The sequence below is a fragment of the Aythya fuligula genome, chromosome 1 (assembly GCF_009819795.1).
Source record: "Aythya fuligula isolate bAytFul2 chromosome 1, bAytFul2.pri, whole genome shotgun sequence".
NCBI classification, from domain to species: domain Eukaryota; kingdom Metazoa; phylum Chordata; class Aves; order Anseriformes; family Anatidae; genus Aythya; species Aythya fuligula.
Window position 1 is genome coordinate 118,835,653 of NC_045559.1, and position 72,089 is coordinate 118,907,741.

The window sequence follows — 72,089 nt, forward strand, 5'->3', positions numbered from 1 at the left end:
AATACTCTGGGAGATGAGAAATCAGAAACAAGCATGAAAGTTACGGGTGTGAAATTTAGGTAAAATACCAGCACACAGTGTCATTTCACTGCCCACTATGGCCTACAATCTCCAGGCAGCAGCTTTTTTTCTCCTATAACCAAAAATGTCACTTTCTCAGTGTTTCCCTTAGGATTCCATCTCTGGCTCATGTGGGCTGACCTTTGCAGCTGTAGATCTGATCCTAGAGGGATCTGAAGGACAGGTGAGTGGCTGGGCATTAATCATGGGAGCTGGCCTTTCTAGCCTTTCGCCAGAGGAAGAGGCTATACTGAAACTATTAACGCAACTACTAATAAAAAGGGGAGTAAAGATAAAGCTATTATTGAATTTTTTGCAAAAACAAGGGCTCCCCTCAACATCTTCCACAGTATTTGATGTAAAAACTTGGGACCAAGCGGGGGAAAAAATATGGGAAGCGGCGTCTAGGGGGGATACTAATGCTGCTGAGGTGATGACTACGTGGTGGCTGGTGACTGAGACTTTTAGATCGTGGAGGCAGAAAAGAAAGTACAGAATGCTGCTGCCCAGGCAATAACAGCAGCCGAACCGAGATCAGAGCCTGCAAGGTCCCCAGAGCAGTGCAAGTTGATAGACCTGGGGGATGACAAGGAAAAGGGCAGCGGACCTCCACTGCTGAGCCCATCCCTGCTGACCCCTTCGGCTTCCGCCCTGCCTACCCCCGATAACTCCTTCCAATGGGACCTAATTAAAGAATTAAGAAAGGCTGTGACCACACGTGGATTACGCGCACCATTCACTCAGTCATTGTTAGAATATGTTATGACTGGTCAGTTGTTGGTGCCTTAAGATAGCCGCACTGATTTTAACGCCAAAACAAAAATTGCTCTGGGAGCAAAAATGGGAAGAGGGGTGATAATTAGCTGCCCTAGGTAACATGGAGTGGCAGCCTGGCGACCCCCTCCGGGGGGCCGGGATCTCACAGCTGATGGGGACGGAGCCGTTCCTTGATCCGAGATTGCAGGCTCGGCTCAACAATGCCATCCTGCGGCAGTCCGCGTCTCTGGCCCTCCAGGCGATGCTGAAGTTGCCTGAAGTTGGAAAAGCCGAGCCATCATTTACCAGCATTAAGCAACACGTTACGGTGCCTGAGGTGCTGGAACAAGCACGGTTATCCCATGCCTTTTTCCATCAATCCGCCGAAGTCTTGACAAAACAATTCACTGTATTGATCACTGACGCCAAATTGATTGTCCAAACATGCCCTGACTGTCAACAACATGTTTCGACCCCGTCTTTAATGGTAAACCATAGAAGGCTACGGTCCTTACAGTTATGGAAGACCAGCGTAACGCATATTCCAGAATTTGGTTGCTTGAAGTATGTTCACATATCGGTAGATACTTTCTGTCATGCTGTTTGGGCAACAGTTGCAGCGTGTGAAACTAATTGCCATGTCCAGGCTCACTGCTGTGTTGCTTTCGCAGGGCGAGGCATCCCAAAGGAAATAAAAACTGACAGTGGCCCCGCGTATGGTAGTCTTCATCTTCTTTCCCTCTGTATCTCTCCATCCCCACAACTTCTAATCCTCTTTCACTCCAGGAGCGAGAGGTAGCAGGTACATGGATCACTGAGTGTGTTACACAGCCTTATCACATCTAAAAAGAGTGCTGATTGCTTGGCTGGTGTGGGCTTGCTAAGTGGTCAGCCAGAAGGTCAGGTAGGTAACTTAACGCTGAAACCTTGCTTATCAGTAGGTTCATTCTGTCAATCTGCATCTTCTCCTGGTAACTGATAGTCTTCACAAATGTATATAAGTCTTTTATTTTTCCCCTCAGATTTCTACCTTCAGAAAAATTTAAAGTTGCCAAATGAATTCGGTATGTACTGGGGAGAATGGGGCTGACAAAGAGGCGGGATGGTCACCCAGACTCTTCTCTTTAAGAAACCACATTGAAGACCAAAAGCAGGGATTCTATTGAATCTGTAGGAAGATACTATCAAGATTTTTGAATAAAACAACCACAGAAATTATCAAAACTGTGCTTGAAACTGAAATATTTCATTTAGTATTAAATCTCATTTGATTTTTTTTTTTAAAGTGTAGTTGTCATTCATTTAAAAATCATCCCCTGAAACTAAAACCAGTATCTGTAGGAAAAGATTAATTACTTTCCATGCTTTAGGGTGGGAAGATGGTGGTGTCCATCACCACCAGTACCTTTAAAATTCTGTTCATCATTTAGGTGGCATACAGACATTTCAAACTGATATATATATGTATAAAATAGATATCATATGACTCCACCATAGTTCTCAGTGAGGATTTTGCTGGCTATTCCCAAGATCAGAGATGAGCATGTGGTAAACCCAGATGAGCATGAAAGGAGTGTGCAGGAAAATGTCACAAGGTCCTTTATAAGGTAATGACAATTTCTTTCTGCTTCCCAATGTAAAACAATTAAATACAAAATGAAATCTTAACAATAACCTAAATTGTTTTTTATGTCACTTCTTTTAAACCACTAACAAATTCAGCTGAGATCCCCACCAGCTAAGTAGCATTAAAAGCACCACTGGATTTAGGTGAAGAACTCTCAGATCAGTCACAGATTATTCTTCTGTCCAATTTACTTGAAAACATTTCTTCTGCTGTGTGGTACCAGATGACAGTGTGCTATATAACCTTTAACTTGGATTTCTGAGTGCAGTATACTAAGAACCGACATCAAAACAATGCAAGTTAGTGTTTCAACATTTTAATTCATGTTGTTTTACAAGTATAAAAGACGTACCAGATCTTGCATACTCATATACATGAACAATCCTTATTGAGCAATCCTTTGTGTAACTCAGGACTACTCAAGTGAGTTAAGTTTTTAACATTAGCCCTATACCCTGAACATATACACCTCTAACATTGAAAAACCACAGTAAACTCGCAGCAAGACATCACTCTTTCATATACATACATCCTTCCTGGATAATACTACCCTTCTCTCTGTGCAGCCACTAGGTGTATTGATGATAATATTATCTAGACTGTCACTATCCTGGGAAAATCTGCATCTCCTGGCATTATAGCACACTTCAGAAACATAAACTTGTCCTCTAAAACACTGGTCTTGATGCAACAGAACATGTCTGTCTCTGACTCCCTCTCATTCCTTCTTTCTACCAACAATGACAGCACCGCAGGATCAAAACATACACAGAGCAGTGATATGGCTAGTCAGTCAATCTGCATGTGATGCTGCGGTGACACGAGGCACAGAAAAAGCAATGGCACTCAGTTAATGAGGCACAGCAAAAAGAAGGAAAGCAAAAGCAATGGCACTCATGTTTATGCTGTGTTTAAGCTGTATTTGGCTAGTATATGGCTAGTCTGTACCTAAGGCAAAACCATATGACAGTGATATAAGCCATACAATCTTATTTTCAAAACAGTGATTTAAATATTCAGGCTCCTATGCATGCACGTGAGAAGACTAGTATAAAAATAGGAAGTAATACGGTACATTCTCTAAAAATATGCATATACATTAGTCTTCATCATTAGCATGTAAAGTTGAATGATACTCACTGCATATATATACTGGACTCCTGACTGTCGTTTACAGCTCCCTCCTGTTGACTTCCCTGTAGCATAAGCATTTAAATAGCTGAGGTTTGTGAAGTTTTCACTGTTTTCAAGTGGCAAAATCACAATCAGACCATCACTTCCAGTGTCCAAAGTCTGATTTAAAGACTTGAGAGCTCTATTCTTAGCTGTGAAGTACTTCTACACATGAAGTCACTTTGTTCTCAAAGACTAAAATTTCTCACCTGGGTGCATATGTAGTTAGGCAATGACTTTAATTCCCTGATCATCAATGACTGTCCGACTATGAAGTTAGATATTCAGTTCTAAGAATACCTGAAAAATTGTCCCCATGTGCTGAACTATGAAGGTTTGGAATCAAGGGGTCACATTCTCACTTGCTCCTTTAACTCACCATTAAAAAACAAAACAAAACAAAACAGAAATACTCTTCTATATCTAGAAAAGTGCAAGGAAATATATACTGTACCTTTACGTACAGAAGTACAGAGAAATACTGTATTGTCTTCAAGGAATCACTTCACTATTCTAATGCTACTCAGAGAGAGAAGTTAGAGATGTTGGTTTTGGGTGTCTTCCCCAAATATATCAAGTACATTCCCATAGTAAGCTCATGTCAAAAACTCCTATTACCACCCACCAATAATTTAATGAGATCTACATACACATACCACACACATACACACATCGAGCAAAATGAAAAACATAACTCCATTATAAAACTGAAGTAGGAAGACATTCATTCACAGTGCAGTAAAGGAAAAAAATAAAAAATAAAAACAGCTTAGCTCTGTGCAGTGCTGCATGTGATATCTCATTACAAATGACCTCAGACCCCAACTTGAGACATTTCTAATAAAACAGTGTTAATATCATCCCTACTGAAGAACTTCTCATCTTCCATAAAGTAGGATGGAAGTTAAGCTGAGGACACCAGAAGGTACTTTGAATCATGAATTGTTTTTTTTTTTTTCCACTAGCAGCCACAATACGTCATGCACAGAAGAAACCCAAGGTGCTAAGCCATCAAAGTGCAAAAAGCTTTCACTTATTTTTTTAAAATGCAGTTGTTTTCGTGTATTTTACTAAATTGTACTTCTTACCTGTCCACCTGCTAAAGTTTTCCCAGTGATTTGCAAAATACAGAAACACTTTATTTGTGGTGGTGATATAGTGCATTGAAGAAAAAGTCAACAACTTCAATTTTCTTTCAGATTTCAAGCCTGTGGTAATTCTGAGGTATAAGAAGCCTGAGGTTTTTGCAGTACTGATATCAACCTAGGCATAATACATCACAGCCTCAAAAAGGACTCAGTCTTTTCTGTCTCCATTTAACAAGTTACTGAGTTGCCTGTTTGGTGTATTATCAAACTGCTGACAAACACAGTAGCACTTGTCCCTACTAATTCTAGCCATCTAAAATGGAGACATGGTCAAGACTAGTGGTCAAGACATCTGGTTAACACTGAGAAATAGGTCTCCAGAAATGATCCGTGTCACCCAAGACAACATTTATGATGCGCTGAATCACTCACTGGAGATGCTCCCTGTAGAGCACGTACCTGACTAGTTCATACAATCCACCCAGCTTCTAGATATTTCAAGTCATGTAAAGCGAACCCCACCCTAACACAAATAATAAAGTATTATTTAAATGATTATATCAGAACAGTGAGCTATTCCAGAACATTACAATTAATGTGTTAAATTTAATTCCCTTACTAACAAGTAGCAAATATGAAGAGTAAAACAGTGCGTAAGCCAATAACCCCTCTGTCCATTCTCAGTAACAGTCACATTTCAGTATTAGTGCTGTCTAATTAGCTGTTTCTTGGCAACCTAGGCTCCTGTGCAATGTAGAAGTCAAATTCTTATGCCACAGAGAGAAGAATTATTTTATGACATTGATTAGAGTGTAAAAAAAGTCTGCCATCTGAGGAAAGCAGACCACAGCTACAGTCAATATATAGTCAAAGACTATACTCTGTTTCCATGCTAGGGCGGCATGCCTTAATGACATCCTATCTGAAATAAAATGCATTTCCTTCCATTCTCGGATTTCCTGAGTAAGATGAGAATCAGGCTAGTTTTTGAAGGATGTCTTCTATAACGATTTCAAATTGAGCACATGATAATAAAACCATGTCAAAAAGAATCTGAAACAGAAGTCTGCAAACAGTGACTGCTTTCTACATTCTACATAATCACGCACAGGTACACATACCCATAAACAATGTTTTCCATAAAGGTAGGCTTGTCAGTCTGCATGCGGTGTTCACCTGCAAGAAAGAAAACCCACCCACAAGACACAATATCCAAGATGCCCAACATTCCCAGCAGGTGACCTGCAACCTTCCCAAGGCACATACTTGTTTCCAGTTACACTAGGCATTGGAAGAAACACTTTGATGACGATTCCCATTTTGAGAATCTGTTGTCTTGTTACTGCTCTGTGATCCATCAGCATTTTCAGATGATTTCAACTCTGCCTTGTCTGTTACTCTGGTGGACTTGGGAGGCTTGCAGACAAAGCAGAGGAACTTGAAACAGGAGAGCAAACCTTCGGTAATGCTGGATGAAAAGAGTTTTTTGCACGGGTGACAGAACTGGTAGAACACCAACATGAAGAGGATAGCCATGCAGTAACCTATCAGGAGCTGCAAGACCAACAACGGGGCACAGACGTACAAGTAGATATCAGTTTTATAGATGTACCACATCAGCAGTAGGAATGCATTCTCAATGAATCGCAGCATATAATACACAGTCAGACGATACCAGTTTTGGGACTTGTTAATTAAGTCAGGATCATTGAGCTTCACCTGCACTGCCGACCAGCAGAACATGTTAATGCCTGCGTACAAGAAGGTGAGAAGGCACAAGACAATGGTGGTGCCGACCCTGCTCAATGCCTTCTCTATGTTCTCAGGAAATGGGGACTTGCTTTGCCAGAAGAGAATCCACGGGTAAAAGAAAAAAACAAAGAAATTCACTAGCACAACGGGGAGAGTCCAGATCTGAAGGACTGAGCTGAAAAGGACCAGCACTGTAACCCGTGTAGCAATTTCAAAGCTTCTCCACATGAATATGCAGAGGTAGGCAGCTGGTTTCACACTGATATCATAATCATCATACTTAATCTTAATAGCCAGGATGTTGCAGCGTAAGGCGCCATATACAATTGACAGGAGAGAAAGGACCATAAAAACACCTACAAAGAGAAAAGACAAATCAGAACCGTCATCTTCACAGAAGACATTGCATCAGAGTAATACAAAGCTGCAACTAGTTGTTTTCACAGCACTTCTAGGGATTCCCAGCAGAGTATAAAACCAAAAAATCCATTCTTTGTATCCACTTCTGGGTTCTTACTCTAACCCTGTGTCTGTTTTTGTTCCCATTTGTTACATTTCCAAGTAGACAGAAAGAGAAAAGGCAGTGAAAAAAAATCACAGGTGTCTCCCCATCACCTGCCCAGGACTGTTTGTGCATGTATTGTCCTTGGTGATTACACAGCTCAGTTGTAAGAGTATGCAAGTTGCTCTCAAGCAGTACTCTCACAGTCCTCCCTAAGGCCCTGGGGTCCTACTCACCCTCTGTACAGATGAATGACTGAGCCACAGAACCGAAAACTTTGGAGTTAGTTGGGCACACAGACACCACAGTGCTTTTGATGTTTTATGTTGAAGCAAATTGTCTAAGCTCACAGAAGGGTTATGGCATAGAGCTCAAAACTGAAAGTCAAAGCAGTTTAAACCCAAAAGCATCTGTACCTTTTTTTTTTTTTTTTTTTGGCCTTTGTAGACAAATACTTGCTCACGTATCTATATTGTGATTTCCTATACATGTATTTTCCTTATGCAGCTATCTATATCATGCATTTAAAAATATTTATTTTAAAAATGTCTTAACATTTAGATCAACTCTCAGTATCTCCCATCTACCCAGTATCCCTCACGTGAAGGTTTCCCTCTATTAATGTTCTGTAGGAAGTAGAGGCAGGGACTGGCTTTTACCTGGCTTCTACTCCAGAAGCAGAAGGGCCAAGCTTTCTTGCTCTGCAGGAAGGACTTCTAACTTGTCACATGAAGGCTCACCCTGCTGTTTTGAGAGTCCTCAGGCACATTTAACAGCTGATTCTTGCCAACAAGAATGAAGAGAAGCAGAGGACAGAATTCTGAACTGCCCCATAACAACCAAGATGCAGCAATGCACAACCTCTGGGCTACAGCACTCCGTTAACTGCCAGGTAGGAGATGTGCAAAATACAGTACTGAATTAACAAGTGCACTGAGATTGGGAACAAAGTAGGAGAAAGTTATGACCTAAGAAGGTATGGATGCATAAGAGCCCTGGACGTCACAGAATAAACACAAAAGCATCCCAGTGTTCAAGAGTGCACTCTTTTGTGCATAGCTTCTACACAATTTTTACCAACATGCTGAACAGCTGATACAGGGAACTAATTTCAGGCAACCCCATGCAATACTTTGACTTTCAATCTGCATTGTTTCCATGCAAGGATCATTTCCAATTTAAGTCAGTTAAGTACAGTAAAAAAATGTTTGTTTGTTTATCTATTTATTTATTTATTTTAAATTGTGTGAATGAAACTAACCAAGCTAACTGGTCATGCTACAGAGCATTATATTACACCAGATAGAACCAGATAAACAGAGATGGCAATTCTTGATTATGTCAATTACTTTTGTAATGCTTAGCTGCTAGTTATTGTTGCAGCCTTCAATTAGTTCATGTCATTATCCAATACATGAACTGGATTGCCTACTTTGCTATAGCTATTTAACCACGACTATCATGTTTTTCTAATGAAAGTTGCTAATTTCGGAGCATGACTTTGAAAGAAACAAGTGTATTTTAGGATCTCTAATAAGTTTCTCACAAGTTATTCTCTATCCTTTTAGCTAAACTCTCTCCCTCAACTACTTCTGAATTACTTTGGAAAAGAAATAATTCTTTATATCTAAATTTGGAATAGCTCAGTAAACTGCAATACTGAATTTTGAATACTCAGTAAATTGGAAAAAAAAAATGCCATTTTAATGGCACATTAATTTTGTATGTGCCAGTTTCATGTTGCATATATCCTTTGAAAATAGTTATTTTCTTGTTCCACATTTAAATTTTTATTGTGCATTTTTAAATATCTTTCCTACATCCCTACACTTGATCTGAGTTTTTTTAAACATTAGAAAGCATTGTCTAAATAAGGAAGAGCAAGTGAATAGAGTCAATAATACCAATGTGGTTCTTTCCAAAGTCACTCCTGTGGTTCCTTTCAAAACCTTTTCCTGTACTTTTGTGTTGAGTCTAGAACTGTGAGAGAACAGATAACTTCAATGAGCTAATTAAGCAAAATGATGCTCTCAGAATTTAAAAAATAAAAGCACACAGAGCAAGTAAACCACATACACAAACAAATCCACTGGAGAAAGAGTGCTTCTATCCTGGAACTCAAGCTTGTCTTCTGCTTCTGATTCCATTTTAGGGATTGTCAGTGAATCTCAACCTTGCCTTAATAACTCAAACCTTCAAAAGTAGCACTGCTCCACTTATAGAAACTACATTCATGCTGACTCTGGTTTAGTACTGTAATCCAGATCAGCCGCTTTTCCAAAAGCTCAGTACTGCCACCAGACTACCAGTTCAAACATCACTTCTAAGTCTGTGATAAAGATGGTTTTAATCAACCATATGCAGAAATGTGGAAAGCTGATGTTATTGTTGCTTTCCCTTATGAACTGTCACCTCGTTGCCTGCTCACGATAAAGGAAAGTATCTTCCTTTGGAGAGTTTAAAATCCTTTAGCAGTTCTTATGAAGGTGGTGGCATTTCTATTCTTCCTTCCTACTCATAGAAAACTATACTTTTCTCACAGATCAGAGTTGCACAGTCCCAGAATCATTCAGGTAGGCACTGTTTTACTTTTTGGTTTTGTCACTGCTACAGCTTTTAATGGAAAAAATGCATCTTTTTCAGCAGAATGATTTTATATTTAAATGGCAGGAAATCCCCTTTTTGGGATTATTTCATGTCTGTAAACGACTTTACTGCTGCTAATAGAAATTAGGAAAAAAAAAAAAGAAAAAAAAAAAAACAAACACCTTTAAACTTACAAAGGAAACAGATCTTTCACATTTGATACTGCATGCTGAGAACTGGCCTTTTTTCAAGGATAGTAGGCCAAGTCATGCAATCCTTCCACCTCCAGCCAGCTATTTTTGTCATTTAAAATAACTCAGGTCTTTTCAGCACCTCCTGGCTTTGAGCTTCACCAGGTGGTATTACCTAAGCAAAGCAGTCCTGTTGGCTGTCCAGCACTGTGTAAGCAGTCACTAGCCTGATGTCAGCCATTCCTTAAATGCAATATTTCAGTTGGCTCTAACACAATGCATGATAGTGACAGATGCGGTAGCATTTAGTACAAACTGAAGCCAAAATGCAAAAGAGAGATTGTATTGGATTTACATGGCAAGGTTTTGGTATCAGGCAGCTGCAGGGGTGGCCTCTGTGAGAAGAGCCCAACAGCTGCCCCATGTCAGAAAAGGGCCAGCTCCAGCTGCCTCCAAAGGGACTCACCACTGGCCAGAGCCAGGCCAACAGATGATGTTGTCTGTGCCTCTGTGAGAACAGATTTAAGAAAGGAAAAAACAAACAAACAAACAAACAAGCAAAAAAACCTGCTGCACCACAGCAGCTGTGAGACAGGAGTGAGACCCAGCCCTGCAGCCCCCCAGGTGAATGCAGCAGGAGGACAGGAGGTGCTCCAGGCAGGCAGCAGCAGTTCCCCTGCGGCCTGTGCAGGGAGAGGCCCCTGGTGGAGCAGGCTGTCCCCCTGCAGCCCATGGGTCCCACATGGAGCAGATCTCCACGCTGCAGCCCGTGGAGGACACCCATGGAGCAGGTGGATGTGACCTGGAGGAGGCTGCGGCCCATGGAGAACCCCCACAGGAGCAGACCCCGGGCCAGTGCTGCAGCCTGTGGAGGGCTCTATTCTGCTTTTGCAACTTTTTACTCCTCCACATCTTATGCTCTTGGCAGACAGTGAAATGATAATTTTAGATAATGACAGACACTGGCAAGAATCTGATCATCCAGAATAAAACATACAGGGAAATTCATTATTGCCATGAACTACACAAGAAAGACACAACATGGCACAGCTCTTAACAAAGGATTAGTCAAGGTTGCACATTCCTTTCAGAACTGGAAGGAGCTTTCAGAACTTTCAATACTGGAAGTAGTAATGAGTTTCAAACAGATCTAAAAGGGACAAACCATATTACAGAATCATAGAATCTCTTAAGTTGGAAAAAACCTCCAAGATCATCAAGTCCAACCTAGCACTGCCAAGTCTCCTGAGTTGTCAGGAGTGGGAGGTGGCATGATGGTAAACAGTTTTAGATTCATGGATGTTAGTGTCCTTATTACCACTGATCAAGCAGAATCTACACAGAATAACAGACAAGGTAATGCAGGGATCCAGAAAAATATAGACTGATGAGAAGACAAAAAATATCGAAATCAGAAGACAAGAAGAAAAGCATAACAGTTATAACATGGACAGATGTAAAGGAGTATGTCAAAAAAACAGGGAAGTTGAAGACATCTGAAGTGTGGAAGAAGAGCTGGACTGGCTGCTGATTACTTTGATAATGCCATGAGATCCAAAAGGCTGAAGTCATGTCTCTGTACATAAGAATCCCCATGTACACATTACAAACAACAAGCTGATACTGTGGTATGTATCATTCCTGCTTGCTGTGTAGGCTGAATAACACTGCTGGACGAAAGATATTACTGCTGAAATAAGCTGACTGAAGAGCATAGAAAGTCTCAAAACTTCAGAAGGTAAGATACAAACAGAAGTGGTTATGACTTAATTTTTCATTGAATCATAAAATGGTTTGGGTTGGAAGGAACCTTAAAGATCATCTAATTCCAGCCCCCCTGCCATGGACAGGGATGCCACGCACTAGATCAAGTTGCCCAGGGTCCCATGGTCTTGAACACCTCCAGGGATGGGGCATCCACAGCTTCTCTGGGCAACTTGTTCCAGTTCCTCACCACTCTCTTAGTGAAGAATTTACTCCTAATCTCCAATCTAAATATCTCCTCTTTTAGTTTAAAACCATTACCCCTTGTCCTATGATTATCTACCAAATAAAAAATTGCTATCTTTTTTATAAGCCCCTTTTACGTATTGAAAGGATGCAGTGAGGTCCTTTTCTTTTTCAGGCTGAATGTTCCTGACTCTCTCAGCCTTTCTTCACAGGAGAGGTGCTCCAGCCCTCTGATCACCTTCATGGCCCTCCTTTGGACCCACTCTAACAGCCCCACATTCTTCTGGTGCTGGGGGCCCCAGACCTGGATGCAGCACTCCAAGTGGAGCCTCACAAGGACAGAGCAGAGGGGCACAATCAACTTCCTCATCCTGCTGGCCACTCGTCTGTTGATGCAGCCCAGGACACAGTTGGCCTTCTGGGCTGCAAGAACGCACTACTGGCTCATTTTGAGCTTTTTGTCCATCAGAACTCTCAAGTTCCTCCCAAGACTTCATCAGAACTCGTTTTTCTGGTGAATGAGTTCTTATGGACACTGCCATTGTTCTAGATCATGGATTGAGAAAATATATATATATTTTTTTTCTTTTTGATTTTTGTATTTTACAATAACACACGACCTGCTATACAGGTAGCTTCTGGGAGACACGAGGTAAATACTGCATTTGCTGGTGGTGTATTGCCCTCTCTTTCTATTTATACATATTCACTGAACTCCCTGGTGAGCCACCTTAGCTCTGGTTGTTTAACTTCACCTTCACTTCATCCACTCATCAGTCTGTGAGAAAGAATTTACCTTGGCAGTGACAAGTAAAAGTCACAAGTAATAGGGAGTTACAAATCATTATTAAAAATGCATTTTTCTAATGATCTGGACTCAGGGCTTCTCCTTGGCAATCACGACCAATAAGGTCAACACTAGTAATAGAAGAAATACAATAAAAAGGTGACCTTTCTTAAACAAATGCCATCTCCAGCAAAGTGCTTGGAAACTGTGCTAATTACACTGCTCAGCAAAGGATTCAACTGCTTTGTCCTTATCCCAAATCACAGATTTCATGGTTATTTGAAGAACCTACTTTATCTGTGAAGTACTCAGAAACTCAGAAGCAACATCTTTCAAGTATCAACTGCTATAACATTAAACAAGTACTTTTCTATGAAAACCTTCACCTGTTGTAATATCTCTTTATGCTGACTAACCCTTCAGCATGCTTTTGTCTTCCATTCCCTAAGTTGTGACGAAAACCCTGACATTACTATAAAGGCTTCTTCAAAACAAACAAGGCCTTCAGAAGACCTGTGGCCTCTCAAGGTGTCGTAGCTACAAGAGCCATTTTGTATTTCAGGGGAAATCCTGCAAGTTCTCACAGGTGTAAAAGGCCTTTCTAACATCAAAAAGCCAGTTGTCCTACCACCACATGGTGCAGGTTCTTCTATTAGCAACCAGCCACCAAATCAAGATTGTATTTTCACAGAGCTGGATCATATCATGGAGCAAGATGTGAAGAGTCCCATGGTAAGAGAGATGTGTCCTGGTAAGTCCATGTGGTGCAGCATTGCGTGGTGAAGACTTAACAGCTTGGGTCCAGAGATGAGATGGTAACATTTGCATACTAAGTTATGCCTTTTGATTCCAAATTCAGATGCTGGCACAAGTAAAAACAGTTTGTGGCCTCAGTCACACTGCATTCCTGAAAGTACACCTTTCATAATGTATTGTGACAAAATATGCTCTGCATTGTACCCCAAGGAATTTTCTAGGAATTTTGCTCAGAAGCCAAAAGGGAAGAGAGTTGTGTGTTTTTTTTTTCTCTTCATGAAAACAGCTCAGTCCCTCCAGCTGCCTCCCTCTCATGCCATAAGGGCCACTTATCAAATTAATGCTTCTACAGCAACAGAAGTACGTTAAAGGAAACGTTAGTCTAAAACATGATGACATAAACTTTGTCAGCAACACCACTGTCAAAAGCTAACAGATGAAACCATTTGCAATGTGTACAGCTCTTGTCAGAGGCTGCTACTCCTGACCGCTGACCCTCCTCCTCTCCCTCCCACCAAATTACGGAGGCAATATCAACAGCTCTACCTACTTCTGGCAGCCGTTATCTCCTGCTGCAGGACACAGATGTAGAGCTGGAGCGTGAGCTGGGGAGCTGAGCCGAGGAATGCCTGGATCACAGAGGCCCTGCTGAATGCAGACCTGTGCGTACACAGCTTGCCTTCGGCCTGGCCCACTTCCTTCTCAACTTCTTCCGAGTACCCATCCTTGGGCATCTGCCTCTTCTTCGTGATGCTGACATATGGCTCTTCGACTCTGCCGGCATGGAAGTAAATGTAAAAGACTTCCACACACCTACAAGCAAATCAGTAAATAGAATAACAGGAACAAATGAAAACACAGCATAGGGATTCCCCTTGCTTAGCATTTTAAGCCATTTTGTACAAAGTCACTAAGTCTTTTGTTTACAGAGCAAACCTTGCACATATTCTCCTCTTGGTACATTTGCAATAGGACAGATTTTGCCATGCAAAACATGACCTGTATGTGATGTTAGGGCAAGAATCTGGGAGCACCATTGGGGCTGCTTGTAGGAATACTTGGACATAGTAGGAGGTTTAGCTTTTTCTACAAGCTGCCCATATTCTCTGCTGTCCTGTTAAAGTTCTTAAACTACTCATCCACCACAAGTTTCCCAGCCCGGGACCCAAGCTGAAAGTGTTTCTTTAGATTTTTTCGCCTTCTGGTGTTATCCATACACCTGTTAACCAATTGGACACAACAATAAATCCACTTCTCCTACCTTTGTCTTAAGCAAAACATCTCAAGACATTGGAGAGAAGCTCAGAGTACAAGTGGGTGCATGCACCTCAAACACAGCTGGACTCAAACCCTTGCTTGCTCAAATCCTTGTCCAAACCCTTGCAAACCTTTGGTCCAAAAATACAAGTAATAAGCAATAGCAGCAACAATGAGAACAAGCAGTTTAGCACCTCACAACTCATGATATTAGCTTGTTTTAAAAAGATACAGAAACAGCACCTTTACTCCTTACATTTGCTTAGCTTTACTGAAACACTTAAGAAATATGAAACAGTCTTGCAAAACTATTCTAAATTAGAAGGTGCAGTATTTCCAGTTCCTGCAGTTATTCTTCATTTTAAAACATTGCTGATCCAAACTTTCTTGTTTATGTAGCTCTAACTTGCCACACATTAACTTCCAAGGAAAAAAAAGTTGTGCCAGTACATACATTTTTATTCAGAAATTACATATTGTTTTAACATGTTTTATTACAAGTCGCCTCTACCCATGCACAGAGAATAACCTACACACTAGAGCGGGAATGGAAAAAGGATGAAGGGGTTGGCATCAGCAAGTGCTACAGCAATGAGGATAATACGGCTCCCTGAGTACTGAAGAAGATAATACAGCCTCAGGCAGACTTCTGAAAGGAAAGTTTCTAAAACTTCCTTCCAACAATCAATTTTGGACTAGCAAAATTTTTACAGACACTATTTTAAGAGAGTTCTGTGGTATGAAAGTGTCAAGGGTGGGCTTTGGTGTCAAGCAGGAACTGAAACACTTAAAGGAACAGTCAGCATTGTCTGAGAAGTAATAACGAGCAACTATCTGCTGAGGTATAGGCGAAGTTGCAAGATGAGGGGGAAGAGAGAGGAAAGAAATGCTCTATTTCTGTCACATTGCATAGGGTCCTGAAGATACAGAGCTTGCTGTGGAGAAGTCTATATATAGTAGAAACATAAAGGACAAACAGTATTGGCTACTGAAAACAAAAAATCCTCCGAAACCTAAACCCAATGTGGACAAAAACTATTTTGTCTTTTACGCCTAACGCTGCCACTTCAAAACCAAAACCACCTGATGCGTGAGCTGCACAATTAATGACAGATGGCTTCCACTGAAGCTCTCTCCCAGCTGAGAGATGATTTCAAGGGGAGTGGAAACCCCAATTGCATGGGCACCCTGTGACACCATGTCTAGTCACAGCTCTTCTCATGGTTGGACACGTATGTCATCATCCTCTTTTGTAGGCATCATCCTCTGATGAGGACTCAGATGTCTTCTTTCTCTCCACAGTGCCCTACTGAGGTTCATCTCTACCCGGTTGCTTCCATAGATAACTGCTGCTGGAATGCAGTAATCCGAGTCTTTTCTAGGCCAAATTTGGCCAATGTGCTTTTGCAATATGCAAATAAGGCTTGTCTTCTATTTAAAAGTATCTCACAATTACAAAGCATAGACCTATGCTTGCCTGAAACCATTAGCTTCCATTACATTTTCAGCTTCCCCCACTCCTCCTCACTGCCCCCTAAGAACTGACAATTCAGTCTTTTGGAGGAAAGCCTTTAAAGGCCTTTTAGAGGAAAGTCCGTAGACTGATCTAAAAAGCAGCACTGATAAAAGTTAATTTCCCCCCCTAACTGGACCACTAGCAAGTTTCATCTGGTCTAGATGGAGAGCAGTTTCAGTATACTGTAGTGCTATCCTTGACTCAATAGGCTTCAGCTACCATGCTCACTAAAAATATCTGAAAGGCCTGGTGCGCCGGAGGCTCCATTCACAGTGGTGACTTTCTATTTTCCCTTTGTTAAACTTTTCAGTCCCTGCCAGCTTTGTTCCATGTGAAAGAATCCATACTGCCAAAAATAAAGTGTGAAAAATTAATAAAGCACAATAGCTTATGAAGCCAATAGAGATTTTGAAAACAACAAATTGATTTTATTCCAAAAGAGAGGTCCCAGAACATTTATGTCTTGCTTAGTATTCACCACCCCCTATTCATCCTGAGCTGAGGGCAAGTCTGAAGCTATTACGGAAAATGAGATCTCAGCATCAGCCTCTGAACTCTTGCAGTGCATGATTAAAAGCAGATATAGCTGAGGGACCCATCCAACAAATTTGAGGTAATCCCATAAAAGAGGTGATAAGATTCACAGTATTTGCTACAGTCAAAAGGCCTACTACCAAGAAAAAGATGGGTTTTGGAGCAAGCACTTGATTTGTATTTATTAGGTAGGTATTAAGTAACGGTATATTGGCTCCACTTTTATGATGGGAAACGTTTCCAATACAGTGTGAAATGAATGTTCTGATCAGCACACCTTACAGCCAGAGGAGACTTTAACCAGTACAACAGAGCAATACAAATGATATGTGCAAGCACTCAGCCTTCATCAGTAGTGATGCCCATCTTCTCTCAAGTCCTAACCACCCCATACAAGAGTGTCTCTGGAGATGATGCCTTCTGGGGCCCACAACAAATATATTCAAGACTGCACCTGGTGCCACAGCCCATGCAGCAGCTTCAAGCTCTTCTACAGAATGGGGAATTCTGGAGAAGACCCCACTGATCACCGTTCATCCCTGCTCTGGAGGAACAGGAGTGGGACGTCCCAAGTTCTGCAGAAACCATTTCCTGCAGTTCAGGGACGTTTAGGGCCCTTCAGCAGATCCTCATACGGAGTCAAGCAGAAGGCCTTCAGCTTGGGAGTTACACAGGATGCAAAGCAATGCCAGCTGTAGTACAGGCTAAGGAGGAACTAAAATTAATTCAAAGGAAAAAAAATCAAACCTACTCTACACACTGGAAGTTAAGAGGTGGGAAAGAGATGTGCTGCTTTCTCCTCTGCTGCCGAATCTTGGCAGAGGGATGAGCTGTACTTTTTCAAGGGTCCTGATGGTGCTTGCAAAGAGTGATTCAGCAGCAACATATACGTCTTCCACACTGTCTGTAGGAGGAATAATCCTATGCCTGTTAAGAGCAAGCACCTCATTCCCTCTTTTAATCATGGATGCGTGGGATTTAAATACAGGCAAAATAATGGTGCTATGGAGAAGGAGCAGGCAATGAAGACATGGATCTTCCCACATCCAACAAGTGCTCCAAGAGCAAACATCCATTTGAGAAGCCTACCCAGATAAGTTCATTGCAAATGTACAAATGGATTTCTCTGACGCCTCCATTTTTTAAAATCCTTTCCTTTAGTGCAGCATGCAAAAAGACTGATCACTCCTGCAGAACTACTTACCTGTGTCAGACAAAGACTTGTTCTCACTCATTTTTCTACCTTCCAACTGCACTGACTTTCTGTTCATCGCATCTTGGACACCTAACACATCTGCTCAAGAAAAAAGGAAAAACAAAAACAAAAACAAACCTGAAGAGGGTCTAAGGCATATTCATCCCATCTGGAAAAGAGGGAGATGCACCAACAGTTGTAAAGCTAGCTAGCTGAATCTCCTAAAGTCACATCTGCCAATGGTAGTCCTACAACAAAAAGAGTTTTTTAGACCTGTGCTATTCTGAACTATAAAGCAGGTCGCTAGGAAAGAGAGACCACCCACAGGAGACAATGCTTCTCCACAACAAGGCTTACTAAGCTAAAATGGTGAAAATAATGCGTATTATATTTCAAACTGTAGAATTAGGTGCCCAAAATATTAATAACTGATCATTTCAGCCTACCAGTGTTTTCTATTGTTTTCTACAGCTCACAGATATCCAACATCAGCCATAACAACTGCTCCTCTGGCAGTTTGACTCAAACTTCCCACTACCTCTCCTTTGCTGCTGTCTGCATGGTACATACATGCACATCATTTTGTTTCTCCTTACGAAACAAAGCCTGGTCCCATTTAAAATCTATACCGTATGTCCTTGTCCCAATAAAATCTGGGGAAAACAGTCATTGCTATTCTATATATGGGTCTATTTTATTTGCTTTCAATTTTTTTTTTTTATTTTCACAAGAGAAATTAATCTGGCAAACAGAGCCAACTTCATGACCACAAGTCCTGTCTGTTCAAGTCTGGTGGAAATCTATGTTCCTTACTTCACCCCCCTCACCTACTAATAGCTTGCAGAATAGAAAAGGGTAAATAAGTTAACAGGGGTTTCTGTAGCACCCTTCACAAAGCGTTATTTGCATTCCAAACAAATCCTTAGGTGCAGAGCAATACAATAGCAAAAACACATCCAGTGTTTTATTGGAATTGTTGAAGTATCTGAAATCTTGAGACTATCTTGGTGTTACAGGTGTTGTCCAAATGGACAGAGAACAAAGAGACAACCCTTGGTCCAGGAGAAGCCAGTAATAAGCCAAAAACATCATTGTAGTCTTTTCCAAATAAAATAAAAATGTCTTAAATCTCTCATTGAACTTGGCTATCATTTTAAGTCCTCTTTTGTGTTGTAATTTATTTTGCATGGTAAAATAATCTCATCTGAGAAAAAAAAAAAAAAAGAAAAAAAGAAAGAAAGAAAAGATAGAAAAGAAGAGAAATATCCAAACATTTTCTAAGTATCCAGATGCATTACTGCATTCATGAGAAGTGGCACCAACCTGAAATGCTGCAGGACTCCCCCCAGTGCCCAGAAAACTGCAGTCAACTTGTTCAGCCAACTACTGCAAGCTGTTTCTGTCAGCCTATGCCCTGGAGATCTGCGTCAGGCCATCAGAGGGGATTAGGAATTTTACTCCACAAACTGCTCTGACTTTATAGAGACACTGTTCTTAGGGGGAGAAGGAATTAAGAAGGGCAGGCAAACAGTACTCTGCAGGTACAGCACGTGACCTCCGCAGGAAGAGGGGAGCATCCTAATTTTAGTGCTTCCAGCGGCAGGCCAGTGAGTGCCTCGAGAACAGGTGGAGTGTGGGTGTCTGGGGAAAGCAGTAGCATGTAAGAAGGTTTCATAAGAGAATATGTTTTTTTTTTTTTTTCTCCTGTAACACACAGGATTCAAAATAGGCCAGACCATTTGGCTTGCTAAGCTAAATACACTCCTTCCCCTACCAAGATATTTCCATGCTGTTCTCCAAAATTCAGTCTTAATTTTTAGGGGAAAGAAAAGGGGGGAAAAATTTCTTCATGATCATAAAGGTAGACATCTCCCATATGTACAAGTGCTGTCAACCAGTGTACTGATGTTTGAGTATTCGAGTCTGACCAGAGAAACACTAAATAACCTGTATCGTGCCACAAACCCAAGAGAGATGGTTAAAAAGCTAATGCTGGCTTTCTTAAGGCCAGCCAAAGCAGACCAGCCTCTATTGAATTATACCAAGCCATTAAGGCTCCAGGCTATTTAGCATTTCCTTCTGATGTTGCAAGTGGACAAAGTCTGTGACAACTCTACTGCCTGTGTCCTGTTTGAACTAATTTGACTCAAAAAACATGCTGGGCTGTGGAAGTGTGGAAGTTTGAGCACAGGAGATGGCATGAGGCTTTGTGCTGTGGATACAAATTCTTGGGGTCCAACAGAGCTCACTGTGCACATCAGCTGGCTCTGTTGTGTGTCCTGGTGTGTATTTTGGATAGAAGTGATAAAAGGCTATCATTCAGAACAGATCATCCAATTTTTACCCCTTTTCTTCAGTCCCTAGGAACTAGTGGAACTAGGAACTACTATAAGTAGTTTTGAATAAAAAAAAATATTTAAGTGAAAAAAACAACCAACAACATAGGACAGAGACAGGGATAAACAAACCAGCAGCCCTTTTTAAAACAAGGAAGCAGATGACTAACAGCATCAGGGCGCTCTCATTCAAAGCATCAAGGTTTGCCTAAATGGATGGGACCAAATGGCCTCAGGGACATTGTTTCTCTTCATCTCTCAGTGGTAAAAGCCACAGTGAAGCGATAATACAGCAACATGTTTTGCCTTCTAGCTATCCCCCTCCACTTGTGTACATTCCAGTCCACACAAGACAGAAAGCCTACTGTGCAAATCGGGGAATGGTGACATATTTCACGTGCTGAAAACACTTCAGCATTCCCAGCTTTGATCTACACTTGCTGGGAATTGACATGTTTCCTCTCCGGCCACACAACAGTGTTTAGTGGCAGCAGAAAGGAAGGCAAGGCAGAGTAAAACAAAATCCCTCACTGTCCATCTCAGACCAATCACTTCACCTTCCCACCCTCCTGTAATGTATCCTACGAGTAGATACATTTCTCTGAATCCAAAGAGGTCATTTTCTCTGAAACTTCCTCTTAATTTGTAGAGTCCCTGCAGCCTTTTGCTGGAAGCAAGTTTTTCAGGTGGCATGTGTACCACCCTCTTTTAATTAATAGTTATAATTTTGGTTATCCCGGGTCTAGAGAGAGGCTGATATGCACCTCCTCATGCTGCCTACACAATGCCATGGGAACTGTGGCACAGGCACACCACAACACCTCCAAACTCTCTGGAAATGCTGAGGTAGCAGATATTGGAGGAGGTGCACACACACTCACTGCAGCCTTCATGGACAAGAGAGGGCTCCCAGATGCCCACTGGTTTCACAGCAACGACTGTACCTGGGAGTTCACTGACAGCAGACAACATTTCCTATGTGACATGTGGCTTGTGTTGTAAGCAGATAAGCTTACTGTTGAGGTGGAAAGGAAAAGTGAAATTGCACTTGGTTAAGGTTGAAGCAGAAGTCTATGTCTCTTCCAGAAAATTAGAAAGAAAAATTACTAATTTGTTGTTGCTGTTTACGTCCTTTGTTACTTCTTCACATCTTGCAGCTTGACATGACAGTCATTTCGGGTTTGTCCTCAAGCAACTGTTTTAGAAGGGCAAAAATCCTGAACAGCCTCTTTATTTTGAGAGTTCTCTTTGGGTCCACTCCTGTTTTCCAAAAAAAAAAAAAAAGTGTGCAAGTATTTTGTTCTTCACTTTTAGAAAGCCAGAGCTCTTCAAGAACCTGTTATGCTGTAACACAGTAATTGTTATGCCATAACAGGGTAATCTCTTTAAAGTATTAACAAAAACAAACCAGCCAGGGTTACACAGGAATTCAATGTTGTTGTTTTTGTGAAGTGTAAGACGTTCTGAAACACCCAAGCTGTTCACCCTCGTCAGTTTGAGCTTAACAAACCTTCCATTTCCACACTGTCTGGGAGTTTCAGAAAGCTGGGGACACTTCTCCTAACCTCCGCTCCACAGATACCACATTTATTCCTCTTGCCTTTTAAAGATTTGACTGTAATGAAAATAAATTCCCAAATAAACTGGAAACAAAAGACCCCAGCCAATGTTTTGTCGTGGGTTTTCACCAACTCTCTAACTTTTCACCTGCCTTTTTAATTTTTTTTTCTTCCCTAAGGATGTTTTCCATCAGTTGGACTCAGGCTGTACAATTCTGCGAGGCTGATTTGGGGCAGCTCGGTGCCCGAAAAAAGCGACGGGTTAGGGCGTCACCGGCATTTCCAACAGGCTGGGACCCTTTGCTGTCCTTTTAAAGGGGAGACCGAGCAAGCCTTCCCTTCTCTCGTGGAAGTAACCTTGGGGTGTGCGGCCAGGGGATGAGGCGGCAGCGAACAAACACAGCCGCCGCACGGCTTATCTCACATCCACCCGGGCAGAAGCTACGCGCAGAAAGCACCGAGAAAAAAAAAAAAAAAAAAAAAAAAAAAAAAAAAAGCCAGAAGGAAGGAAAGAAGCACCAAAACACGCACCGTATGGGCTCTGCAGGACCACAGCACCCCTGCCCCCAGCCCCCGGGCAGGGTCTGCGCCTCACCCCCCCCGGCAGCTCGCAGGCACCGCCGCCCTCCGCCCCCCCCGGGGCTCCCCTCCGCCCCCCGAGCAGGAGCCGGGGGGGTCCCTCACCGACCTGACGAGGGGCCCGAGCTGCAGGAGGTGCAGCAGCAGCACCAGCGGGCGGTCGCGGCTCACGTCGCGGTGGATGAAGACCAGGCTGAGCTGCACCAGCGCGCAGGGCAGCAGGGCGAAGAGCAGCGTCAGCCACTGCCACATGCGGTCCCCCGCCGCCCGGTACGCGCCGCTCAGGCACAGCGCGGCCGCCGTCTCGGCCACGAAGAGGACGACGGAGACCAGGACGGAGCCGGGGAATTTCATCGCCGCTGCCGCAGCCCCGGCCCGACAGACGGACCGACACACGGACAGACCGACACACGGACCGGGCGCCGCGCAGCGCGGCCGCCGCCCGCCAGAGGGGGCCGCAGGGCCCGCGGCCGCCGCCCGGCGCCGCCGCTCCCCCCTCAGCCTCGCCTCGCACGCCCCCGTGGCCACAAAACCCAAAGGGTGGACCGCGAGAGCCGCTGTAGGGCGGTGTGCGCATCCCACAGCCTCTCCCCTTTCTCCTCAGGGGGCAGGAGACGATCCCTGCCCGTCCCTCTCCCCTGCGGAGCTCGGGATGTGGCTCAGGGCACGCTGCGGGTGGCAAAAGGTGTAGCCCAAGGGGCAAGGCTGGCCTTTGCAGGCTCTCCGTAACACCCCTGGAGAGATGAAACACCCTGAAACTAAACACCTGGCAAGATGCAAAGCTCCTGGGGCATCAGCTCGGGCCTGCACGCAGTGCAGAGGAGGGGTCTTCAGTCGCTGCCTCTCGGCGCAGACCCTCGGTCCATGCCCACCCGGCTCTCCCCTCCAAACTCCTCTTTCTCCTGGCTGCTGCCCGGGTAGCTGCAGACCTGCCCGAGCAGATCAGCTAGGAACCAGAGACCTATTAGGAGTACGCTGGAAAGGCGAAGATGTGGAGTCTGGGATCCTTTTAGCCGATTAATGGCACAGCACTAATAGCTACTTCTGCATGCCAGCTAATAGGCTGTAATGCTACTTAGGTTGTCACCAGATTTATAGAAAAAGTGCCAATAACACTTTGTTTGGGATGTTTCTTGACTGCCTTTGCACTGGCAAATCACGAGTCCCATCACTCACCTCTAGCGGAGCTCAGCTGATGATGCCAAAGGGGAAACCTTGCTCTGGGTGCACCTAGGTCATTGTGGTGCTCTGGTACTGGGAACGGAGGGCTTTTACTGGGATCGAAGCAGGGTGAAAATAAACAGCCGAGCGGCAAGCTTCAACCCACAGCCCGAAAGCAGCCTGTCTTCTGTTACCTCCTGTGACACAACCATGGGACAGTTCTGCTGAATCACTAAATGCAGCCTGGATGTTTTGCCTAATTCTCACAGAAATGATTCTTACCTCTGATAACACAGTACTGCTGAAAGCCCTGGATGCCTGAGTCACTGCTCCAGAAAGGAAAGCTGCCGGTGATAAAGAAGATAAGGAATTGACCGGAAGATGAGGAATTAACCAATGCAACACAAAATCATACTGTTCAAAGTTGGGCTTTTATTTAAGGCAAAATATAGTCACAGCTTTAATATTAATATTACGGATATACACAGTTTGTTCTGCCACTATGAAGCTTAGTATTATCTCTGCTTTTAAAAAGCTATAAAATCTATTTTCTATCATAATCTACAATACAAAACTAATACAATAAACACATTCTGAAAGATCACAGTGTTTAAAACATCAGAAGAGCAGGGGTCCTGCTTTTAAACAATAAGGTGCATTTCTAAAGAATCAAATCACCTTGATTCTAAAGGGACTGTACCACAGTATGGCTGCGGATGGCTATTACACTGAGACATGAATCTAGGGTGCAGCATGTACTCAAATCAACACTATGTTGGAATATACTGAATATTCAAGTGTCGCCAACACAAACTAGATGTGAAATTACACCCTTTATTGGTAATGCCATTTAGTTCCCTGCACTTCTAATTGGTATTGGCTTTCATGCATATTGCAGACATACTGAGTAAAAATGGGTGTAAAACTGCTATCAGATAGGGCCCCGCATATACAAGCACACGTGCTTTCCTCTTACTGTACGAACAAGTCTCGCTAATACCAAGGACTCATGTTGAGAAAAGCCTGCAGGTTTGGGACCCAGAATGATGCAGTTCTGCCCCAGTTTCACACATGTGGAAGGCCCTAACCTTGCATGCCTGAAATCAAGTGGAGGTTCACCATTGACATCAGTGGGTGGCATATCTGGCCCTGAAAATGAAAGCATGAGGCCAAAACATTAGCAAAATTAGACTGTTAGAAATATTTCTTCTCTTGTGTGGTCATGGTAATGAAGACAAAAACAGAGCCCAGTTTCAGGTCAGACAGCCTTTCTCTTCGGTATGAAGTAGGAATAAATATTTGAATAAGATTTGTTTTCTGTTCATTACAGATTATCATTAACTTCGGGACTTCTGGTAGTATGTGTTAATCATAGAATCACAGAATGGTTTGGGTTGGAAGGGACCTCTCAAAGATCATCTAATTCCAACCCCCCTGCCACAGGCAGGGACGCCGCCCATCACACCAGGTTGCTCAAAGCCCCATCTAACCTGGGTATGTATAATCATGCAGTATTGTTGATGAATATCACTGCATTACAAAAGATCTTTAATTCAAATATCATTTTACCACTTGTCAAAATAAGTTTTTAATGATTTTTCTGCCATTTTAGTTGGTATTGCTGCGCTTGACCTAAATGCCTTCACCTTCTTATTGGGTCATGCACTGAACAAAGCCAAGGGACCCTCCTTGTACATGTTAAACATAAATGCAGCTGTATGTATTTTCAAACAGATTGCTGTTTATGGATTAACTGTTTTTGTTTTTTTTTTTCCAGAGCGTGATGTAAAGTTTTAAATATACAGAGTACAGGACTAACAGTGACATCACTGACAGTATAAATATATCAGAAAATTTATTAGGTGAAAGACAGGTCAAAAAGTTTGTGCATGTTGGCTTTTTTTTTTTTTCACTTTGTAAGCATTGATAATGTACATCCCTTTTATTCCATTAAATGATAGGGGTAGGCAGTAGGTTCAGCTACAGGCAATTCCTTCTTAGGCAGATTTTTTTTTCTCAGCATATGATGACTTTGCTGTAATGACAATGAAGAGTTCAAGGCAGCTATAACCTGTTAAGTACAGCGCATACTGTACCACAGCAAACTGTGCTATTCTCTTGGAAAATGCCTATTCACATCCCTAAACTGCTGTATTGTTTTGTGGACCCTGAGCATTTTTGGGTTATGGCTTTGAAGTATGTCATTCTGTCAGTAATGTGATTTTTGGTCATTTTCTTATTTATTTTTAATTTAGTTTTATGCCGTTTCCTACTTAATCCAGGACATCTCTGTATAAACTCAGAGCAATCTGAACTGTGCTGTTAGACAACAATTGCTCATCTGTGTAATTTTTCACAGGAAGATTACTCTTTAAAATCCACAGAGCAATTCTTACTCCTGATATACTAGTTTTTCCTACAGATTAGAACATGCACTCATGTCAGTGAATATTCAATGTATGTAGGAAATTACTGCACCTGAGATTTATTTGGCAGACCTTTGAGATACACTCTGTCCATGGATCTTATAGGACAAAATTTCAAGACAAATAACAAGGTTATATTCTCAAAATGCATGCATATGCTAAAATAGTTTGCTGTTTGCATAAAACATGCAGTATCTTGGTAGATGCTATAACTGTATATGCAGGTAATGCTTCACATACAAAAAACTGATTGATCATGAAAGTTTCCATTTGTACACATTGCACCTGTACATTTTTGAATATATCAGATACCTACATTTATTTTTTTTCCATGGGATTAAAAAAAAATCAATGTTATCATGCTCACTTAATGTCCATGTAATTATTATTAGAACACCAGAGTGGCATTACTTAATTTCACCGAGTGGCAATGAGGGTGACCACTTCACTTGCATTCACTTGTGCATAATTCCTAGAACTATTTCAATGCGTATTTGGGGAGGTTTGGTTACTTCCCTTATTTCTGATTGAGATCCTAGATAAGTGAATGTGTTGCCTAGCAAGTCTTCCCCTTTTGTTTTATTTAATGATGCATATCATTGGTTACAGTTATTTTACAATATAATGTTTTTTCCTTAGCAGTTGGGAAACGGCCAAGCCAGTGAGAAGAGACCACCTGGGAGCGTAAAAATAATGTAATGCAAATAAGTGGAACACTCCTCTTCGGCAAAAATCAATTGATCTTATTTTCAAGAATAAAAGACCCAGGCTGCTTGTTTAGCCTTCCAAAGTTAGAAGTCTTTCCATAGACTGGGAAAGAAAGGCAGGGAAACCGAAGGAAACAACGGTGCAAACAAAGCAGATATTGAAAGCAGTGGCACAAAACAAAATCATTATCATGCTGGGAAGTTGTAAATGGCAGGGAAAAAATAAGATGTGTGCATTAGAACCGTACTGTTGCTGAAACGGATTGCATGTGGCTCTATGAATGCTAAAATCACTAAATCTTGACATCACAGATCTAGTTTCCCTCAAAATTATTCTATGACAGTAATCTACGGATGACCTACCAAAAGTCATGGATAGCATATAGGTCCTTAAACTGCTTTGTAATCTACAGCTTTACTCACAAACAGCACCACACAAACACAGGTACATCACAAATAAGCACCAATACCAGCACAATGCATCCCTTTTGCTTTAACTGCATAATCAGAAATACTATTATATCACTTAAATTCCTATTGCCTACGCTTTAGAAACTTAACACAGTAGAGAGACTAATGTGCAAACGTGACTCAGTAACTTGTGTTTTACACTTTTAAAAGAGGCTTCTCAAGTTTCTGGTATCACAGTCTTTTGTCACAGCACCATGGCACAATCTGTTCAGAAATACAATTTTTCAGTCTATTAGGCTTGGTTTTGGAGCAGGAGGAAGCAGCATCCAGCTGAGAATATCTAGCGAAGGACACGCAATTGATTTCCCCGAGCAGTACAAAAGGAACACAAAGGACCTTATTTTTTATCACACCAAAAAGTGCCAATGGCTCTACTCAGGTTGCTGTCCTGTCCATGCATTTAATGCAGCAAATAAAGGTTGCAACAGCATATGTGTAAAATAGTAAGAAGGAAAAATAGCAATTAGAAGATTAGAAGTAGGAAAAAGATGGAAAACCGTGCCCATTTAACGAGTGGTATTTTCAGAAGAGCCCTAGGGTATACTGACATTGTTCAGAAGCTGTGACTACAGCGCATACCTTAGTCCAATTGCGTCAGATAAGAAAAGCAACAAAGCTGTAAGAGTGAGCTCAAACTGACACATACAATGTGACAGATGAGTCACTATATTCCAAGATTTTACACAATGTATCCTATGAGACTGGATGTCTATGTTACTATGATTTATTTCTTAAGTTTTAGTAAATACACTTTGTGTGTTGCTCTTGGTGACCTCAGTGCTGAACTTGTGGAACTTGCAGAGAGAGAGTTGGGACCTAGATTTTGAAAACTGGGTGGTTGCATGGGTTTTCTCATTGCTGAACCTATCAAGTGAGCATTTTCTTTCTCATAGGATTAGTATCAAATGAAGCCAAACACATGGCTTCATATGCGGAGAAGGGTTGCAGACACAGAAGATTGTTTTGCTGGTGCTGCAGAAAGCAACACAGAGCAGATCTGAACCTTCTCTGAAACTAAATCAGAAGAAATCAAATCTACAAAGAGACGTGGGGTGGGGTGGAGGGAGCACCAGAAAACTGGCACTGAATTCTTCAGATAGATTTAGATTATTATAGAGTTATATTAAAAGATAAACGACGGTAGGAAGTTAAGCATAATAAAATGGGGCGATTTTATCTACTACTGTTATGGTAAATTTTAACATATATGTGGTGTATGTTACAATATCAGCATTCACGACCTGCTCAGGGTCTAAACTACTATATTTATTTATTGTGCTCTAGACTTACTGAGGTTTTGGCAAAGGTTTTCTCCTTCAAGCATCTCCTGACAAATAAACAAGTAAATGGATGAAATTAAATGCTTTGGCATAGTGAAAATTAAAAAGTGCATGCTGGGAAAATCGAAAGGTCATGATTACTCTGTTGATAGGCATAGATTCTGTTAAGGCTTAATTTTTGTTTCTTTGTGTTTGTTTTTTTTTTTTTTTTTGACTGTGTAGTTATCCGAACACTAGGCTTCTTTTTTTGTTTTGTTTTGTTTGTTTGTTTTTTGTTTGCATCTATAAATAAAATAATTGGCAATAAATGTAGGATTGCAACAGCCTGTGCCAGACTGTGGCAGAACCCATTTATTTCTCTGTCTTACGATAAGATAAAATGCAATTGCAATAGCTGTCTAAATGCTCTGACACAAATGTTACTTACACATTTTAGCTGAGTGCCACTACCCTGCAATACAAATTGAGACTGAGATGTTGTTGGTCATGGGGAAAAAGTGGATAGGCCACATGTTACCTTCCTTCATCTTTTGTGTAAAAAGGTTCCGGTTATGAAATAGATTATCCCTATGCATTACAGTAAGCAACTAGAGGAGAATCCCAATGGGCTCAGGATCTGCACTGCTGAAAATGGACTTTGCTCTGATTTAACAGGTGCTTTTAAACATGGCTGGGCAGAGCACATGGACTTCCCATTCCCTTCTGGATTTAGCCTCACATGTGTACCTCTCTATGAAACAACTGTACACAAAAATTGTACACATCTCACTGCTCACAGTGATGAAGTGACAGTAATGGCTTCCTTAAAAGACCCTTTATCCCACAAATAAACCTGTAACAAATGTATATTGAATTTTAACATTCATCAGAAGATTCCCAAATACTTGCTAAGCAGATACAGAACTACATTGCTTTAGTCACCAGTGAAATATGGTTACTTCTATGTTTAAATAATTAATTAGAGCTGCACAGTGCAAGACAAATAGCAGAAATCCTAATCTGCAGCTCATAATAATGCAAGTCATCAAGTTAAAGTAAGAGTGGCATGAGGAAAAATAGGATTACAATATTAAAATATGGAAGGATTGCAAGACTTGGCTCCATGCTATAGCCTGACCAAGGCCCACTGAAATCAAATGGGAACTTTAATCCATTAGGCATAAAAAATAAATAAATTGTAATCTCCCTCAGTTAAGAATGCAGGAAGAGAGACTGCAATGCTTGGCAGTGCACAGAGGTCAGTTTTTTTTCACTCTAACTGCAATCTTTGACGTACTGGCCTTCCCAATCTATCTGTAAAAGGTAATTGCATTACATTACTCCCATATAAATAAAAATAAATAAAAATATTTAAATATAGGTATTGGCTTTATATTTTTAGTACAAATTACATATTTTCTTTAGTTTTTAATTATCATAATATATATATATAATATGTATAAAACTGGATATAATTGCAACCTTAAGTGCTAGTGCAACTAGTGTTGAGGAAATCATTATTTCTATAGAAATAATTTGGGCATATATATTATTCTGTTAACCAGGAGAAGAAGCAGTTTTGTTATCATTTTTTTCTTAAGCTCAGTATGCCACCAAGGGTTTGCATTCAGTTTGCAGGGTCTTTAATGAACAATTCATCAGGAAAATAGTTTTTCCATTCTCTGAACTATGTATGTCTTAGTTCAGAAGTGTTGCTATAGGTAATTAATTTTTAAAGGAAGCTTTTGTATCACTGAACAATACCTATCTAGCAATGCTGTACTGTGAAGAAAGCACCTGCCTGCTGTGTCTTTGCTATTTAACTTCTTCATCTAAATCTCCTCCACGGCTCCACTCATCTTCCCTGTGAAAGGGAAGGTATTGATGAGTGACACTGTTACGATAAATCAGTAAAGGAGACCAGCTCCCTACCACAGACTGTGCTCTGAAAAGAATGGTCAAATTCAGTCCTGATTTACATACGTGAGACCCCACTCACTGAAATGAACCTGTGAAACTGCCAGCTGAATATGTAGCTACCTACATAACTATCATTATATGCATATGATGATGAAAGAGCTCCAAGATACAGGTATTTCTAATACATGGTACTAGTACTAGTAAACGTGGTTTAGGTAGAAAATCCCAGATTTTGCCTTTGTGCAGTGTAGTGACATATCTACAACACCCTCCCCGTTAAGTGCATCGCTGCAGAAGACTTGCTTTTACAGGTCTCTTTTTAAAACATTCTGGATGTATCATTTTCTTCCTTCTTTGCATGTCCCTGTAATTCTACCTTGCCTTTTCTATTCTCCTGTGTAACCACCAAATTAAAAGTTTGATAATTCCCCTTTCTCTCTCACTTGAATAATTAGATTTTACTTCTTATTACAGATAAATATCTACCCCTGTCAGATTTAATCACTTCCCCCCTTTTTTACTGACCCATTTTTTTGGTCACATGCTTCCCTCCCAAAGCCCCAGAGTATTTACTCCTTCACCTGACTCCCAGCTACATTAAGGCTAGCATTAGTGGTACCACTGGCTTGTTTTTTGTAAATAACCTCTCCCGACACATAAGTGAAACTGCAGGTGCCCTCTCCCGTTGCCAATGGGATGCGGCCCAGAAGAATGCTATTCTCTAGACAAAGACACTGAAGAGAGGAAACTCAGCTTGGTTGGGTTGCAGCAAGTCAGTCAGGAAACACACGGTTCCCGAGAAGCCTTCATACAGACTATATACACTTTCTAATGCCCGGGAACCAGCCTTAAATTCTTCTGTAAATAAGAACTCTGCAAACCTAAAAAACAGAAAAAAAAAATTGTTATTATTTGTTGTCCCTGTATATCTACTTCCTTGTTGTTTAAAAGCATCTTTTTAATAATGTTCAACAATTAAAAGAGTAAAAGGTTCATTATTTAACCTTATCTGCAATTTTTACACTATTTGATTTCCACTCTAAAGTCAGGTCCATTAGATTCAGAAGACTCAAGCCTTTGTGATCTCTAGATGTGCTGTGCTTCGACACCTACGCATTGTTCTGATTTCTATAATGCATATCATTAAGCAAATATTTTTTCATAACTTTTATATTGATTGTTTTTTCAGCAAGACTCAAGCAATGTTTTGAATCGACACAACAAATTATATAAAGCTGAAATAACAAACTTCCAAGAACATGGCTGAAAATAAGTCACCATAATTACCAAACTACTTCTTTGCATTAAAGAAAACAGTAACAAACACAGAATACTATCATATTAAATGTATAATAAATGACAGAAATATAAATCAAAGATAACTGCAGCACTACGACAATTCTCATTGGGCTGTACTTTCCTGCATCAACCAAATTGGGCTTGACTCCACCAGGTAAGCTGGATAGGACAATGTCAAACTGGGCATGGTGAATTAAAAAAAATGTAAAATACACAACACAGCAGGTCTTGCACTTCTTTTCCACTTTTAGTGGTCAGGGATAGCGTGAAATGCTCTGAAAACCAGAACAAATCAATACGATGAACAGTATCTCATCCTACCCTGCTGCTGGCCTTGTGTACGCAGCTTGGCAGGTTTCTGACCTCAGGTCAGGCCGAGGCCTGGCCATGGGCCATTCCTTCTTTTCCCTCTGCAGGGATCCCAGGCTGTGGGCAGGGAGGAAGGCAAGTGAATGCCGTCACCTCTGCCGCCACAGGCAGGCTGGCCTGCACCCCAACGCTCCCAGTACACCAGAAGGCTGGGACAGCAGCCCCTGAGCAGCTTTAAATTCAGTTTTTGAGGCTGTCTGGTGCTACCTTAAATCCAGACGGGTAGGAATGCTAACCTTTGTGCCCTGTAGATGTATTTTGAGTTCCCAGTGAGCCTATAGAGCAGCAGGAACACGTAAGCACTACCAGCCACTCCGTGGCATATGCCAGGTCCCTTCTTCAGCAGGCCTTTCTGCCAGGTTAGCTCTCCGCAGCGGATACAAGTGTCCAGATACTGAGGCTTCTTGGAAACCAGATAAGCTTTGGCAAACAGATACGCAATGCCTAGGGAAACAGCAATGAAAATAGTCTTGTTATGAATAGTACATGTAATAAAACAAAGATAACGCATGAATACGTAGTAGATTGACATGCAATACACCTGCAGTCTCATGCTCTACACACGTCAATGTTACATGTCTACATGTGGAGGGGAGAGTATCTGCTACACTAAAAAGCACAAGGTAAGATGCACTTTCGCACTCTGTGTGAAAACACCGCTTTCAGTCTTTTCAATGCTGTACTTAATTTCAGGTTTCCCTCTAATATTCCCAGTCCTTCAGCAGTTTAAAACAGTAGTCACACTTCTGTCTTGAAAACAATAAACTCTTACCACTGCCTTTTACCCATTTCAAATCCCCATTCACCTCATCGGTTTACAGTGACAGAAAAACAAGGATGGGCAGGACAGGCAATATAGTTTCTTGCATTAGCAACAGATACCATTTTTCTTGAGAAAATAATCTTGTCTTCTCTTCAGTAGGGCACACGTTGCTTTACTCTGGTTATGAACAGTTATGAATACAAACTTCTGTAAAAAAATGCTGTTCAGCTTATTTTTTGAGGGATTCAAATAATTTAATCATAATCTTCAACAGAGCATTGCACTGTTTAGTTCATGGTAACCCTAAAAGAATGCATATGACATATAACCAAATCAAGCACCTGAAGGAATATTTTGAATAGCTCATTTGGGGTCTGAATATGAAATACACTGAAGTAGCTAAAAAGCTACTTGTAAGCTATATGAGCTTTATTACGCACGAAGAGTGATGGGATGAAGGAATTTCTGGGAAAGAACAATAGCAATTAATGAATTTAGATGTCTCTAAATGTTTTCTAAATTAACTTCTTTATGCCCTTTGGGATTCTGTCACCTTGGCTGAGTCTCACTACGTTTCCACTAATAGTTAAACCCACATCAAAGTCTCAAGAAACTGAAACAAAGAGGGCATTTCCTCTCAGATTTCATCACTAGGCCAGCCACACCATAGAAGTCACTTTTTTTGTCTTAAAAAAAAAAACGTTTTCATTAGAGTGCAAGAGCAAGAAGCTTGTTCCTTAATCATACCAATAAAAATATAATGCATCAGCAGAAAGCACATTTGAGGGATATTAATTATGATGTACTTTTTGTAATTTAAACAGAAACTTTTAAAAGCAGTGCCTCAATGCTTAAGGCCATTCTTGAACAGAAGTCAGCTTCTCTGTAACCTATGTTCATGTTACAAAACCAATAGGACTGGTCAGCAACAAAATTCTGCCTGGGGTTAAAAGAGCAATTTCTACATACAGCATTACTTGCCAAACTTGATAGGGTATAAGACTGGATTCTGATCAGCCTTAACTCATGAACCCAAACTAAGTCTTAATGGATCAGGCCTTTTTCTGCATGTCAGTGCTCAGCATTACAACCAGATCCCTAGAACTTTTTCAGCTACGATCACATACATTTATAAACTAAAGTAGGATGCACGCCTACCCTTCCAGCTGCTTGGGCAATAATTAAAACACTATTAACTGCAAGAAAAAAGATTAAATAGTTCACCTCCATCTCATAAAATGCCAAAATCAGTGACATTTAACCTGAGATTATCTTCTTCATGGCATCACCTAATGTGGAAAAACAGTGTGATCAGAATCTGGCTATGCATAGCATCAATGGGGAAAGAACCTGGAGCTCCATGACACCAGTGGACAAGCTCATTCTCCCTCTCGATCGTCTCCCCCAGTTCAGGAGGCCAGTTGCTGTTCTGCTCTTGGTCCATGAGGAAATCAACACTCTGCCACACAAGCTCCTGATCTGCTGGCTGCAAGTACTCGTAGTAGGAAAGTAACATCTGAAGGATTGATGAAAGCCCATGTGCTGCACCTGCAAGGAACAGCAACAGTCAAAAGGAGAGGGTAGGCTTAGGTGCCACCTCCATCCCCCTGGATCTTTCTTTCATGACTGATTTCCTTGTCCAGAGCATGGCTCTTTGGTCTTCTTTATGCACGTTACAACAGTGCTTTAAATTAAAGCATTTCAGGTGCATGACACAATGATTTGTTACTGCTTCTGTCTTTTCCAGTTCTCCGAGCTAAGGAAAAATATGCATGGATTTTGTCTGCTCTCTCTCTGGCATGACTGACATTCTGTGCATGAAGTTAAACTGAACATTAACTGAAAACTGTTTCAAGATATCATTTTTCTTGACACAGTGCTGAGTCTGAACCATTGTTCTGAAGTCTCTCTTGAACCCAAATTGAAACTGGGCCAAAAAAGGCATTTCCAGTTACTGACTGAGAGTATCATCCAGCTAAAACCTGAAGTTCAGCGCAAGAACTGTCTGTACCTGCCAGAGTCTGTGGAGCAGTATTGTTCTGTGACACCTCTGTCTGCTCCCCTGCCAAAGAACTCACTAATATCTGCAAACCAGTCTCGTTTTCTGCACTACGGCACAGCGCCTTGAGGACACCACTAGTGATATGCTCAACAACTTTTCATCAGTGCTTCAGAGGTGCTCCAGCTAAGCTGCTCATGATGGTGACCATATGCTTGAGTTGCATGGCAATTACCAGAAATGCTCCCCAAGTCCCTGCCTGGCAGCATCAGCTTACAAAGTACCTCCCCTGACACTTCTCTCCAGAATTCTTCTCCACATATGCATGGGGACCAGCACCTCTCCCTGCCTCCACCTGCCAAGGGCAAACGCACCAGGGCAGAAAGGAGGGAATGAAACTGTTCTGTTGCTGTATAGGCACCTTTTGTACCCTCTAGCTCTAGAATCAGTCCTTCCCTGCATCTCCTCAATCCCATACAGCCGATTTAGGAAGCTTGATACAAGCCGTGACACTAGGCTGAAGCTGCATTTGGTGCTGGAGTACAGGAGCTGGGGGTCAGGAGTGCTAGACACCCTCCTGGGCTTGAGGACACTCTTATTGTGCTATCTGTTCAAATATCTGCTGCTACATTTTTTTTTTCTAACTGGAGCTGATTGTGCCTTGTTAAAACAGTTAATGTACCCGCAGAGAAATAATCTCAGTCACAGCTAGACCCAAACTGGAACCAGACTGAAAAGTATAAAGGTTCAATTATCCTATTTTAGAATAATGAAAATTAAACTTTTTTTTTTTTTTTTTCACACACAGGAATAAGCATTTCACAGCTAGAAACACTACTTTTAGGAAAGGAAAAGGTCCCAGCTCAGTCAGGAGAAATCCCACAGATTTTACTTACTTTATTTCTGACTCATCTACTGGCTCAGTATCTACACACTGCATTGCTTTGAAGTATTTGGTGTGTTTTACTCACCGAGATACTCTGTTCCATAGTAGGAATACATGAGTGGGAATGGTTTCCTCTTCTTCACTGCATACTGCTTTCCTGATTCCAATATGGCCAGGCAAATTGATTTTATTTGCGCTGGGGTCAGCACCTAAACAGACACATCAAAAACAAACAAACAAACAAGTCTATTATAATAATTTTGTATTTCAGACATTTTTCAGGACTGTGCTATTTTCCTGGTGCACAAGACAACGTACTGCCTTTAATCTTATGAACATGCTGTAGTGTACATTCCTGTTAAGAGTTACTTACATAATACAGTAAATGTACATAATATTTCTCAAAAACAGAGTTTGATCCCATCTCAGGAAAGTGAATGTCAAATCTTAGGTGCACAGAGGTGAAAAGAGGCCCACTAAGAGCCTTTCTTTCCCAGAGATACTTGAACCTGATGAAAGCAGACAGCAAGTATCAGGCAAGCTGCAGAACAACAGCTGTGAGACTGGAGGAAGAGACAAGATGGGAAGAAAAAAGACAACATACCTAGAGAAGAAGTAAATGTTACAGGCTTTATTGGGACATACTGAGCAAGGCAGATTTTTCTTCAAACAAGATTAAAAAAAAAAGAGTAAGCAAGGAAGAGGGTATTAGACTTTATTGAAAATCAACACTACCTATGTGGGTTCAGAAACATCTTACTCAAGAATCACCCCTTGTAACTTTACAGAAATGCTAACAAAAATGAAGTGCGGGAGATTCCTATGAAGGGAGGCTAGCTATGTTTACAGGACTTTGTCATCAAGAACGAGTCAATGCTGCCTTTGTTTTAATGGAGTGCTAGGAACTGACTAACACCTCACTTTTAGGTGTGTTGAAAGGAAATAGGATTGACAAATCCTGTTCCACCAGACATGAACTTTTTCAAGTTGCTGACCTGAAGTATCCAGTAAGGAATCTGTTTTACAGCTTTTAACTGCAGCTCTAATGATACATATTTCACTGCAATCATTTGCAGGTTCCTCCACGTCAGCCACTTGTGCACATTACTGACCAGTAAGTACCTAGGTTGTTGAAATAATTCAGCTCAGCTCAGCAGCATTTTAGCTTTAGGGGAAAGTCCGTATGTCACCTGTGTTTTGCAAAAATACACTTCAACTTGTGAAAAGGGAACCGGGAAAGAAAGGGAGAATAAGCAAAGTGAGACACATAAAAGAAAAAGGCTGTAGGATAGCCTCGACAAGATAGATAAAAATCCTAAAACTAACGGGAATAACAAGACAATGTATTTAAAATGTTTCTGTACACATTTGCTCTTGTAATTTGTATTACCAGAGGTCTTACAATTACTTAAGTTTAAAAAATACCATTTGCAGTAATTTTGCAGGCAACATTTGTTATAAACTATACACTTTGGCAAGTAAGATATGCTACAGATAGTTAATATCACTTAGAAATTCACTGAAAAATCTTGTTTGTCCATCTTACTTTACTCCCTGACAACAAGGCTTTTTATTACTGCTACTCCAACGAATTTGTACAACCTGGAGAACAACCCAGTTCTGCTCTTGATTAGTGTTCTTTCATTTAACTGCAGCAGAAGTAAATAAGCTCTTAACATCTGGAGACTTCACTCATTTCCAGTCATTTTAAGATTAATTGTTTCAGCTTCACTGAATTTAATAACAGCTTAAATCCTAAGCAAATGAGAAGATCACAGACGTAGAGAGACACACTGCACTCTCTCCAGGGTTCTGATTTATAGTCTTGTAGCTTGGGACCTAATTCTCCAAATCCTTTACTTTGTACAGGATCAGTAACATAACCCTTGAAGAATAAAAGTAAAGGTTAAGATCTCCTCTTTGTAATGCTGGAAGGCAGATGCATGCTGATTAGAAAACTCAAGATCAGTTCATTTTCTATGTGCAATGGTTCCTTTACTTAATAAATGAACTGGATTTCAATATAAACCATGTTTTGATCAACTTATTTTCATATTTGGCACATTTAGTTTTTAAATTGAATTAATGACAATTTCAAAATGCTGATTTTATTTTTTAAATGGAATTCAACTTCTACCCAAATCCAGCCTTACATGACACTGTGTAAAGAAGTATCAGCTACTAATATGTGTATCATCACCATCTTCTAATGTAAATTAAGAGTAAGAAGCAGAATGCTTAAGCACTAAGTGTACAAACAGTATATCCTTTTGACTGGGTTAATGAAATTATGTCAGCTAACAACTTGAGAATGGAAACAAACAAACAAACAAACATGAAAAGCCAGATGAAAACTTAATATTTAAAATCATGATTAGAATGGATGTTAGAAATCAACCCATCCTGAGGCACATCCACGGTACTGAAGAGAAAATGGAGAAGCAAATAACCTGTATATCTTGAAAGCAACCTTCTTCTCTTTGGCCACTCAGAGTGGCCTGTATGCATGAGGTACGTGGGAGATGTGTACTAAGAGCTAAATAAGAAGAATTTTGTGCTGACTCCAAATACTTCTAGCCAAGCACCTCAATCCACATGTTCGAATAAGGCTGCTGGTTTTCAAAATACTTAAATATGAGACATTTATATTTGCTCCTTATTCTAGAAAATGATTCACTGAGATGAGACTCTCATAATAATTATTAGTGGCCTTCCAAAGGTTTAATGATCTGATACCACCCTTAAGATCCTCATTGGCATGCTACATTTTATTTCAACCAAAAATTTGTATTAAAAGTATATACTTGTATATTTTTTGTATCCTCAAGAGATCTTTCATCTTGCCAAGAAATATAAACTATGGGCAGTATCTGTATGCTCCATCTCAGCATCTTTAAAAACTAGCAAAAAACATATCACCAAAACAGCAATCAAAGAATACGCTAATCATAACCACAGACGATTTAACTGTGATGCCATGAAGTTCATTTTCATTTCAGCGTAGTCACAATGCCTACTTGCCCCTGGGAATTACTGAAGCAGTATGTTTAATTAGAGACAGCAAAGAAATAGACTGATCATCCCAAGGTCTTTAAAGGATAAGTTGCATATTGCTGTCACGTCCTCTGGAGAAACCTGTACAGTGCTTTAATGAAGAATAAAGCCAATATGAGAATCTGTCGCCCAGAAAACAAACAAAACCCCATACACATATCAAGCTACCTCAAGCTATACTTTCATAAACTTTGATGTCGTTTAATATGAGCTTGCTATGGAGTAGGTAAAATTATTCTTTATTACGTCAGTACTCCGTCAAAAGACTACTGATGTTAAGAGATATATTGCTAGTCCTTTAATGTTTCAGCGCTTTTTATATTTTTAAAGACATCACAACCTGTCCTGTCACATCAGAAGTGCTCATTTCAGTTTCCTCACTAGATCATAATTTGAAATATATTTCCATATGTATTCTACATTTCTTCTGCAATTTCCATATCAATGGGTTGGTGGAGTTCTTTATTTTCTGTTTTACATCATTGCATGGCGCTGCTGTGTGCTGTTAAAAACCCTGTTCCATTCACACTGGTGACAGCTGCATTCCCACACGCTTTTTACTTTAAGCACAATAGTTAAGCAGTGCTATGACGCTTAGTATTCACACTATATTGTCAATGCCTTGGAGCCCTACTTACAGCCAGAAATGCTTTTCTCCTGTGTTGCTCCAGACAATATGCCTTCTTCCATTAAGGCATTCCACAAATATGTGAATTACTTAAGCCAGGTTCTTTATTCAGTAAATCCTTGTTACAAGTCAGCAAGGAAGGGCTATGTCTAGATCAATCACAGAGCATCAAGCTTTTTTGTTGTTAGAGGTCTTTCTCGACCTGAGATTCTTTAGTTGGAAGTAAATAATTTCACAACTCCGTTTAAAGTACTGAGAGAGATTTATTAATATATTGATTATGACAGTGCTAGGCCCTACAAATGTGCTTCAAAAACTGCAGACAGAAATCTTCACCTTGGGGAGTAGGCAGAAAGAAGCAGCAGAACTAGCTTCTCCTTGCTGCTGATTATAATAACATTTTCAGCGCCTCATCATTCTTCTGAATGCTTGATACAAACCCCTTGGCTCATGATTTGCCCTTTGAAAAAACTATTGCATACAACTGCACACGGTATTGAATATATTTGATGGCTGTAAACTTTAAATTCTTGTATCTCTATTTATTTCCTTTGAGCTATTTCTTGTGTGTATGCCATAGAAGGCATTACTGAATACTAAGCATCATTATGTGCTTATAGATGCACCAGTACTTTTAGGAGGTAACTTGTACCCTTACACTATTATGGAAAAAGCCTTATTCAAAGAATCACAGAATGGTTTGGGTTGGAAGGGGCCTTAAAGATCATCTAATTTCCCCTGCCTCCCCTCCAAGTGGGCAGGGAAACCTTCCACTAGATTCTTCTGTGCATGTAAAATTTTTTGAGCATGTATGCAGCCCATCAGACCTATGTCAAACTTCTAAAAAGCCATGTACGCAAATTTGATCATATGCTTCTTCTGATGCCATAAAAAGTATCAAAAATAAGCTGAAAGAATTGGGTCAGCCAAAAAAACTAACAGGAGCTTTGCCACTAGTCTCATATTTTGGAAGCCCAGCAGAGGGAGCTTGTGAATTACTTATGACACTGAAAAATGCTGTCCAAAGATACATCTCTTTTCAGCTGACTCGAGCAGAAAGGTGCTGGAGCCATCCTGGTAGTTCAATGACACCTTACTGCACTGTGCGATGTCTAAGTTCACTTCCTGAGCTTGATCTTTTTCTACCAAAGACAGGGCTTGGGATTGCTCAGGGACCTTTCCATGCAGTGTCACAGGCATTTTTTTCTTTCAGATGATGTTAACACCTGAAGCCCTGAAAGAGTAGCGGGCACAAAGACACAGGGGGCTGCCTCTCCGTAGTGTTATTCCAGTTTGACTGATGTGGGAAACCCGGCTCCAGCTCTACAGCTGGCCACATTCCCTATAAACAGTGTCGAATACACTAAATAACAAAACAATTAAAAAAAAAAATCTCCTGAAAACATTTTTTGATGAATGAGATTAGTTCCTGATGTGCTAATGATCCTGTTGCTAATGCAGCATGTCTCATGCTGTAGTATCATCAAAAGTACTTTCTAGAGAGCATAATTTCCCAAACTTCTCATGTTAACACAACTGCAGGACAGTACGTGTAGACTCAGCACAACTACTGTTATGATGCCAGTTCACTGCCAGTGCAATCTTGAGTTAAACAGATTCCCCTATAGATCCCATTGCTGCTTATTTTTAACATGCCATTTTTCAATTCTTTCAGCCCTGTTCTTTTTCTTAGCAGCATGGAAATGGCAATGTCAGTCCTATCCTGTTTTGTGGGTCACTAATCATGACTTCAACAGAAACAGAAGGGTGCATTTACTCCTGATGAACTATATATTATTGGCAAAGAAGACAACACAGCATTTTTATTATTGCTAACAGCATAGAAAATTTTCCACGGGTCTCACTTGTCAGGGCTGTACAGCAATAAAACTGTAAAATTTTTGCAATTAAACCTCTCCTTTAGAAAAGGAAAAATTCAGACATGGCTGCAAATGAAGTGTTGCAAAACAGGATGAAGCACTGCTGTTATTGTAGCTAGCAGGCTGCCTGGGAGCAGCTGGTGCTGCTACAGAGCTGGCCAAACTCAATGAGCATCGTTACTCATTGTGTCTCAAGGTGAACACTTGAGAAACTCAAGTTAAAAGAACAACCAGCCTTTTTTGTCAGTTTCTCTGGTTATGCCCTGTTCCTCTTTCCTATTTCCTCCTCCATTCATGACAGCCCCAAACATCTCTCACTCTGGTGGCTGGCTGGATACAGCTCGCTGCTCCTACCACAGCAGCTCTCCTAGATCCTGGGAAGGAAACAGAAAGTTCCCGTCACACTCTTTACCTGAAGGCACCAGGGAAGCACAACATCCAGCTCTGTTGCTGCAGAAGTGAAGCAGGAAGGATGCCATGAAGAAGATTACTGAGTAGTTCAGATAACCAATGCAACTGAGCAGGTATCAGCCTATCTACTGAGAGATTACACACCATGTCCGATGCATGCCCTGTCCTGCCTAGTGGGGTTAGAGTTACCAGAGAGCACAGAGAGACAGCAACTTCATTTTATGCACCTGTCCCTGGAATTGCACCTGAAATTCAGAGCATGAATTAAAGAGAATACTTAAACCAGTACAAATGTAAGACTTGCAAATTAACTGAGAAGCAATCTTCGCATTGCTCGGAAAGGCTTCTTTATACATTACACAATCCTGCCCAAACTTTTGGCAACACACAGGTAAAATTGTGCTGTGTTTAGCCTCAGTCAGAAAGCACATCCATACATGAGTCCTGTAATTAACATATGCCAAAACTACAGCACCAAGCTGTCATAGCCTGACAGGGGGGTTTATGCTGTGCTCAAGGTAAGTATTCCTGACAATTATGCATTATGAGTATAAACATCTTCCAAGCTGGGCGCCTTGCACTCAGGTTTGAGGAACAAGCTGCCCAGTGTGTTGTAGCTGTGCTGCCCCAGGATCCTTTCCCATTTTTAACACAGCTAAGCAAGGAACATCTGCTCTACCCATGCATTTTGGATCAGCTTACTTCCCCTCAGCAGTGGGTCTTCCAGTTCATTGGAAGTCAATCCGTGCCTTCATCTGTTCCACAGGTACTCTGTGTAGTAGCAGAGCTGTCCTGGTGCTTGAGTTGGCTGCTGCATGTAACCTGTGCTGAGACACAAGAACACTGCCGGCGCTTCCAGCTCCAGAGCAGCAGGAGACAGGATTCATGAAGCAGCCTTTCCAAAAGATTACAGCTTTGTAACACGGATGAGAGAGCCTCCCCAGACACTGCAGTAACCTTGGCAGTGCCTCTTGTCTGCACTCAGAAACGATGCAAGTCCAGTTTAATCAGGTGCTCCCATTTGTTACAGGCAGACCTCTCATTGGAAAATAATTTGTTAGTGTTGGCACGTCTGCATGTCAACATGAGATGGACAGAATGTCATCTCAACATACTCAGTAAAGGTTAATACTTTTCACTGGGAAGTTGACCTAAGCGTAGACCTCTGCACAACAGAAACCAAAGAAAGTTGACAGGCCATATTTTAAGATGTCCTGAAGGTCTCTAGAAAGAGCAGAAGGCTTCCATTCCTTCTTTCATTTCTCTGGAAAGGAGAGCACTCGGCATCTTGCAGGTAACTGGTCTAATAAAATGTAAACTGTTTACTTCTGAGGAATATAAATGTGCAAAGAGAAATGTTCATGCTAGGAACTCTTAAGATTATGCATTGGACCAGTGACAAGTACATGAAGACATAATTAATTTTGAAGGTGCCACTAAATCTAGACGTTAAATCAGGCACTGGAAAACATTTTGCAAGGGGAAAGAGGAAATGAGGACACTTCCAGCTCACCACCAAATTTTAAACTCTGATGAATTTAATGCAGAAATCTAGTTTTCTATGGGAAAATAGTAAGTTATGTGTAAAGTTCCTTCAAACTGGTATTTGGTTAAAAAAGACAAAGAGACAATGGCATTGTGTATCACTTCCTACACCTGGCTCTGCTGGGAAGGGCCAGCTGGGTGCTACATTGCAAAAGGTACCACAAAACTCAGACTTGCATAAGGTTGGCATAACTTTTTCTGGGAGAGAGGGGAAAGGGGTAAAGAGAGAGGCAGAGAGAGAGAAAAGAAAAAGAAAAGCTCTGCCGTCCACAGCCCGTGTTAACTAGCTGTTCCTGAAGAGGGTGCTCTACACACAAATTCATTGCAGTATTGGCCCACGGTCAGAAGTTTGCATATAGCTTATTTAAATGGTTTAATGTTTTGCTACTGCATCCTTCAATAAAGTATCTTCGTGGCCAAGTTACTGTATAGAACATGTATGGTTCAGACCTAATTTCTGGTTATCATAAATACTATTTTCATGCTGCAGTTGTACACATCATTAAAGCTTCGCTAATTTCAAGAACAGTGATTTCACTGCTCATGTGAGATTGCTGAAAAGAGGAAAGAAACAGAAAATATTACACTGGAGAAAAACTATGTAATGAAATAAGTAAAAGCTACAGGATGGGGACAGAAAGATTGATAGTTCCTTGACAATCTTTCTAAAGATGCTTATAGTTCAATTCATCATAGGCAATACAGTCATCTTAATCACCCAGGGTAATGGAAAAGAAAAAGAGGCTTTTCAGTCTCATATATATATATATTTATTTTTTTTCATTTTGCCAAAGTCATTTCACCTATTAGATCATTCATATTGCTTTTAATATCAAAGTCCTCATGGACCTGAATGGGTTTTGACTTGGAGGGCGTTGCTCTTGGCAAGAAATGCTGGAGGTTTTTCCAGTTCACCTATTATCTAACAGTCTGAAAAATGGAGTAATTTCATGACCCTGGGTATGGAGTCCAATAATTCAATTAGCAACCAGGTCAATACACTAGAGTTTCTATGCCATATAATTAATCTTCTAAACTATTGTTGTTCCATGTCATACCAATAAAACTACTGGGCAGGCTCTCAGTTTGTTGAGAATGATAATAATTTTGCCCGAGGCAGCCTTTAAAGACTGAGACTACAGGAATACGGCTTACTTGACAGAGTAAAACGCTGACCTTGCTGGCAGAAGGTGAATAGAGAATCCCAACAGATATAGCTGAGCAAACACACAACGCTTCAAGGATTTGATCCTACTCTCCTTTTCGGCAGTTTGGAGGGAAGTTACTAGGCAGATGCTTTCTTGTACACTGCTCTACACCAATGCAGAGTGCGTGGCTTATATGCAATAAAAAAATAGTTATCTTTTCGACACTTTTTCTTCAATTCAAGGTTGTGTACAAGCTAAGCCTCTGTTGACTAAAGATACATGTATGAACAGCAGTTCTCGCTGGAACTCCTGGAAAAGCTTTACTTTGTGTCAAATATACTCAAGGACATTGTTTCCTGTGACAGGCAGGACATTATACCTTCTCCCTTACTTAAATGAAAGAAGCTTAATAACTTCTGCTTAGGCATGAGTCACCACCCCATTGCAGCTAGAATTCCAATATATAGTCTGCATTTTCTGCTGAGGCAGACAGAGCCTTACACTCTTGCTGTAAAGCTACTGCAAATACTTTAAGGAACTAAAAACCTAGCAGTAAAATGAAAGATTGCAGCTTCTATACCCAGCATCGAAATGGATACTTATATTGGACATTACACCTATCTGATCTCATTCAATATGCAGTTCAACAGCAGGAATTTATTTGCCATTTGAACTATTATGTTAGGTCTTGGTTTGCAGATGCAGCTATGATTATAGTGCAAAGGTCAAACTTCCACTGTTTTCCAGGGGGAATTTTTTTCTGTAGGACTATAGGATTGGGTCTGGAGTACACCTGTCAAAAACATTTTATCACTTTTCAAATAATCGAATATAACAAGTAAGCAACTGCACATGCAGTTATTTATGAATATGAAGCATGCTGCTGGATATTAAAAATTACTCGTTCCTCCTTGTTTCTTTTTTGTCTTCCTCGGTGTTTTGTTTAGCTTTGTTTACATGGTTGCAACTCACAAAAAATGCTGTGTACATTTGAAACACGGGAAGATGGAGACTTCATACTATAAATTATTATTCAGCCTAATGTTTTTTTCTCTTTGTGTTAAAGGCACTGAATTCCTCACCTTTCATCTTCATATAGTCCTCTTACCTTCCCCAGGGATCAACTCCTAATCCATTCCCAATTCAAATGTTTGGGCCCTCCTTCTATACAAGTGAACATACTTCATGCACAGGCTTAGTGAATGGAGTGGAGAACAGATAGGCCTCCTCAACTTCTTGTGGCAGAATTCCTCCCCCCCAGAAAAAAAAAAGTCATGCGAGAGGCTAGTAGCTCAGAGGACAGAGCTACTAAAGCAGAGCACTCCATTTCATACTCTTCTGCCCCAACCAAAACACCAATTATTTTGCTCCCGACTCACAACCAATAGTGCTCATTGCTAATGAATTCTGCTACAGAAGGTAGCATTTGGCAAACTACCCATAGAAGACTTTATGGCTTGTTACTGTGCTAAATTTACAGAGGTGATCTACAGAAGCACAAAAGAGCACAATAATATTATTTTTTTCATCTGTTTCAAATTAAGGTTCAAGAAAGAGAACACGGTTGCAGCCACAGTTAAAGGCTCCCAAGTGCAATGCTTTCAATTTTATTTTATTTTTCATTTACAACAAAGGAAAGCTTGGTTTTACATATTAAGATGCTACGTATGGATGCACGAAACGCCATAATAGTGGCTGCATAATACCTGCACAGTGGTAACAGTTTAATACCTTAGAGGCGTCCTTGACCTAAAAACTCTTATAGTCACGGAAGAGTAGGTCTGAAGCTATATGTGACAGTTTCCATAGTGCTGTGAACTGCTTGGTTAAAATCTCTCCTAAGTGTACTGCATCACTGTAAAAAGCAAACAAAAACTGTTAAGAAGCATGAAATACTGAAATAGTTATGAAAAAGCTACTTTATCAGCCACTGCTCAGTTCTTTCTCCTGGTATTTTTCCACGTCTGTTCTCTCACTATCAAAAATACATGTATATATATCAAGCAGAAACATATTTTAGAGACAAATAAGAGATTCTTCTAAGAAGTGAAGCTCAAAAGGCTGTCGTTCATTTTCTGGACAGGATGTAATTAATGTGATAAAGAACACAAGAAGTTATTTTATCTTTCAGCATAAGAAAAAAAAAAACATTATAGCTTATGATAACCAGCAAATTAAAAGACTAAATATTTCTCTGTTCCCCTAAGATTCAAATAAGCTAGGGAATTTATTCCTGCCAAATTTAGCTGAGTCCACATGTACTGTGGATTTAACAAACTCACTGAACTGCTCTGTAACTAAGGGGGTAATTTTTTTTCACAGATTTTTTTGGTTACCTGCAAGGAGTGCCCCACCCCTCCGACTGAATTAAATGACAGTTCTTTGGAATATTGTTTAAATAAACATTTTATCACATTTCATATAATCAAATCTTACGCTGTAAGAACATTTAGGCCTGATAGCTGTTACAGGGCTACTTCAGGGAATCAACTCTCTGAACTCAACACAACAATGTTAAAAGAAAGGTAAATCCTTGTGCTTCAGAGCATAAAGCCAGTTCTGACAAAATGCAGGTTAGTAATGTTACAGGCAACATATTTCAAAATTGCCTTCCACAATGATTTGTTCATCTACTCTGAGCCACCTAGTACTGGTACAAGACATCAAACCAGATGGATCACTAGAAAAAAATCCTGAAGAGAAAAAAAAACGTTTGTGTACTCCCATGAAAATGTTGCCAGCTCCTCACTGCAAGCAAGAGGAAGCATTTGACTGCTTGGACAATGTCCATGTTGTGCTGTACGTAACACAGTTTGCAAACTGTTGCTCAAAGCTCTTCTGCAATTAGTGTGCCTCTGCCATGCAGGAACAGATTCTCTCTGCACTTACACTTTGGGAGACTGGGACACAGAATGACTTTGGAAGCTGGAGTTCAGGGCATTTCCCTCCAAGCACTGCCCTAAAGAATATCTGACTACTTTAGATAAGTAATTTCAATCAGAGCTGCAATAAGGGATACTTGCTCTAGCAATCAGCACACTCAGCTTAGAGGTGTCAGCTTCAATTCGTGCACCATGTCAGAAAAAGAAGGGATGTGAATTTGAAGTTAGTGATGAAATCTCAAGGTCATTCTGTATAGGAAGGAAGAGACTACAGCCTCCACTCAGACTGTGATTTCCTCCGAGTCCAATTTGGTCTTAAAACCTGTAAGGGTGACCAGAGATGATTGCATCCTGCCCTTGCTAGTGGGAAAAGGTAAGATGCTTAGTTTGCTTTTACCCCACACCAGGCCAGACCCTACCTGGGTTTCTGTGAGAAGAGCACCTCTTGCACATTGGGATACACTGCAACGAGGAGACAGGAGCTAGGTGGGATGTGTGCCCTAGCTGCTGTTCAGGGCAGCAGCCCAACAGCCTCCTTTGGAGGATGGAGAGGAGAGGATGTAGTTACAGCAGGTGAGACTGAATGCACAATGCCACTACTGTGTGAGGGCAACTGGAAGCTGGTGCTTTAACACCATGGAGAAAAGACAGCACTGTAAATCTGTACTAGAGCTGCACGGACTGTCAGTGATGCAGTGGCTGATAAATTCTGTCAGGGCTGAAGTGCCCCTCAGTGCAGCACTTGGGGTTTGTATGCCTATCAAAAGATGCCCAGGAGAGTTTAAGCACATAAACTGGGTGCCTTGCACATTTAGGCACATCCAACCTTAGTCAGCAGCAGAGGAAAGTTCTGACTACAAAACTTTTGGGTCTTGGCATCCAGAGTGGGTTTTAGGCAATGGGAAGGCCCATAGAATCACAAGGAGCAAACCCATAATGCCTCTGTAGGGTGGTAAATCTGTGTGGGCAGTCCAAAATTGCACTGGCCTTCCTGATGCCCTACTGTGTTCACCTCTGTTAGGACTGGTTATGACTTTTCACTTGTACTAGTTGTTCATTCCTATGCAGAATAAATGCAAAGCAACATGATGTTGATTTACACAAAAGTGCTACACAGTTTCATCCAGATGTACAAACGGAGATGCGACAGCCGTGCAGACAGTATGCCAACACAACCACTTCAACTGAGTACACGAGTAACTCAAGCCCTGTCATGTTCAGCTTACTTCAATCTCAGCTTCTTCCTAGCAGAGAGGATAAGTATTACAGATAATTCTCCCCAGATACATGTACTTGTACTGCTAAAAATAAACCTTCTTTTAGCTCATTTTTTAAATCTCTTGAACTGTTTTCATACCTTCCTTCTTCCTGCATACAGTATTTGGCACTTCTGTCAGTTTAGGAGCCAAAGCAATTCTTATCCGGTAAGCTGCCTCTTCTGGATCATTAATGAAGATAATACATAAGGCTGGTTCCTACATCAGCCTTTTATTAGCATTTATGATTAGCTTTGCTTGTGGTCTTTCAGCCAACTCTAAATTTTCAATGTCCCCATCCAAGTCAGCATATATTAAGTTTTCAAGGATGATTATATTTGACACTGTATCAAAACCTTTATTCAAATGCAAACAGGGTATTGGCTACTGCTCTTTCATCAGCCACTAATTTTATAATTCTGTTATTTACAACAAGAGATCTTGTTTGTCTCACAAGACCTCTTTATTCTTCTGAGTCATGCTGCTTTACACGCATAGTCCAGTTATGTAGATATTTATGAGGCATGCGACATCTAGAAGTATGTCTAAATATTTGCTGTTGAGGAAAAACACTGCTACCTGCAAAATTAGTTAAATGAGTTAAATCACACAATAGGATAATTCACTGGCTAATTGAAGCATAAATGGATCGCTTCAAAGCAGCATCAGCGGTGCTTTCAAGCAAAGGTAATTCTAGAGAACTCCACGCTGGCCTCACGCCACTTTTACTTTCTGTGATGATCTGCAATTTGTGCCATGCCAGTAAGCCGCTGAGTAGAAGTATCAGCTGAAACTACAAGAAGAATGCTGACAATGTAATGGAGGAAAACCAGATGAAGGTGATCAAGTCCTCTGAGTCATCTGAATTTTGCCCTGCTCTCAGACCATAGGAGCTGACTGAGGTAGTAAAAGTCCTGGTGATCTCCGTGCTGGCTCCCAGATTTTCCCAGGCACATTGACAAGACAGCTCTGAAATAAAAGACAGTAGCCTAAGAGCTTCCAGTGGCATTTCCTGGCAATATGCCCACAAATCCAAATGCAATTCTGGCCATACATCAGATACAGCCAATTGCTTCTAATTCAATACTGCTACGCTTGAAGGGCAGAGTGAGGGTCATGGGATTACTCTGAGGAAGTGTGGAATACCATGCTCTTCAAAAACATAACTAAGCTGGGAAGTAACGAGACCACCATCTGCATTTTTCTCCTTGTTAAAAGGTTGCCATTTGATGCTGTAATAAAATTAGGAAATGCTACGAATTTTCCCTTTGTGCAACTTCTTCTCTGTTGTGTCTGCACGTACTGCACACTCTGGGAGTACAACTCTGCTGTGCCGCAAGACATGGATGTGGTTCAAACTTCACCAGGAAAAGAGTATGAGGATCAGCAGCCGTAAGGCAAACCATCCCACCGCCAACAAAAATTAACAAGCACTCCCTGCACTTAGCTGTTACCTTGCATTTGAAGATCTCAAAGCGCTGTGTAGTTAACTAATGGCAATCACTATTAACTCATGCCACAGGCTACATTGTGTGATCGCTGCCCTGGGAGCACTCAGTGCCACACTTCTCTGCCACCAGATTCGCCGTTTTACATGATTATTCTCTGCAGCTCTATAGAGTAACTGTGTGACATGAGAGAGGACGGCCTGGGCAGCTATTTCTGCTCAATTACCTGGAAGAACTGATAATAATTTTGTCAACCTTAATATTTAGCTGCTGGCAGAAGAGTTTGTCTTTCCTTGATACAGCTGAGATTGACAAGGAGGGACGCAACTGGTATTAAAGGCTGCGTGGCAGCTTGTGGTGCTGAATGGCTCTTTTTGACCTTTTTGGACTTCACGCAGGATCTTCCCTGCTGACAGCTGCAGGGGATTGGACATGACTGAAGAAACTGCAAGGCTTTGCCCATCGAAGTCCATAGAGGAAGTCAGAGTAGGTGCAATAGTGATGAGAACCTGGTAGTGGGGAAAGAGGCAGGAATGACTGCAATTTGTACTTAAAATTCAATTTTTCTGCCCCTCAACAGGTGCTTTCCACATACTAGCTCAGGGATTATTTAGCCTAAAGAAGAGAAGGCTCAAAGGAGATCTTATCAATGGGTGTAAACACCTGAGGGGAGGCAGTAGGGAAGGCAGAGCCAGGCTCTTCCCAGTGGTACCCAGTGGCAGAAAATTCTGCCAAAATACAAGAGAGAGCTTTTCTGCTGTGAGGGTGGTCAAACACAGGAACAGGTTGCCCAGAAACGCTGTGGAGTCTCCCATCTCTGGAGATCTTCAAAATCCAGCTGGACATAGCTCTAAGCAACCTGCTCTGAGCATGGGGTTGGACCAGAACATCTTCAGAGGCACCTTCCAGTCCTGGCCATGCTGTGACTCTATGCCTCTGAGCCAAATCCAAATATAAGTGAATACATGTCATTACACTGCTCAGCCACTTGTGGGGATTTTACCCCTCCAAAGATTTTCAGATTCAACTCTGAATTTGAACCATCTTACCTGTGTTGGTTTTTGTTAACATTTACCTCACAATATTGTTTACCAAAATAAGCTAACAGTTCTGTAGTTCTTAGAGAACAAAATCAAAATATGAATGCATTCCTACTATGACTCCATCTACATTTTGTCTTCTGGATTTGTAGAAGTACATAAGCATTATTCCCAGACATTTTTGCTGGCATTATCAAAAACGTGTATGTATGCAAACAGCAGCCTGGCATAAGCACGCTCATGATTGATTCAGCTCTGCAAGACCAAGAACAAACAAATCAATATTTACTTAAAGGGTCTGAAGAAGTTTGTTTTGCTGTTCTAGTGCAAAGAATTTTCACCTAGTACATATTTGACTATCTTATTTCTGATCACATTTAAACAGGTACGCGTGAAATGTGTATCTTGGGGGCCATTGCTATTATAAATGCAATTTTGACTAATCTATCTCTGGTTTAGCCTGAGAAAACTGAAACAACAAAGTGTAAAGTTAGCCTTTCCACAGCTTGCAAATAGAAATACCGAGAGATCCAAAGTCAGCTTTCCAAAGAAATGAAGAACCTAGAGAAAGTGGCAAGCTTAAAATACTATGAACATCTGCAGCAAGGGTGATGCTTCCAACCCGACTACAGTATTATTTTACTACAAGACAATCTCTGCTTTTGTTAGAACACATTTCTGGTGAGCCAAAACACCTTTGGTGATGCTGGATGAAGCTATAAGAAACTTTTATCCAAATAAAAGGATAGATTTCCATCAACTCATGCTGCTGGTGAATCCAAGAATATACAAAACAGTCCTCACCAAAGACAAAAGATGCAAGATGATATGGCACTTTATATCTACATTAGCAACAAAAGCAAATCACGAGAGCAGAGTAAGTTTAAACTCCAGACACTTCTTCATATTTCATTTATTCCTTGATTTCTAATGTGGACTAAATAATGACTTAATACGGGTCTCTGATATATACTGTCAAAACTATACTTGCAGAAGGAAACCCCATCACTGCCTGATGTCCCCTGAATAGGTGATGGTACTTCTAGTATTACAGCATTGAGTAACATATTTTCATTTTTGTTCAGAGAACAAAGGAAAAGAGATTATCTATTTGATATTAATGAAACGTCCCCCCTGTAGTTGAAGAAACTTCTCACTTTGCTTATTACAGCACAACTTCTGTGTCTTGGTGATTCCCTGACTTTACTTGACCTCCTACCTGCTTCGCTTATTCAGTGGTCCTACTGAATACCCATCCACGTAGCAGCAACCTATTAAAAGTCTGCTGGATTATAGCAGGTCATGAGATGGATGTGAGTCAGTGTCATGCTGGCGCAAGATGCAAACACCTTACTGAGCTGTATAAATAGAAGCACGACCTGGAAGAAACACAAAGTTAAATCTCTGCTCGGTTAGAAAGAGCTGTGCCAGAACTACATGTCCAGCTTCTGGCACTCTTCAGGAAAGGCTGGAGGGAGTCTGGCAGAGCACATGGGAATGACTAGAGGTGTAGAAAACATGATGCACGTGGGAAGATTAGGAGGAACGGGATGGTTTGTTTAGAGAAGAAAAGATTAAGGGCAGAAATTGAAGCACTCTTGAAATATATGAAGGGCTGCTGTAAAGAGGAGCAGAATAAACTTTCCTTAGTATTTCTCAATGGAGAGGACAAGGAATATCAGGCTTGAATTACAGCAAGACTCAGATTAAGCTTTAGGCTAGACTTTCCAATAAGCAAGGTAACAAAATAGTGCCTCTGACAGCCAGGGCAGACTGCAGAACCTCCACCACTATCAGGTATTTGGAACAGGTTAGAGAGAGGCTGTCAGAAATGACACAGGCATAGGTAAACCTGCCTGGGGGCCAGGCGACAGCCTAAGCCACCCCTCAAGGTCCCCACCAGTTCTTTGGTTCTGTGTTATCACTGTCAGGACTGAGCAGACAAATTATGCAAAATTGCCATACAGAATCTGCAATACCCACCACATTCCAGTAAGTTATGCACTGACTCATCAGTGGAGAGCTGCTTAAAAGACTGTCTTACGCTGCTGCTAGCCCCAGGCACACACGTCAGGAAGAGCAGCTTCCACTTCCCTGACACTGAAATCTGAATTGGATGAGTACGCTCCCAACTCACCATCCCCAATTACATTACTAACAATTTATTATTCTACATGAAATAAAAAATAAATAAAAATGCACCAATGAGAGGACAGAAGTATTCTGTGAAGAAAAGAATTAGCCACACAAAATAACCAAATGCCTTGGACAACTGGGTGTCTCTATCTGGCATAATTCTTTTTTCCTGGGTCATTCAATGCTGATATCCATTCCATCTCACTCGTGCTACACCGGTCTTCTACAAGAGATATTAAGCCTTTAAAATGAAGAATTCAGGAATGCCAAACTGTGGCAAAAATAGATTTATGTTTCTGCTCTCACACATCAAAATACACCGATCTGAGAAACACGAAATGACTCAGCAACAGCTTGGACTGCTATTAAGATACTTCTGATCATGTTTGCCTGGAACGAAATACCTATTTCAATTATTTTGCCTTCCTACTCCTTGAAAAAAATTAAGCAGCTCACTATCACTTGAAAATAATCCTACAACGTAGATAAGGAATAATTGGTTTTGACTGTATTTAGCTGAGCTCTGCCATAACGGAGTGGACAGAAGGTTACACAACATCACACAGTGCTTAATCTCATTCTTGTCAATAGTCAAAGAACTGCATGACAGACACAAGACAGAGGCATCTTGACATAATGCCTGAGCAAAAATGGTGACCTGACTGCATATATTGAATTTTGATTAAAAAGAAAAGAGGGGGGGGGGGGGGGGGGGGGGGGGGGGGGGGGGGAGGGGATATTGAAGTTAGCTGACAAGACCCCAGTTTTTAACGAATGCCGTACGCGATGCTGTGCTAGGATGCTCCTGCAGCAGCAGAGCAGGCCCATGGGACTCAGATGTTTTAATTGCCTCCAGCTCCTTTATACATAGAGCTCCTCTGCTGCCTGGAGGCAAGGCTGAGTGTAGTGGCTTACTGGCTGAGCATCCACAACCACAGGACACCTGCTCTGCAATCTGCTGTCAATAGGGTGCTGGGTCCATTTTAAGACTGTCCAGCTGAATTAACGGAGAGAAATTAATTAACAGAAAGAAGAGGGTCTATCGACTTAGTGGAGGAAGGAGAGAAAGGGATGGTTTCTATACCTGAGCCCAGCTAGTTGTGGTGCACAGCTGTACTGTGATTTATACACACACCTAATATTTTAACAACGTGTATTAAATGACTATCAAGAAATGCAAGGCTTAATTTTATCCCTTAATCTCAGTGCTGTAAAGTGCACAGGATGATACTTCTTCATTGGTGTTGTTAGCCTCGAGCTCCTTTCTTCTCTCACTAGAAGCTCAGTCTTTCATTTTTCTATGTCTTTAGTCTTGTAAATAAGGTTTCCTAACAGAATTACTCTTCAGGTTACACAGTAATTTATTATACTATGTGCATGTAGTAAGAGAATTTAAGTGTTAGAAGCAAATAGAGGAATATCCATGAACATGTCCGTATTTGCTTCCAGGCATCAGGTAGTTATCTCAGTTATTCGTTACAGAAAGAAATTATGGTATAAGACATAATGTTGTGTTCTGAATTTGCAAGTGCTGAATTAGATGACAGCTATTTCTGTAAGTGTGTGTGCTTATGCAAAGAGAATGAAGTAACAGAAGAGTGACAAGCAAAAACCACGCAGACAAAAAAAGTATGTTTCCTCAACCTAATGCAGTGATTAGTCATTGACCCCCTCCATAATCCATTTTCTCCCTGTCCATACTCTTCCGTTGTATGCTTGTCTTCTAAATTGAGTACATTATCCATCAAAACCACAACAGTTTACCAGATAAACTGGTTTTGTTTGTTTGTTTGTTTTTTGTTTTGTTTTACTTTCAGATTTAAATCTCCCCTGCTCCAGGGCCCAAGCTATTTCTTGTTTTTTTATACCCCATTCATCTTTGAGTTCTACTCCTCTTCAGACTTCCGTTTTTACATTTTGCTAGTATTTTATCTCCTTTGTTTTTTAATATTTTTAATTGACTCTTTTTTCTCCTCTCCATTCAGTTTCTGTGAAATGTCATTTCTTCCCATGCCTCTACTGTTTCTCTGCCTTTCCATACTCCCCCCCTCACACGTTACCCACACACACTCCTTCTGCTGTGTCATTCAGTGCTGCCTGATACCTCACCCTTGCAATTAACTGTGTCTCCTGGTCTTTTGTCAGAAGAAAGGCAAAAAATCACTATTAGCCTCTGTCACAGAGAAAAACGTAAATGTCAAATATAGCTCTCTGTGGAAACACAATTATAATAGCATATATGACATAGACATAAAATACAACATAAAAAATTTTGAAAAATATCACGCAATGAGCATGAGAAACTTCTTGTAGACTGCTAACAAACTGTCCATAACACACACTTTGCAGATCACCAGCTTCCACCCCAAGCCCTGTGCCTCTGCTGGCCCTGGTTTGCTGATTGAAATCCCTAGGCGGCTCTGGGTGCTTCAGGAGATTCAGCCACTGCATGCACTCAGCAGAATGGAAACAGCACCTTTTCTAGAAAAACGCCCTCATTCTGATTGCTTTATTTCACTCCTCAGACCCCATTACTCACGCTAGGAGCACATCAGAGGCAGCTCTGTAGAGGGCAAAGACACCGTGCACTCAATACCTCCGCTTCCTGCAGGCCAAGGAGAGGTGCTGACAGACTCCAAGGGGTGACCTGAAAGCACTCCATGGCGATGATGAGCATGATGACTGAACTGTCAAGGCTTAGAAGCTAACTTTGAAATTTAAACTTTGTTAATTTTGAAATTTAAAGGAGTTTGAAGGAAGATGGCAAAGTAAGGATCTATTTTGGATATAAGAAACTCCTCTGGATATGTGTGTTTTTTTTTTTTATTAAACACAAATATTGTAATGTCAGTATTACAGCTTGGGTTGCTATTTCAGCAAAAAAGATGATGTTACTCTGGGAAGCAATTTTCCAACAGCACAAAAAAGTGCAGAGATATCTGACACTGCCTTTGTATAAAATTATTTTTAGCAGACAATGGGAGATTACTTCCACTCTTTAGCCATAAGCTTTTGAAATCCGTATTTCTGCAACAGAACATAAAATGTATGTGCACTGTCAAACCTGCATCAATCAAATCTCCTGTCCTGGCAGGATCCCCACCAAAACCTCTTTACTACTATTTACCGGCAGTTAAACAACGTGCTTGAAATTCAACATTTTAGAACCTAAATTTTCTGCTTTACCTCTACAATTGGATATTCGTCTCCCACCATGTTGAGCTGATTTCTGGTGGCCATTATCGAGGTGCCCCGATCTCTGGATTTGAAGGCTGCTTAAAATAAAGATTTGTGTTGCCTTGCTGAAGAGAAACAGAGTGGTTCTGAAATGTAGACCCAAACCATTTCAGAATGCTTTCTAAACAAATCCAGGTTTAAATAATTCCTTTTGTTTCACTTTTTACTTTAGAAAACTCCCATTTTCAACTGCTGGTTGAAATTCATCAATTTAAGCAAATTAATGCAAAATCTGTCCAGTGAGGCTTGGGAAAGCATGGACAGAAAAATGTACATTTTCAAGAAGATGGCTGGGATCAAAAGCTTTTTTTAAAAAAAAATCTTTACTGGTATCTCATTTAAATCCTCTGTGGCAAAATCTGACATCCTGGCTGTGTAGTGGCCTGTGTAAAATGAAATAATGAAATCAGTAGAGCTCCAGCTAGCATCACAGTGTTTAACATTACAAACACCACATTTCAGATAAACAGGCAAATTCTTCCATAGATGACTTTAATGGGTATAGAAAGGGAATAAAATCTCACCTCAAAGGACAACCCTTCCATTTCAGGCATGGGTCGGATAAAAAGCCCAACATAGGTACCTTGAACTCAGGGGTGCACCTCTTCAGTGGGTATTTTGCAGATCCCCCCTTTGTAAGACCAATCCATCGAGTGTCTTTCATAAACAACATGTTCAGCATGAATAATCTTACATTGCACTTTAAAAAGTCCTAAAGGAACATGTTCTAGGCAGGATTCAGGAAGCTCCTTCCTCTCATAATTCCTCTTTTTCTAATAGAGAAGTAACATACAATAGCGTTGAAACGCTAGGTAGAAGGAAGACGCTGAGGAACAAGTAATGGCATCCAGAGACATCTGAGGATATGAATGAAAAATATGAGGATATGAATGAAAAATAATTTTCATTCTCCCCCAGAAATACACTTGCTGGACCTGTCAGTTCCCAGGCACTGCATGTCATAGCATCTCATTTGTCTGAAAAAGAACCTGAGGCACCTCTCTGCTACAGAGATAGAAAGGTTACCCACACGTGGTGGGTAAACTCTTATGATGCTCACGATGTCTTTCAAAACTGCTGCTCCTGCTTCTCGACTGAAACCACACCATCAGGTGGTGATGCAGTTTTGCCTCCGCAGTGGTATGTAGTGCTGTTGGTCACTGCCTTTGTTGCTGCAACACAGTTAGTGAACGTCAGTCAGGCCCATCGGTCCAGCCAGTTACTGAAAGAAACCCTGAGCTGCGCTAAAAGGCCGTAACATCCTAGCAGATGGTGATGCAAGAAGCCGCTTGAACTTCTGTACCTTCTCCTCCGTCATCTGACAGTGACATTGCCGGAGGCACTGCAACTGCTGAGGCACACCATGCTCCATCGGCCATGAAATGGGACAGAAACATCGCTGAGAAACCATGAGGAGAGGATAAAATACTGTCTGAACAGGGGGGCAAGACCACCATTTTAATGGTCTCTTACTGCTGTTTGCACGAGCAAACAGAGACCGAGTGAGCTGAATTGAAAGAAGAACTGACGGATTTCCCAAAGAATACATAATGAAGCAGCACTAGAAACATCAGAAAAAGAGGCACCTGGCGAAGACAGAGCAGAAACAAAACTTCCCCTTAACAGTGAAAACACAGGGGCTAAGGACTGCTCAAGTACATGCACCTTATCTATGCCTAGCTTGTACAAATGATACGTTGTTTCTGCAGGAACAACATTTCACCTCTCTCTCTCTGCAAAGTACTGATTACAACATAATAGAGATTAAAGAAAGGATGAAAACAACCATCCTTCCTAACGCACGGTGTCTTCTGCATCAAGAAGGTCAGTTCCTCTTAATTCTTGCCTGAGTAATCCTTACTCATGCAAAATCTCACAATTAATTCATTGGGGAAAAATGCTGTATTAGCCTAGAAGTCTGAAAACCAGCAGAATGCAAATGCCTTCTTCACGGGAGGGCAATGTTATTCAACTGACAGCTCCTTTCAGGACAGTCGGTCAACTTTCTTAAGAATATGTGAAGCCTTAAAACACTGAAACAGTTTAGCAAGGACCAAAACATCACAGCACAGCAGCTGAGCTAAATTAGTATTGACTGAAATAAAGCAGTCCCCTTCCTGCCCTGCCCGGAAAAGATAAAAACCAAACCCACAACAGTAATTGTAAAATTTGCTCAAAAAGCCTTTCTTCAAGGGCAATCGATTTCTCATATGTAGGTTACAATTTGACTTATTCAGAGGAATAAATACCCATATGGGCAGCAATGGCCAAATTTCAATGTGAATGGATTTCACTTTGTGTTAGAAATATTTGCGCAGCAGCATCAGAAGAAGAACGTGGGCCACAAGAAAACATGCTGCAATGAGCCATGTGAGACCGTGCACAATCAAATTACAGGAGGTAGCATTTTCCAGCAGTTAGAATCACAAGGCGTCGCTTCTATTCTGGGATGTACCTGGCCTTCTGTTTGACCTTGGATAAAAAAAAAAAAAAAAAAGCATGCAGTCTCTCTGGGCATCCCTCTCCTCATTTGTTAAAAGATGCAGGATCCGGTTTGGCAATGCACTAATTAAAATAACCCTGTATTAGGAAGGGAAGTTTTATCAGCGCACCCAAATTTTGCTAAAGCACGGGTACACGGGCTACTGATCATTATCATCTTGCTCACTTAAGGAGTACAGTATTTTATTTAAAAGTAAAAAATGAAACTTTTATTAATACTTAACAGTTTAAAATATTTTGATTTATTTCTTTCACTGAACATTTAAAATTACAGTGTGGTGACAGAATAAATAATACTACGGAAGGATGTTTAAGTAACTGATTAAAACATCCGCAAGGGGACACAGACTATGTCTTACTGCAACCATGGCAAAATAGAGCCCCTACGGTTGTCCTTAACTCACCTGCCAGAGGGATTCCACCATATGTGCACACCTGTGGGGAAATTTAACTCTTTCCAGCTGCAAAGTATAATTTTTCAGCAAGCAAGCAAAGAGGGAGAGCTTTTCCGCTTCTTTGCTTTACCCGCTAGAAGGCTTCAGGAGGTTGCACCTGCTCTCCCAAGTGCAAGGACTGTTCAGCGATTGCTCTCAAGGGTGCAAAACAAAGAAAAGGGGGAAATAAATGAAGCAGTGGGGTCCAGGGTGCGACCGCATAGAGCTGGTATGTCACAGTAACACCAGATATATAGGATATAGGTACTGGGACACGGTCCCCCAGTGCAAGCTGAGCTACAAAGGTGGCTTATAGCTCTGTGAGGAGCCATCATCCCCTTAGACCAGTCCTGCCACACCTACAAAACTTTCATCGAAAATGGTGTTGGAATGAAAAGTTTGGATATGTTGATGGATAACACAACCATTTCTACGTTTACGGCTCTTCGGACAGAATCTGCTTGGCATGCTATGTTAATTGCTCAGTGCCGTAATGATTTCTGTTCAAGGTAACCAAAAAATTCAACCAACTGAGCTTTCTTCATGCCTCCTCGGTCCTCCATTGAATGGATTTCCTCGGGCTCAGGCTGCGATGACCGGCACTGGATGGGGCAGGCGCTGCTTCTCCTGGCAGCATGTATTTACTCCTAGCAGCGGCTCGCTCTCCCGGGAGGAAGCAGAGCCAGCAGCACACGAACTCGCCAACCGGGGACTGACAGAGGGAGCACAGACCGGACCTAACGCGGGGCGAGGGACCCAAACCTGACGAATTCCGCGCAGACACCGCGCTAACCACCTCCCCGGCAGCCTTCAGCCCCGCCGCTCTCAATGACGACCCCAGCCCCGGTGCTGTGAACCCCAGTGCTCGCTCCCCGGGCCCTTACCTCCATGCCCAGCCGCTGCTTCAGCACCAGGGCGGCGCACAGGTACCCGGCGCGGCCGACGAAGAGCTCGTCGGAGCCGCACTCGAGGAAGGAGAGCGGGGCGCACACCTCGCTCAGCTCCCGAAACTTGCCCAGCGGCCGGGCGAAGTCGGGCAGCCCCAGGGCTCGGTAGACCAGCGCGGCCACCGCGTAGACACCGGCGCCGCCCAGCAAGAAGGCGGCGCGGGTATCGGCCTCGCCGCCGCCCCGCTCCTGGGCGCGCAGGCAGGCGTCCACCAGGCGGCGAGCCGCCCGCAGGTAGGCGTCCCGCGACGGGGCGAAGAGCGGGCACTGCGCGACGTGGTACAGCATGTAGGCCACGCCGGCCACCCCGCCGTACAGCCCGCCCTGGCAGCTCCCGAGGGGGGGCAGCTCCCGAAGGATGCGCTCGATGGTGGCGGTCACCAGCGGCACGGCCGCCTCCGCATCCGGCCCCGCCGCCCCCGCCGCCGCCCCCTGGTAGTCATCGAAGCGGTTGGCGAAGCAGCGCTGGCTCGCCATGCCCCGGCTCTGCACAGCGGGCGGGGAGGCGGCGGGCGGGGAGGCGGCGGCGCGGCAGGGAGGAGCGAGGGAGGCGGCGAGGGGCCGCCGGGGCGGGCGGGACGCGGCCGCCGTCAGGGGCGCTGGGGAGGCATCGCCCGCGGGGCCCCTGCCCGCGGTCCTTCGGGGGACAACCCCCCGGGATGAGGGGACCGGGCGCTGGGTGGATTGCTGGTTAACACAAGCAAGCGAACAAAGCCACCACCAGCAAAGGAAAAGCTCGAGGCGGGCGCTCAGGGCCACTCCTGTGTGAGGCGAATACACGGTTGTCACGTCTTCCCCTGGGTACGTGAGCTGGTGCAAGCAGGAGTGAATTTATCGTCAAAAAATCCGTGACTTCTGGTCAGCCGGCACTTCCTCTGGTAGGTGCAGCTTCAGTGATTCAGGGCCTCCCCATAGATGCTGGAAAAAGCATCTTGCCAGAGGCTCCAGCCAGGGCTGGCACAGCTTTTAGCAAGACCAAAACCACAGTCCTCTAGACGCCAGAATATTTTCCTAGAGCTGTGGCTCCATAGCTCCTTTGCACATAACACCTTTCTTCCAGTTCCCCGTACACAACAACAGAACAAATAACGTGGCTTAGCTCAAAGAATCCCGTTGCCTCTGGTAGGCTTTGGGTTAAGACACTTAGCAGAATCACAGAATCATCTAGGTTGGAAGAGACCTCCAGGATCATCTAGTCCAACCTCTGACCTAACACTAACAAGTCCTCCACTAAACCACATCAGCAAATATTTCAAGCACCATGCTGTTGCTGTTGGATTCCTTTGAATTCACCGTGTTATGGTCAACGTTTTCTCCTCAGATTAGTTTTTTCCTACATTTCCCTAACAGTTCCCTACATTTCTCAAAGAGATATTTCAGTGGCTTATCAGCAAATGCTATACATTTAAGCTTAATAAACCAAATAAGAGTTGATACAAATCAAAATGTATCTTATAAAATCATCTCTTTTACATCCATTTTTGGAAACTGTGGTGTGCTGAGTCATAACAAAAGATGACACCATTGGCATAGAAATGTAAGTTAATAAACAGTAAATTAACGAAGATGCTTGGTTGTCAGTTTCTGAAAGCAAAACTCCTTATACCTCTCTAAAAATCTTCGTGGTACTTCTAGGTTTGTATTAGCTCATTCCACAAGTACTGATATGGACAGACTTCTGCCCATTCCATGAGTATACATATTTTCACTGTTATGGCCAGCCTTGGGTGTCCAGGCTTAAAATGATCTTGTAAGTGAAATTTTGGAATTTTTGTTTTTCATTCTGACACATTTTTTTTCCCTGCGTTTTGAGGATGCTTGTTTCATATTTTCAGTCTTACCAATCAAATTTAAACGGCTGATAGTTTCCTTCAAGCTTTTTGGGTGTCCCGGATAGTGTCCTCCCATTGATGATGAAGGAATCCCTTTACTGGAGGTCCTTATCTCCCTGCACTGAAAGAAACCAAGTGAGTCTCTGTGGTTTAGGTACATCTTGTTGAGAATCTCACCAAGTGGAAATGGATCTTTGCCACTCTCAGCAGCAAAGACATTAAGAAAAATAAAGACTTCACAGGAAAATCAGTGCATTAACAATGCTATTCTTAAGGAGGGTCAAGTAAGACTGCTACAATATTTTTTAGAAAGGAGTCAGTAATCACATGCAGAAGAGGAATGTCTTCAGTGCTCTCAAGAGTCTTTTGACAAAATGAAGAGTGCTTAGACACTGTAGGGTTAGCGGAAGTCATGGAGCAATCAGCAAGAAATGAGAATGACAGTTTCTGCTGTACCTTTTTTGTACAGGAGCATTAAACCGCAAAAGGCAACAGAAGAGTTGAAGAAAAATTACAGAAATGCTTCTTATAGCTGTATACATATATATATATATTTTTAAATAAAGGACCAAGTCTTAAACTGCTTGTGTTTTCATGTACGAAAGTTTCATGCTTACAGATAAGATGTGTTCTGTATCCTTTTCACTCAAAGCATGCATAGATGCACTCCTGATATGACTGGAAGAGAAGGACTAGTCATAGAGTCATGGAATCATCAAGGTTGGAAAAGCCCTCCAAGATCATCTGGTCCAACCACCACCCTACAACCAGTGTCACCCACTAAACCACATCCCTAAGCACCATGTCCAACCTTTCCTTGAACACCCCCAGGGACGGTGACTCCACCACCTCCCTGGGCAACTCATCCCAGTGCCTGACTGCTCTTTCTGAGCAGAAATGTCTCCTCATTTCTGACCTGAACCTCCCCTAGCACAACTTGAGGCCATTCCCTCCAGTTCTATCCTTAGTTACCTGTGAGAAGAGGCCAACCCCCAGCTCCCAACCACTTCCTCTCAGGTAGCTGGAGAAAGCAATAAGGTCTCCTCTGAGACTCCTCATGTGTCTCTCATCAGATCATAGCCTGAGGTGTGCCCTCCTTTGTGGTCCAAGAGGAATTGTTGGCCTATGGTGTGTGGCTTCAGCTTGAGAAAAAAGTTAATTTCCTCTGTTTCACCCCCTCTGCAATGGTTTGTGCCCCCTAGGCACACTGTGCTTCTGGAAACCGCACAGCTGGAGACAAGCTGCATGTTATACTAGGAAAGGGTGTGACACAGGTGTGGTGGGTAGAGGTATTGGGGGAGGAGGGACTGGAAGCCTCAAAGCTGTTCTTCATCTGGGTAAATCTTTCCTTACAGAACACATATTCTGAGTATGTGTTTGTAGCGTGTTGATAAAACATGCAATGATGGAATAACTGCAGTTATTCCATGGCTGGGAGGGACCCCAGGAGGTCATCTAGCCCAAACCCTGCTCCAAATAGGGCTGACTACTTGGTTGTGTAGTTGTTCCAGCGTGCTTATTCACATCCACTTGCTTATTTACATATTCCTTTAGGGAATCAGAGCCATCTGATATTTCCGACAGAGCGCAGTAGTGTGTCCGCAGTTGTAGTGTCTGGACTGGAGGCATCCCCTAACAAATGTCTTAAAGTGTAGTCTGTCATTTGTCTCACATGCTTTTTTATCGATGTATCAATTTAGTGGGCCTTCAGGGTTTTTGCATACCCACATGGTTGCCAGTTTTGTTCCTACTCTGTATTCCACCTCTCTCCCGAAATGAAGGTGAAACATTGGGCTCACATACCCAGGCTGAGCTCCAGCAACAGATGTGTGATTAGTGGTGTGAACTGCCACATAGCTTACATGAACAGGGTTGTGCTAGTGACTGTTTAGGCTGGTTTGAGCACACCAGCTCTTAAATTCAACGCTAGTTGAATTCCCACACTGCATATGGAAATCAGCTATCAGTACCCTGTGCTGCCTAGTGCTGCTGTTCCCTCTCAGGAGAGCTTTGCCACTGCAGGTCACATTTGCAGCTAGCTCCTCTCCCTGCCTGCTCAGGCTTTGTCCTGAGTATCCACACTCCTACTGAGTGGCTCTGGGGTTTACAGGACCATCTGTGGCCCTGCCCTGCAATCAGTGCGTGGTTGATAGGCAGCTGGATTTGAGCATTTGGCAGAAGTGGATGAATTAGGCAGAGCAGTTTCATGTCCCCATTAGAAAAGAAGTACCCATTTTCCCCATATGCCCTTCATCTACCTTCCCTGCCATGGGTTCTTGAAGAGTGAAATGCCACTGTGCACTGCAGAGACCATGCTAGCAGCCAACGCACTGAGAAGGCTGAGCAGGAGTGACAGTCACACAGCAGGGGTGCTCCCAGGGGCTTCACACCACTGTCATTCACCAGCCACATCCTTGTCCTGGCAGTCTCTGGTTGCTCAGAAACTTACGCTTATGGTTTCTTACCGTAAGTATTTTTTCATTTCTCAGGTTGTATATGTAGTATATGGACTCTGCTCACCAGCCGCACAAAAGCTTTTGAATTTTCATTCCTTGACAATAATTGACAGTGACGTGTGAACCTATTTTGAAAATGAAGTACTTCTTGGCATCGCACAGTGGAAGCTCTTTTCCTAAGCCAGCCTTTTACTCTGTTACTTGTGCGTGGTCGATAATACAAACACGATTGCTGCATGACAGAAGTGATGTTTTAGTGCACATATTGCCATTTCATCACAAGGAAAGTTGTCTATCAGAAGATAAAGCATGTCATTTCACAGAAATTATGTTAAATACTGTGTCAAATATTTAAATTACCCCACATCATTTGAATTCCAGTGGGATTATACTGACTGCTCTTGCGCTTTTATGCAGCAGACCTACGTTCTGGGACTTGCATGTATTTGTTGTTAAACAAGCCAGGCTATGAACAGTGAAACTAATAAGATCTGGCATCTTACTTGTTTGTTTTCTACTTTTCACAGTGGCCGTCTTATTCCCAGGCCTGTCCTGTGTCTGCATTTCTCGCCATGGTCTCTGCCTCCTAGCCAGGCTGGTCCCATTTGATTGGTGGGTGGAGTTGAGTTATAACTGGCCCATGCAAGCAAGGGGCTGCATTGAGTTGCTTTGTGCTCCAAGGGGGCATTAAATTGCTGCACACAGCTCAGTGTCATGAAATTTAGGAGTTGAATAGGAATTTAATTTCTTCAAGGCTCAGTCTTTATTACCAAATTTGGATGAAATTGGCCAACAGGTACAAAATTACGTGAATAGTGTGAAGTGATGAAAAGGTAGATGGGCAGTTATGCATGACTGTATATGCCTTGCTTCCTTAGGAAACAAGGCTAGAGAGGCTTTTTTTGGTTTAGTTTTAGTTGTTTGGTTTTTTTTTTTTTTTTTTTGTGTGCTTTTGTTTTTGTAACAAGATACTGAAAGTGTGGGCAGAGGTACTCATTACTTACAGAATTACTTCTGGTTACAGAATATCACATTATCAGCTTGAAAAGGCAACTTTGCTTTAGAAAGGGTATCGGGATAGATAAAAACATAGCTACTGGTATGAAGTCTCTGAAGATTTTTCATTGGGGAAAAGTATTACATTTTTTCAGTACCTCTCTGTATGCTGATTTGCCCATTTATAGACAGGTGAATCACCACACAGTTGTTGTCAAATGCTGAGGCTCTCTGTGGAGCAGGAAGTTTGACATTCTAAGTTTGGGCTTATCTGGCAAAAATCTGTCTTCAAAACAGCATATGCAGACCCCATCCTGAGCCACCCACAGGCATGGTTATTCCTAGCGTTCTTCCCTTGGCTTGAACCTACTTAAACTGGCAGGGTGGTAGAGTTCTTTTCCACAGATACGTCTCTCACAATCTTCACTTTCTTTGTCATGCAAATTGTGTCCGATTTTGTATGTTCAAGGTGATTTCTAATGAACCAAGAGTACTTCTGTATGCTTAGAGAACAGTAGTTAATTTGCAGTTCTCTGCATGGTTCCAGCATTAGCCAACACAATAAGGAAGCAAAAAATCCTGCTGTGCACTCCATTATTGATATTAAAACAAACTAGTTATTTTTGTCTGACTAATTAGTCTGTCGGTACAACATACATTGTCAATTTTAAATTTCCTTATGTACATCTATTCTATCATTGATGTTAATGTGAGATCTGAGATTTTAATGGTAACATTTTTGTCAGATCCAGAATTTGGAACCATTTCAAAGTACAAGAGCAAAAATCAATACCTGAAATCAAGTAATGTTTTTACCTGAAAGCAGCTAACATTTTTATCTGTCACATTTTACTTCAATTTTCTTAGCTGTACATTTTGCTATTCCCTTTGTGCTACCTGATCTCAGTAATTGTTGTGATAGAAATGTTAGCCTTTTATTAACAAGTCATGCTCCTGCTTGGCAGGACAGGGACCTCACCCAGCGGATCTCATCCTACAGCACCTGCAGGTGATGAAGGAAGGTGGGGACGGTGACCGAGCTCATTGCAGCCCCAAGATCAGGCACAGCCCCAGGCATGAATAGTAAAATGTTGGAATTTCAGGCTATGTGACCAAATCTGATAAGAAAATGTCCTGGGGTCTTAAATACAAGTAACTATGAAGTTGCTTTTATGTCCTTGAGAAAAGGTAGCACCTCCAGAAACAACGCACCCCTTAACGGTGTGCTAGGAAGTTGGATTCATGCTGATTCTAATGTGGATAGAAGATTTCCAAGTCCCGAGTCGTCAAAAACAGTACAGCATTTGAACTTTTTTAAAAATTTCCATCTTGGCCACACATACTGACCAGATCCAACATCTCTTAGCTTGATGTGTTTGAGAGGCTCAAGTGCCGGGCAATACAACGTGAGTTACAAGATATGTACTCCCACATAGAAATACTCTCTTACCCAGAAACAAAACTTCTTTGAGGTGTTGCTGTTTCTGTTTTTTTGCCTTTTGTTTTTGTTTTTGTTTTTGTCAAACTAGTGAAACTTTTTTGCAAGGCTGGGTTTGCAAAAATGAAAACTTTAATATGAGACTTCTAAGAACTTTCTATCCCAGCTATGTTCAGCAGACCCCAAGGAGTAACAAAGCCTAGGTTAGGGCACATGAAGTCACACAAAATTGCATAGGTCTAACTTTGTGCAAGGGGGAGCAGCCTGGTCTAGGTGCTTTCATGAGTTAGCAGAATGCTGACTTCTCTCCATGGGATCCCAATCCGTTATACTTTATGATGGCAGACCTAGAAAAACAAGATAACCTGGCTTAGCGTGTATAGTTATTTCCCACTCAAACAATAAAACAGGTGACTTAATTTAGGACATTGAAAATAAATTAGGTTGATATTTAAGAGAACTCCAGTTACCTTGGAAATTTTCCAGATGGATACATTTCAAAACACAACTCTCAATGTATTCACAGCATGGCTGGGTTTGTAAGGGAGCTCTGGAGGCCCCCTGCTCCAAGCCCTGCCCAAGCAGGGCTACCCAGAGCAGGCTGTCCAGGACCATGCCCAGATGGCTTTTGGAGTTCCCCAAGGAGGGGCCTCCACAGCTCTCTGGGCAGCCTGTGCCAGGGCTCCTCACCCGCACAGCACAGAAGTGCTGCCTGCTGCTCAGAGGAGGCCTCCTGGGCTCCAGTTTGTGCCTGCTGCCTCTTGTCCTGGTGCTGGGCGTCACTGAAAAGAGCCTGGCTCCATCCTCTGCACCCTCCCTTCAGGTACTTATGGACATTGATGAGATCCCCCTGAGCCTCCTCTTTTCCAGGATGAACAGCCCCTGCTCTCTCGGCCTCTCCACACTGGAGAGGTACTCCAGTCCCATAATCATCTTTGTGGCCCTTCACTGGACTCTCTACAGTAGCTCCAGGTCTCTCAAAAGAAAAAATACCAGAGGTCAGAGTTTTTAATTCTTAGGAACCCTGAAGCAATGTATGGAGTACCTTTTTCTTAATACAATGATAATGTTTTCTTGGGAAAGTGCCAAGAACACTTCAAAATCAATTTCTGTTCACATTTATTTACAGCTCTTGTGATTAGTACTCCGTCTGTCTTCATTTCATTGCTATATGTTAGTCTGATGGGATGCACAGAAGCTGTGATGAAGATTCATCTATCAGAGTTTATGCTATTTTGCTTGTTCAGCATCCCAGGGGGAGGTAATAGAAATGTGAAATACATTGTAATCTCTGTTGCTTTTATTTTTTTATTTATTTATTTTTTTTTTTTTTGTAAAAGCAAGCTACAAAGTCATAAATTGCAATAGTATGAAGTATTGGACTTTGAACAAAAATATTTTTGCTTTATTTTTTTTTCACCCTCCAATGTGTAAACTGTGATGCTGTAAATGTTTACACCTGGGATTTAGCTTATATACATGAATGGTACCTCACTGTTCTCAGTAAATAATGTGTGCAAGATCATGGTTGAAGATTGTTCCAGAACGCCATTAACCGTTTTTGTTTTTCTAGTGTTCAGTTTGCAAATGCCTTCAAAAAAAAAAAAAGCTGGAAGATGCATAAAAATAATTCACAGCGTCATGAATTATGCAAGAAGACGTTCTTGTTCCCTGTAGATAAGCAAAATGTTCAGGTACTGAGATATAAATTTTGGATTACAAAATTGGACTCAGATTCACAAAACCATTTAGGTCAGAAGTACAGCTAACATCCTTAAAATAAAAGGTGCATGTCTGTGGAAAGCCCCTGCAGGATCGGTTCGGGAAGGACGGCATCCCATGGGAGGGACCCCACGTGGTTACTATAATTTGCCTATAAGCCATATGTTTGAAGTTTGTTAATTAAAAAGGCAATGTAGAGAAAAGAACATATATGTATATGATAGGTGTACACAAACAAATTCTATATATGTATGTGTAAGCTCATTTCAAATTTGAAAATAAAATTTGCTCTGGCAAGTCTGCAAGTGGTTTTAAAACAAAAGCACTCATTTCTCTGATTATTACATTTATTTTTACACCTTAATAAAAACAAACACAACCAAACAGTTATACCTACTCATTTACCCTATGGTTTATTTTCTGGTTTCCTCACTGCCGTTGGTGAAGTCAGTCTGTTTTGCTCCACTTCACTGCTTTCAGCACTTTTGCATAAAAGATGAACCTTGACACTACTTTTTGGAGTCACAACCAGTTTATATGAATTTGCCTGCATTTGCCTTTTTCTCTGTCTGCCCACCCTTCTCTGTTCCCCTTTGTCAGATTCAAAACCTGGAAAAAAAAAAAAAAGCCATCAGCTTTCTGAAATCAGGCACTGAAATACAGCTTGGTGAGCAGCCCCTCTGCTGAAAAGGATGCTGGACTCAATCATCAGAAGTCCCTGCAATAAAAACTTCTGTTTTTGTTCTTGTAAGTGCAGCTGTGATGCTGGCAGGGCTGGACTGGCTGGCTTTCTGGATGACCCACATTTGGATTCTTGTTCTTCAACACACAGTGGCTTTCACAGATGTCAATGCTGGCTACCTACTGTGGAGAAATTAAACCTCTGCATGTTAGCCAATGTACAAACTGTTCCCTCTCTTTAGCATCACTTCACCTTCCAGCGCAGGAAGGCTCAGAGGCACACACTAGGGTGCTTAGTCACATTTTCCCATATGCACCTTTAGATTTCACTGTTGTTTTGTTCAGGAGATGGATTTAAGTCTAAAATATCTCTTCTGATTGGAGCAACCCTGCATCAGTAGATCAGACCAATGTTTTCAATGGGCTTGACTCATGTTTGTGGTAAGGTCCTGGACTTCCATTTGTATCAAACTCTTATTTTTGCAGAACGTTTCCTGGAGCTGAGTCTGTATCAGTCTTGGCTGTCACTCCAGTTGCTTGGGCTGTTAAAAAGATGGAAAAACGATATATCCGACCTTGTTCAGCACAGGAATTTTCCACTGGCTGCCTCCCACCATTGCCATAGAGAGAGTTTCTGAGTGAGAGGGGACGTGTTCCAAGCATTATATGGCCCAGTGATGACCTCTTCCTAAAATAGCACCTGAAGATCATTAGCTTCTGGAACAAGATAGTGAGCTCCTACTCTCCCACCCACATACCCCTGCACGTATGTCCTGGGGAGTGTGGGTGCCCCCAGCTCTCTGGCAGGCAGCTAACAGAGTGTGAAAGGAGCTCTGTGGCACTCAGGATATGTTTTGCTGCCAACATATGACCTTGTATAGCTGTTCCTCACCTTATGGCCCACAGGCGGAACTGTTGAATATATGAGGTGAGGAACAGAGGTTTACACTTGTTGGCCATGAGATTATTAGTTAATTCACCCTAATTCTCACTCCAGCCCTTGGCTGAAAACAAAGATTTCTGAAATGCCTTCTTCCTCCAGCAAGTAGCAGAGAGAAGACAAGTTTTATGGATGGTGCCCAGCTGGATGTGTTTTTTTCATCACCAAAAGCATGCACTGCCTTACTTTGATAAATGTTCATCCTCTTTGATGCTTGCCTTTCAGGCCCAGAAAACTCAAGTTTCTCTTCTCCCAATGTAGTGGGTTTACGTGGCAAGGTTTTGGTAGCAGGGAGCCATAGGGGTGGTTTCTGTGAGAAAGATCTAGAAGCTGCCCCATGTTTGGGAAGGGCCCCATTGTTTTCCAGATCCGAGCCAATAAGCGATGTTGTTTTGCGCCTCTGTGAGAGCATATTTAAGACAGGGAAAAAACGCTGCGCCACAGCAGCCGGGAGAGTCAAGGGAGTGGGAGAACAGCCTTGCACCAAGGTCAGTGTAGAAGGAGGGGGAGAGGTGCTCCAGGCACCGGAGCAGAAGTCCCCTGCGGCCTGTGGTGAGGACCATGGTGAAGCAGGATGTCCCCCTGCAGCCCATGGAGTACCACGGTGGAGCAGGGTTCCATGCTGCAGCCCGTGGAGGAGACCACGGTGGAGCAGGTGGCCCTGCACCGACGGAGGCTGCCGCCTGTGGAAGACCCCTGCCGGAGCAGATTCCGGGCCGGACCTGTAGCCCGTGGAGAGGAGACCACGCAGGAGCAGGTGATCTGGCAGGAGCTGCTGCCCGTAGGGGAGCCAGGTTGGAGCAGTTTTCTCCTGAGGGATGGACCCCGTGGTACGGACCCATATCTGGAGCAGTTCTGGAAGAGCTGCTGCCTGTGGGAAGCCCACGCCGGATCAGTTCATCAAGGACTGCATCCCGTGGGTGGGACCCCACAGCACAGGGGACGAGAGTGACCGAGAAGGAGCGGCAGAGAAGAAGTGCTGTAGACTGACCATAACCCCCATTCCCCGTTCCCCTGCGCCGCTCGGGGGGAGGAGGTGGAAGAGGGTGGATGGGGGGGGAAGGTGCTTTTGGTTTTTTTTTCCTTTGTTTTCTCACTTCTCTCGCTTGTTAGTTGTAGGCAATAAATCTTACTATCTCCTTATGCCGAGTCTGTTTTGCCCGTTACAATAATTATTGCGTGATTTTCTCGTCCTTATCTCAATCCTTGAGCCCTTTTCACATATTTTCTCCCCATTCCTCTTTGAGGAGGGGGAGTGAGAGAGCGGCTGTGGTGGAGCTCGGCTGCCCACTCGAGCGGAACCACGACACCCAAGTAGTAAGATCCCACACATGAGGTGTGGAGGCACTCCGATCACCAGGCAGAAGAGGTGGTATAGCAGTCAGGGAAGTGTGCTGTGACATAAAGCTCCCCCACTTATTCGTCTTTTCTCCTCCCTTGTCCTGCAGGCCGGAGGAATCAGGGCAGGCAGTTGGAGCAGCTGGCTGCTTCTGGGAGGTGGGTTTCATCCATGAAGAAGGAGGGCATGGTAAATCATTGCAAACGAATCAGATGTAGATGTAGCCAGGGGAAATGTGAGGTGAGCCAAGTGCATTAGTGTCACTCTCACTGTGTGGGACTTTACAGGTCTTCATATCAGAGGCATAAAGGTCACTTGTGGTTTTGGAGCCTGTCCCTTAAGGCAGCATAGGCATGATTAAAGACTTGAAATTAAGCTGATTTACTTTAAAATCATTTCACAAGATGCTTCCTTCTCCCACCTCTTTCTCCTCCATGTAGGTTTGTTTTTAATGATGTTAGGCATTAGTAAGAATAATATCGCTTCCAGCATGTGGCATAACTGAGATTAGTTAAGAATTCATGAATGCATCTGGAACAAACAACCCCATGTTATTGAAAATAAGACCAGTTATGTGATTAAAATGAATGCAATCAAATTTGAAGCTTCAGGCACTGCAGCTAAACAAACTGATATATCTAATCAGCAAACGATGCACTTTTAAGGAACGTAT

The 72,089-nt window shown here is 42.0% G+C and overlaps 2 protein-coding genes across 2 annotated transcripts; both read right to left on the minus strand.

The window, feature by feature from the left end:
• Positions 1–2,743: 2,743 nt before the first annotated feature.
• Positions 2,744–22,582, minus strand: XK (X-linked Kx blood group). The gene is made up of 3 exons (XM_032205446.1): positions 22,314–22,582; positions 13,779–14,041; positions 2,744–6,812 (listed from the first exon to the last, which is right to left on the minus strand). Exons 1-3 carry the CDS (start codon positions 22,556–22,558, stop codon positions 5,986–5,988), a joined length of 1,335 nt encoding a protein of 444 aa, XP_032061337.1. The 5' UTR covers positions 22,559–22,582; the 3' UTR covers positions 2,744–5,985.
• Positions 22,583–30,501: 7,919 nt separating this feature from the next.
• Positions 30,502–60,489, minus strand: LANCL3 (LanC like 3). The gene is made up of 5 exons (XM_032195173.1): positions 59,950–60,489; positions 35,550–35,673; positions 33,930–34,127; positions 32,053–32,260; positions 30,502–31,029 (listed from the first exon to the last, which is right to left on the minus strand). The coding sequence occupies exons 1-5, from the start codon at positions 60,487–60,489 to the stop codon at positions 30,870–30,872; spliced, it is 1,230 nt and encodes a 409-aa protein (XP_032051064.1). The 3' UTR covers positions 30,502–30,869.
• Positions 60,490–72,089: the final 11,600 nt, after the last annotated feature.

Excerpts from the sequence above, each read along its gene's own strand:
- XK (XM_032205446.1), bottom strand. The coding sequence starts at position 22,558 with ATGAAATTCCCCGGCTCCGTCCTGGTCTCCGTCGTCCTCTTCGTGGCC. Across the intron at positions 14,042-22,313 it reads CAGCTCGGGCCCCTCGTCAG|GTGTGTGGAAGTCTTTTACA; the intron begins GTCGGTGAGGGA and ends ATTTGCTTGTAG. Across the intron at positions 6,813-13,778 it reads GGAGATAACGGCTGCCAGAA|GTGTTTTTATGGTCCTTTCT; the intron begins GTAGGTAGAGCT and ends TTCTCTTTGTAG.
- LANCL3 (XM_032195173.1), bottom strand. The coding sequence starts at position 60,489 with ATGGCGAGCCAGCGCTGCTTCGCCAACCGCTTCGATGACTACCAGGGG. Across the intron at positions 32,261-33,929 it reads CTGGTGTCATGGAGCTCCAG|GCATTGCGTATCTGTTTGCC; the intron begins GTTCTTTCCCCA and ends CTGTTTCCCTAG. Across the intron at positions 31,030-32,052 it reads TACATCTACAGGGCACAAAG|GTTTGCAGAGTTCTTATTTA; the intron begins GTTAGCATTCCT and ends TCTGTTTTTTAG.